The 72,089-nt window shown below is 40.1% G+C and overlaps 3 protein-coding genes across 3 annotated transcripts; 1 reads left to right on the top strand and 2 right to left on the bottom strand.

The window, feature by feature from the left end:
* Positions 1-25,469: 25,469 nt before the first annotated feature.
* LOC139448747 (uncharacterized) lies at positions 25,470-26,240 on the bottom strand. The gene has a single exon (XM_071230286.1). It carries the CDS (start codon positions 26,238-26,240, stop codon positions 25,470-25,472), a length of 771 nt encoding a protein of 256 aa, XP_071086387.1.
* Positions 26,241-31,956: 5,716 nt separating this feature from the next.
* Positions 31,957-32,727, bottom strand: LOC139448746 (uncharacterized). Its single transcript, XM_071230285.1, has one exon. It carries the CDS (start codon positions 32,725-32,727, stop codon positions 31,957-31,959), a length of 771 nt encoding a protein of 256 aa, XP_071086386.1.
* A 22,872-nt stretch (positions 32,728-55,599) lies between these two features.
* LOC139448745 (uncharacterized) lies at positions 55,600-56,115 on the top strand. The gene has a single exon (XM_071230284.1). It carries the CDS (start codon positions 55,600-55,602, stop codon positions 56,113-56,115), a length of 516 nt encoding a protein of 171 aa, XP_071086385.1.
* The last annotated feature ends 15,974 nt before the right edge of the window (positions 56,116-72,089 follow it).

The raw sequence follows: 72,089 nt of genomic DNA, 5'->3' as shown, positions 1-72,089 counted from the left end.
TCCCCATTGTTCTCGGTGCCTTAGGTTTTGGTACCTCCCAATCTGTTGACTGACATTGGAAGAGTACCCGGGTGTGCTTCCAGGAATACAGCCCTTCTGACAATCTGGGTGATGCAGAAGGCTGTGCACAGTGTTGGGGAGTCTTCACATTCTTCGAAAAGTTCTGGGCGGGTTCGACTGGGCAAGTCCCATTCGCTGTCTGGGCAGCGTGTAGAAGGGGCAAGGGCCATGAACTGATGATGAGCCTAACAAGCCTGACTGTGCCAGGATCACCCAAACCCTCTTTGCTGCATTTTTAAAATTTAATCTGTAAATAATAATAATTTAAAGCGACAATATCCTTCCATGATCACATGATTGTATCAATTCTTTTAGGTTGATCCTTTATGTGAATGAGTGAGTGAGTTGGGTTTACGGCCACTCTGAACTGTATTCCAGTACAATGATGGCGTGTCAGCTTAATGTGGGAGGAAAGCCCGAAGAGATGCAGGTCTCAGACGTTTACCGCTATGGTGAAACCGATGAACAGGGTCGAACCGGGATTCGAACCGACGATCATAGGTTACTGGCGTGCCCAAGGGACATAACTTTGCACAGCTACATGTAATGGCGGCGCCTTAGACATCTGGGTCACCAATACAGTCTAATAGAATGCATATACACTAAGTAGCAAAAGAAACTTTACCTCTCTGTTGATTCTATCATAGGTGTGATTTTCAATTGAAAACATGTTGAACTAACGATATTATGAAAAATTGAACTTACAGGCTCTAAGTAACAAGAATGCATAACATAAATTGGGTATCTTCGACAACTATAAAAATCAATTTTTTTCAGAACATATTTACAACATTTAAAGCATGGTAGGAGTCATGTGCTTGCAAATTCATTTTCTACCACAGTTTTTATTGAACCAAAATTACCCAGACACGGATTATAAGTTGTAGCCGGGTCACGAGGGGTACACGTTGTTTTATGCGTCCGGTGTTTGGCTCTGTACCATGAGTGAGTGAGTGAGTGAGTTTGGTTTAACGCCGGTTGTAACAGTATTCCAGTTATATCGCGCCGTGTCAGCTTAATGTGGGAGGAAAGCCCCAAGTGATGCAGGTCTCAGACGTTTACCACTTCGGTGAAACCCACAAGCACGGGTATGGTGCTGACAAACCTAGAAACATAATCGGGACGAACCTGTACCAGGAGCCGGAGGTACCATGAAACCACATGTACCCCGCGTGATACTGCTACAATAAATTTATCTCGCCGAAACGTTTTAACCTGCTATTGTAAACGATTTTAAAGCAAATTGAAAATTGATAGAAGACGGCTGTTCGATTGAGCTGAGGTTAATTTTGCTGTGTCACTTGACTTTCATTGACTCGAAAGCAAGGGGTAGCTTTTTACTTGGTCGCGGGGTATATAGGATTCATCACGAAAACCTTTAGACAAGCGACCTAAGATCAGGCATGGGACGTTGCTCATACCATCAACCACTGGTTTGTATATCCAAAACTGTATTATTTGTAAGCGCCGTCAGATAGCCTGTATGTCGCCCAGTCGTCTAAGGCGCCGCAATTCGCTTTGCAGAGTTGCGTCCCTTGGACACACCAGAAACCTATGATTGTGTGTTCGAATCCCGGTTTCTTACTTAGCACAACATCTCCCCCGCCCTTAAGAATTATTTAAAGAGACATCTACACTTGACGTGGTTGGGTCCAGGGTATTTTGTATATATGATTATGTATTTTCACAGATCAAAGCAAAATATTCCTGAATATCAATTAACAAATAATTAATTTCTAGAGAAACTAAGCTTACTGCAAATTTTACATCTTTTGCTAGTTATGGCCAGCGGCAATGTCAGGTGATTTTATCTAGACTTAGGCTAGGTTGTAGTGATTTAAAATCACATTTATTTGACAGATTTCTGATTGATAATCCCATCTGTCCATGTGGCCTAAATGGAGAAGATGCTTTCCACTTTTTTCTATCTGGTCCACGCTATGCCAAGTTTAGAATTGATAAATCCTTTTTTGTTAACCAGCTCAGCATACATACTATACTCCACGGCAATGAAGATTCATCTTCCTCAGACAATGAATACATTATAAAATCAGTTCACAATTACATCATTGAAACAAACCGCTTTACGTAAGTTATGTGTCAACTTATGAATATAAAATGCATTTGGTATCTTGCTTTCCATTTAATTTCATGTTGTGTTACTCATAAATGTCTGCTCTATAGACTTCATTACAATCTACATGTATAATGTACAATATTAGGAGAAGCATTAATATAGGCCTTTTTGGCCTGTTTGCTAATCCTTTTTCCATTTTGTAATGCTATTTAATGTAAAATCTGAACATTAATGGAAATAAAATACTGTTTAAATCATGTACAGTGTTTCCTAACAGAAGTGCGTAAGAAACCTGTGGTCTCTGGTTTGAATCCCAGTTTCTCCCTTGTGATGTTTCAAGGTTTGTCAACCCGTGATGGTAGATTTAACTAAAGTGGTAAACGTCTAAGGCCTGCATCACTTCGAATGTAAACTTTCCCTCCACCATTAGCTGACACACAGTGATATAACTTAAGTATTGTTCAAATCGGCATTAAGAGCAGGGAATGATTTCCCTTTTCGCGAACACCTGGTGTCATCATAGGTTTACAGTGTTCCATTCATATACGTGTGTAGAGTATTATGCATTTTACTCCCAATGGGATCTGGGGGCACGGGTGGCCCAGTCGTCTAAGGCGCCGCGATTCGCTGTGCAGAGTTGCGTCCCTTGGGCACGCACGAAACCTATGATTGTGAGTTCGAATCCCGGTTCGCCCCAAATATGTTTCTAGGTTCGTCAGCACCATACCATGCTCGTGGCTTCATCGAAGCGGAAAACGTCTGAGACCTGCATCACTTCGGGCTTTCCTCCACATTAAGCTGACACGCCGTGATATAACTGGAATACTGTTAAAAGCGGCGTTAAACCCAACTCACTCACTCACCCAATGGGATATTTTTGGCAGGTATTCGCAACTGATTATTCTATCGCGTCAACGTTGTGAATGTAAACTCTGATTCTTTAAAGGAGTGTTTCGGGACGAATGCAAACCGGATTGAACAGGTTTCCCAGTATCATTCAAATAAAAATGCAATGAACCCAATCTCTGTGAAGGCGTTAAATGACAAAAAGATAGTTTAAAGCGACTGAAAAATAACGTCCCATGTTGCCCATTACGCAACCGCTGGAGTCTGATCAGAATAGATGTCGAAATCAAAGTTGATTTGATCTTGCAAAAAGAGCGGGCTGTTCAATGTTTTATTTGATTTAAATAATCTATTCCGCACTATTTACACAGTACTCTAAATGCGTTTTTGCTTAAGCCGTTCGAATCAAGGGTTCCCGGCTGAATACCTTCAATTTTGCGAGAGCAATCAGAATTAGAAGCCAGGCTCCTCTTACAAAGCCACCAGGATCGAATTCCTCTCTTAATTTCAACGATAGCATTGTAAGAATCCATTGATTATTTGCTTTTAATTCGGATCCGAATTTTTGTAGGACCCTTCACATCCTAACAGGATCTGATCTCGGGAAACGAAACGAACCCTCGCCTCATGGACGCAAAAATAGATAAACTTCACCGACATTATTTGGGGCTTTCAGTCGCACAATTATTGGAAAATTGCGAGACAAGAGGGCAAAATCATAGAACGTATTGATTATAACATTGTCGGCTTAAGTTAGAAGCCAAAGTCATTACGATGTCTTGTCTTATCAACAAAAGTAGGGGATGGCTATTTATTGGGCTTGTCGAGGATTTGTGCGCATAATGTTTTTCTGTTCGTTTATGACATCTCGATAGAGGGTCTCCGAAACCATACTGTGACATTTTTAGTATTATCTAGTACTGGATGTCCTGGCAATTTGATTGAAATCCTTGAAGCACCAATTTGTTGTTCTGGATCCAAAAGTGTCATAAAGTACATCTATCTAGCAGTTCATGTTGCCCTAATTGTCCCTAATTACATGCACACAATGCATATTGGACACATATCACTAATTACATACACGCAATGTTTCTTGAACACAGTTAAGTCACTAATTACATGCACACAATGCTTGTTGGACATATATTACTAATTATATATACACAATGTTTCTTGAACAAAGTTAAGTCACTAATTACATGCACACAATGTTTGTTGGACATATATTACTAATTACATACACACAATGTTTCTTGAACATAGTTAAGTCACTAATTACATGCACACAAAGCTTGTTGCACACAATAGATATAAATACAGTCTAGATAATGCGCCAAAGCAGATTCAGTTGGGCGTAAAGGGAAAAATTACTGTAAAAATTATGTGAATGGAATACTGGAAATCGGTGATGACATCTTATGTTCTCGAAAGTGGTAAGCATGTCCTGCCCTCTCGTAATTGAGTGAGTTAGCAATATTCCAGCAATATCACGGCGGGGGACACCACAAATGGGCTTCACACATTGTACCGATGTCGGGAATCGAACCCGGGTCTTCGGCGTGACGAGCGAACGCTTTAACCACTAGACTACCCGACCGACCCCCCCCCCCCCCCCCCCCCATTTCGTAAGCATCCGTTAGTCACATAATTTGGATAAAAGGGTAAGTATGTATTACATGACGCTGCATAGCAGTACTCCTGCCAAGCTACGAAGGCCTGAAACAAACCAGACAATCAAGTGATCGACGAACCGGGAACTCAATTGACACTGAATTACGTCTGTGTATGCTGTGTACAAGTGCAGAAATTCTGCGGCGAATAAGCCTGTGCCCTCCAAAACTATGTCAGTAGAAGATGAGCCTGTTGAATGTCTTTCAGAAGTTGTTTAGTGTTCAGGAAATAATTGACTTGCCTTTGCATGTGTTTGTGATGATGTAGGATAAGCTTCCCTTTTTCTCGAATATCCTGTATCATCAGTATTTAATTGTGATTCATAAACAGATACTTATGGTATTGTCGGAATCGAGTAATGGAAATTTCTTATGGTTATGGTATTGTTGCTTTTATTCAGTATGATTTCAAGGTGCCAACTCGCTCATCGCTAAGGGGTTGACCATTTGATCTTCTTGTAAGGGTGATACTGGAATAAACAGTTTTGATTTGAAAAGAAACGAATTCTTCCCTGGTCTCCACAATTAATTGGATCCCTTCTTTAGAGAGTGGGTGAGTATGGTTGTATGACTCGTTTATCAATAGCCCATCAATATCAAGCCGAGATACACTAAAAAGGCTTAACACATTGTATCATGTGGGGAGGGACTTCGTCGCAACGCAAGGTTACCCCACCTTCAGAGATAACCCCCTAAGTAGCAGTTTTTTCAATATGCTGTGTCTGAGAAACAGCCTTCATAAATGTTGGGGGATGTTTGTTCCAGACAGAATATTGTTTCAGTGTGGCCGGTGTACCAGGGAAGTATCACCAACACACTCGAAGGTTTAAAAAAATCAGAATCTTGGAGACAGTAATAAAAATATTTCTAATAAGCTTCAAATGGTGAACAAATTGACAAAATAATGGGGAACTTTACCAAACAAAACATCAGGGCAGTGTCATCTTATGGGTAAGGGTGAGTGAGTTTGATTTTACGCCGCTTTTAGCAATATTCCAGCAATATCATGGCGGAGGTCACGAGAAATGGGTTTCACAGATTGCAACCATGTCGGGAATCGAGCCCGGGTTTCGGCGTGACGTGGAACGCTTTAACCACCTGGCTACCCGACCGCCCCTTATGGGTAAGAAATCTGCATGTTACCAACAGATGAAATTACAACTTTGAAGATTTGAATTTCGAATATCCTGGATATAAAACCTCAAAAACACTTCTTTATATCTGATTGGACTGTTCTCTGGATCTGCGTGACAGTTCCATGAGTGTGTAACAAGTGTTTATCCCAATTCCTAACTCTATAAGCCTACACAATGAACATGTTTGTGGCATCACCGTGAATAACATTTCTTCTTAACACTCACGCTCTGATCTTTAACAAATCTCATGGACCTCCACGACAGACAAAAAACCTTCATTTGTGTTCATGGACTGAAAACGACATCTGTGTCTATTGGCCGTGGGTATAACCAAACCACAAACAGGCGTATGGTTGTGGGTATATTGATTATTAGCTCAGTTACGTATAATATTTCGTAAATATTATACAGTTGGAATAAAAATTGTATGATGCGGGCCTTGCTCCAATGGTTGGTTCCAAAGGAAACCCATGATCGTGGATTCGAACCCAGTTTGTATTTTAATTACAAACATTATCTAGGCTGAGATCAATCACCGAAACAGTGCAAACTTTAAGTCCAACACACAATAATGATAATCGTATGAAATAATCAACATTTCGTGTTTGTTTAATTTTTAGCCACCATCGTAAGTTTGAAATTTGTAAAGATAGTCGTGTCTGGCCTGTACGTTGGCTGTATAGCTTTACAGCTAAACCACCCGGTTGATAATTATCTTCACCGCGCTTGTATCGATCGTCCTCTTGAAATATATAAACGCCGATTACACAATTCAGTCCTCGCCGGGGGAACGGAAAAATGCGAATAGTTCCTAAGGTCGTCTAAGGTTTCTTCAGATAGTTTCACTTTATACCAACAAAAGTCGTAAAGATAGTAGTGTCTGGCCAATGTAAGACGCATTTTGTCTGACATGATAGCGCCCTCGAAGATTACCCCCTACGAATATCGACTTTTAGTTTTAACGGATCCCTCTAATGTCATAAGTGAGTGAGTGAGTTAATATTTAACGTCACATCGGCAATATTTCAGCCATATCGTGACGAGAAGTACATTAATAATACAGAAATGTATAAACTATAAAAAGCTGTCAACGAAGGACAGTACAATAACTAGAATATCACAGAATATATTTAAAACTAGTTGAGAATATATAAAAGACATAAGTATCAGAGAACACAATATAAAAATGGGCTAGAGATCGCCAGCAACTGAAGGTAGATCACCATGCTAGGGTCCATGGGGACTTACAGTAACCTTTGCTTCCTGCATGGACCCCGGCAGGATTTATATCATCCCTTCAGTCACTGGCGACAGTGTACCAGTTAAGCCAAACTAAAATGACGAATATTCTGCGATTAAAATCCTGGCATGCAGAAAAATACTTCGAATGATATGGGACTTACATACCCTCTTAGGGGGACAATAATTTTACGCTACTTCAACCCCCCTCGAGGGTACAGCCACTAACAATCATAGTTATGAATTTTGCACTACCAATCTTTAAAACAATACAACAATTACATCAAAATTTATGTATAAGTTCTATTTCTTTTAAAAAACATAGTATTAAATGAGAGTTAACTTTACTAAAAAGGTCCTTCACTGTTTTTACACTGAAATATTTATCCCTTGTGATGGAAAAATCAATACAGTCAAGCAGGACATGCTTGACCGTGATTCTTTCATCACAAGGGATACAAAACGGAGGATCCTCACCCTTTAATAAATACTCATGTGTATATCTCGAGTGGCCAATACGACATCGCCGCATAATGACCTCTTCAATGAGTGAGTGAGTGAGTTAATATTTAACGTCACATCGGCAATATTTCAGCCATATCGTGACGAGAAGTACATTAATAATACAGAAATGTATAAACTATAAAAAGCTGTCAACGAAGGACAGTACAATAACTAGAATATCACAGAATATATTTAAAACTAGTTGAGAATATATAAAAGACATAAGTATCAGAGAACACAATATAAAAATGGGCTAGAGATCGCCAGCAACTGAAGGTAGATCACCATGCTAGGGTCCATGGGGACTTACAGTAACCTTTGCTTCCTGCATGGACCCCGGCAGGATTTATATCATCCCTTCAGTCACTGGCGACAGTGTACCAGTTAAGCCAAACTAAAATGACGAATATTCTGCGATTAAAATCCTGGCATGCAGAAAAATACTTCGAATGATATGGGACTTACATACCCTCTTAGGGGGACAATAATTTTACGCTACTTCAACCCCCCTCGAGGGTACAGCCACTAACAATCATAGTTATGAATTTTGCACTACCAATCTTTAAAACAATACAACAATTACATCAAAATTTATGTATAAGTTCTATTTCTTTTAAAAAACATAGTATTAAATGAGAGTTAACTTTACTAAAAAGGTCCTTCACTGTTTTTACACTGAAATATTTATCCCTTGTGATGGAAAAATCAATACAGTCAAGCAGGACATGCTTGACCGTGATTCTTTCATCACAAGGGATACAAAACGGAGGATCCTCACCCTTTAATAAATACTCATGTGTATATCTCGAGTGGCCAATACGACATCGCCGCATAATGACCTCTTCAAATCTGGACTGACAGCCCAAGTAGGTGTAACCAACATGGGGTTTAATTTCGTGTAATTTATTGATACCTACTTGGGTGTCCCACTTCTTTTGCATCAGATTACAGATGTAAGATCTAATTATAGGTTTAAAATCACTGTATGGTAAAAGAAGTGGTGTCACAGATTTGTCGAGTGCTGCTTTTGCAGCAGCATCAGCCAATGTGTTACCAACAATCCCAACATGGCTTGGTAACCAACAAAAGACGATGTCATATTGGCCAGTCGCAAGATCATTAAATAATTCAAGAATTTCAGTTAAAAATGGATGTTTACATGACAGATTTTTAATAGCCTGAAGGCACGAAAGTGAGTCTGAAAAAATTATGAATTCTTTATATTTGGATTTGTTCTTGATATATTTTAGTGCCGTTAAAATGGCGTGTGCTTCTGCTGTGAATATGGAACTATTATCAGGTAATCGTGAAGATACTGTTCTGGATCCAATGACGGTGGCACTAGCAACTGCGCCACCATCCTTGGATCCATCTGTAAATATAGATTTATATGTGTCATAAGTGTTTCGTAATTGATTGTATTCTTGTTTATAAATAAGGGGATTTGTATCAGATTTCTTAAGTCTGGTTAATGTGAGGTCTACAGTTGGTCTTACCATCTGCCAAGGAGGCGATGAAAAAAGTTTGGTGGGAGCTATATCCTGAAAGTTAATGTTCGCAGCAGAAACGACTGATTTTATTCTTATTCCTAGTGGTGGAACAAGAGATGTTTTCTTATTGTAAATATCTTCGTAAAGAGGATTAAATACGCAATTGAAAGCTGGATTAGACTGATTAGAATATAATTTAGTGATGTACTGTAAAGATAGTTTCAGACGGCGTTGTTTAAGAGAAGGCTCATCCGCTTCAACAGACAGACTTGGAATAGGAGAAGTGCGAAAGGCTCCAAGGCAAAGCCTCAGTCCTTGGTGATGGATAGTATCAAGTTTTTTTAAATTACTTTTACAGGCTCCACCATAGACGATGGAGCCGTAATCAAGTTTGGAACGGATCAGTGACCTGTATAAGTGTAGGAGGGTAGTCTGATCCCCTCCCCACTTGGAATTTGATACAACTTTCAATAAATCCAGCGCCTTCAGGCATTTAGCTTTAAGTGATTTAATGTGTGGTAAGAAAGTTAAATGGCTATCAAAGATGAGTCCCAAGAATTTGGCCTCCTTTACAACTTTGATAGGGGTGCCATTCAAAAATAATTCAGGGTCTTTATGCGGTTTATATTTTCTGCAGAAGTGTATACAGTTAGTTTTAGACATAGAAAATTTGAACCCGTTTTCGAGAGACCATTTATGAATTTTATTGAGACAAATTTGTAACTGCCTCTCTATGGTATGTATATTTTTACCACAACAAGATGCATTAAAATCATCCACGAACAGTGAACCATCCACTGAATTACTTAAAACCTTGGACAGACTATTAATTTTAATACTAAACAAGGTGACAGACAAAATACTGCCTTGTGGGACACCCTGATCCTGATTATAATGGTCAGACAGGGTTGAACCCACTCGGACTTGAAATTGTCTGTCTGTTAAAAATTGTGATATAAAAAGAGGCAACCTGCCTCTCAAACCAAAATCATGTAAATCCTTTAGAATGCCATGCTTCCAAGTAGTATCGTATGCTTTCTCAAGATCAAAGAAAACTGATACTACGTGTTGCTTATTTACAATAGCATTTTTAACAAAGGATTCTAATCGTACCAAATGGTCGATAGTACTTCGATTTTTTCGGAAACCACATTGAATATTGCTAAGAAGATTGTTGGTTTCCAAATACCATACTAATCTATTATTTACTATTCGTTCCATGGTTTTGCAAACACAACTGGTTAACGATATAGGGCGGTAATTTGAGGGATCAGTATGATCCCGGCCAGGTTTTGGTATCGGTACCACAATGGCATTATGCCATGAAGGAGGAAAATTCCCTGATGTCCATATGTGGTCAAATATATCTAAAAGCGTCTCAAGACATGAATCGGGCAAATGCTTGAGTAACTGATAATGGATATTATCATCCCCTGCAGCAGTATCATGAGCTTGCTCAAGAGCAGTATGTAGCTCATGCAATGAAAATACTTCATTGTAGTCTTCACCATTATTTGAATCGAAATTAACCTTTTTCTTTTCCTGTTGTTTCTGATATCTCTGAAACTCGGGAACATAATTTGATGATGAAGAATTTTTGGCAAGAGTCTCGCCAAGTTTATTTACAATGGCAGATTTATCAGTTATTAATGTGTCACCGTCTTTAAGATGGTGTACAGACGATTTAGAACCTTTACCTTTTATTTTTTGAACCATGTTCCACACCTTGGACATGGGTGTGCGTGAATTAATTCTGGAGACATAATTCCTCCAAGATTGACGCTTATTATGTTTATAAGCACGTCGTGCCTTGGCACTAGTTATTTTAACAGTATTCAAGTTATGTACTGTAGGATGTTTACGAAAATATTTTTCCGCTTTCTTCCTACACTTTCTGGCTTGTTTGCATTCATTAGTAAACCATGGTTTACGAATGTGAGGATTTGCAGAGGACTTAGGAATTGTTTGGTCAGCAATATCATGGAGTTGACTCGAAAACAACTGGATGGGATCTGGTACATTTGTGAAGTGGTCCGGTTTCAATTTTTCAACACATAATGTTGCATACAAGGACCAATTGGCCTTTGTAAAATTCCACCTTGACGAAGGTGGGTCATCATTCGGTTTAATTGTTTTTATGACAGTAGGAAAGTGATCACTTCCACAAAGGTCATCATGCACAGACCAATCGAACTCATTGTAAATATTTGAATCAGTGAGGGACAGATCGAGTGCAGAGTAAGTTCCTGTGGCAGGATGTAAATAGGTGCTGGAATCGTCATTAAATAAACATAAGTTATTATCAGATAAAAAATCCTCAATAACTTTCCCCTTATTGTTTGTAGTTGTACTTCCCCATAGAGGGTTGTGCCCATTTAAATCGCCCATGATGATGCACGGCTTAGGGAGTTGATCATACAAATGCTGAAGATCAGACAGTCGAAGTGCAGACGAAGGTGGAATATACAAAGAGCACAAAGTGAATGCAATGTGCAAGGTAAGGCGGATAGCAACAGCTTGAAGAGTAGTATTTAAAGGAACAGCACTATGGATGATGTCCCGCCTGACTAAAATAGTAGAGCCTCCAGTGGCTTTGTCACCCGGAGGAGAAAAAGAATGATGACAATTATACTGCCTCAGATCAAATGTATCCGTATGTTTAAGATATGTCTCTTGGAGACATATAGCTGACGGCTTAAAATCTTGAACTAGTACTTGTATCTCATTAAAATTCTTACGAAGTCCTCTGCAATTCCATTGTAGTAAATTTTGAGAGCAACTCATGGCGGCTCAATCGGAGAACGTGAACGGGGTGAAGGTCCCTTACGCTGTAAAGACAACGATGGAGACACTTCCATATCGAGAGGTTCAAAGGTGTTATGAACCTCGACAGGGATTGTTGAAGGCGCCTTCAGATGTTTAAGGGTCCTTAATTCCTTTTTACGCATTTGTTTTCTCTCTTTCCTGGTTAACAGATGAGGTTCAATCTCAGTCTCAGACTCAGGCTGTGGTTCAGTCTCAGGCTTTGGCTGTGGTTCAGGCTCAGGCTCCAGAGAGGGAGGGGTCAATTGGATATCAGTCTGTGTTTCAGACGACGAAGTTAATTCCTCGGTTGTGGAATATAACATTGTCTGTTTATCTGAGACCCAGGAAATAGCTGTCTGACAAGCATGATCAACAGTTTGCGTAGGAGAAGAGACTATGGCAGAGTAAGATTTTGACTGTGAACTGTTTAGAGGTTGTTCCTTTACCAATTTTTTGGCATCAGAAAAGGAAATATTGTTTGTGTATTTGATTTTGATAATTTTGGTTTCTCTTTCAAAGACTGGACATTGTTTGGAGGAAGACATGTGCTCACCGTTGCAGTTCGCACATCTGATGGCACCTGTGCAATCAGAGCTTTCATGATTCTTACTGCAACGGGAGCACACTGCAGAGCCACGACAGGACTTGGCGCCATGGCCAAACTGTTGGCACTTGAAACATCGCAGAGGATGTGGTATATACACATCCACACCGATGTTAAAATAACCAGCTTTGATTGAGGTTGGGAGTTTAGAAAGAGCAAAGGTAAATAAATAGGTGTTAGTGTTTACAACACTATCATGATCTTTTCTTGTAAAGCGTTTAACAGCTGTTACACCTTGAGATTGGAGTTCCTGAGCAATCTCCTCTTCTGACATGTCAGACAGGCATTTCGCTCGGTCGCGGACAATGCCCCTGCAGGAATTTAAAGATTTATGAATAGATACTGCAATAGCAGTATTGGCAAAATGATGAGCATTTAACAAATTAATGGATTGTTGTCTCTTGGAACATTCTATCAAGAGAGAACCAGACCGGAGACGAGTGACGTTTTTAACGTCACCACAAATTCCTTGAACTGCCTTTGAAACTACAAAAGGATTGATCTTGAGAGGCACACCATCAATGCCTTCTACAACTAGAAATCTTGGCCATGAGTCAATATTGGCTGGAGAAGATTCATCATCAGAAGATGAAATAGTATCCACGTCAACATGTCTTCTCTTGTTTTTGCTACGAGAACCAGTGTGTTGTGGGGTATCCATAATGAGAGAGAGAAGTTTCGACAACCCTGCTCCCCACCCACCATGGAGTGTCAACAAGGACGGTGCCACAGTGGAAGCCATGCTGCAACACCAGGGCTACAGGGGTGTTATACTCCAGAAATAAAGACATAAATAGCTGTCGTTAATGAAAGGAAGAATGTCAGGCTGGTTCGGCCCATGGCATTTTCCTAAAAAAACACAGAATTCAGCGGTCCGTATCACCAGATTGGCCCATGAGCCACCGCCTTCTGGCATAAGACTCTAGGCAAACGTTTACATAATAATTTGGGAAGTCAAACATGTAAGACATGACCAAGACCAAATAATACATTAATAGAAATCACATTAGTGCAAACACAATATTATGCACAGGGCCTGGCATGACCAGCCGATTGATAAGACCGGGCCCATCTTACCACCCGTCTAGGCGAAGTAAGGGTCGAAGTAGTGTGTTGGGCAAAGGAACACAGTTCCAGGAACCAGTGCCCTCAACTACCAGACTCCCGTCCTCCGCCGACACAGGGATGCAGCCCACGGCAAACGGGCTGCCCACTTTGGTCGCCTCTTACGACCAGCAATGGGGTGCTGTGGAAATATTCTACCCCGGTTCCACACGGGGGAAGAGCTATTAGCGCTACCCAGCACTCACCACGAGGAGGTTGCTCTTCACGAGTGCCTCTAATGTCATAAAACAATAAAAACTGTTTGTAAGCCAATAGTGTAACTTAAGGTCCAACTCACAAAACACTGATCATCGCATCAAATACATCACCATTTCGTGTTTGTTTCATTTTTAGGCACCATCAAACATGAGTGTATACTTTCTTTTGCCCGGCAGTGTATCTACATATGTTTTTAAAATGTTAACTAATGGAAACATATTATGGTGTGTATCGATTATATTCTCATACGAGTTACATACAATACATTTTCCAGATCCCCATTGGGAGCACCGTCTCAACATAGAGCACGAGTTGGAAGTTAGAAGAGTGAGTGAGTTGGGTTTAACGCCGCTTTTAACAGTATTCCAATCATATCCCGGCGTGTCAGTTTAATGTGGGAGGAAAGCCCGAAGTGATGCAGGTCTCAGACGTTTACCTCTTCGGTGAAACCCACGAGCACGGGTATGGTGCTGAGAAACCTAGAAACATAATCGGGGCGAACCGGGATTCGAACCCACAATCATAGGTTTCTAGCGTGCATAAGGGACGCAACTCTGCACAGCGAATCGCGGCGCCTTAGACGACTGGGCCACCCGTGCCCACGGAAGTTAGAAGAAGATGTGGCAATTTCTACTGCTCGAGGTTTGGACGTTCATGTCGAACAATCTGTATTTTCAGTAAGGGTACAATAATGATATTGATCCATACATAGCTGCCAGAAACCTCTGATCGTAGGTTCGAATCCCTTTTCGTACCTATTTTACCAGGTTTGACAGCCGTGCTCGTGAGTTTCACCAAGCGGTTGGCCTTAAGAGATACATCACATCTGTCTCGAGCTTTCCTCCCACTTCAAGTTGACACGCCATGTTACAACTGAAGTACTGTTCAAAATGGCACTTAATCGTACTCACTCACTGATATAATACATATCAAACATGGATGTCGATCAAAAATTGCATTCGAATCATCAGGCTCCGGCTAAAATTTTACGTAATTGGTCTTAATGCAATCTACAGTCAAGTTTAAATTGATCATCGCTCTCTGTTACGCACGCATTCCTAGTCAGCATCACCTTCAGGACAAATACGTGGAAGTCTTGGCTCCTGTTGTGGTCTTCATCTATTATTCCACGAGTGATTATTTATATCAGACGAGAAGGGTTTCCCCTGTACGTTGGCTGTATAACTTTAACCACCCGGTTGATAATTATCTTCGCCGCGTCTGCATCGATCGTCCGTCCGTCTTGAAATATATAAACGCCGATTACACAATTCAGTCCTCGTCGGGGGTACGGGAAAAGGCGAGTAGTTCCTCAGGTCGTCTGAGGTTCCTTCAGATAGTTTCACTTTATACCAATAAAAGTCGTAAAGATAGCAGTATCTGGCCAATGTAACACAGACGATAAACGCATTTTGTCTGACATGATAGCGCCCTTGAAGATTACCTCCCTACAAATATCGACTTTTAGTTTTAAACAGCATAACGGCATAAACGGCATAAAACAATAAAAACTGTTTGTAAGACAACTGATTATTAGATTTGTAGCTCCTGCCATCGGACCTTGAGTGGTCGCATCAATGTATATCACATTACATTGTGTAACTACTTGCAAGCTCAACATTGACCAAACATGCCAGGGTTGTGTATAACATCAACACGCCAACTGATGCTGCTGTGATAGGATTAATGTTAATTATTTCCTAGAAATTATTTGAAATTCAGAGATTAGGCTGTAATAGGTCCAAAGAGGAAGAGGAAGCAACTTTAACACCCATTACAAAAAAAATCACCTGAACCGTATTATTATAGAGATTCAACAAAGTAGGTAAAACTACATAACGTCATTGTCTGTAGTGGGTAAAACCATCAATAACGTCTCACAGATAAAGGTTTATCCGAACAATTCGGGGATTGGATTTGGTTGGTAGTATAAATGTCAGCATGAAGATTTGATCATGCTCACTGTTTCCTCGCGATACATGTATGTTATTGTTATGGTCTGGTCTAGAACGTTAAGACACTCAGGATGTCATTTACAGTAAAACCTCAATTACTCAAACTCACATACCTCGATACATTAGGGACAAATATAAGATGGCAAAACCTTGGTCTTATAACGGGACCACGATGGCCTCGAACTATGCACAACACGCTATATTTATCATAGTTCCAACTATTAACGTTTCATAATATTCGTTTTCTCATTTGAAATCCTAAATTAATAAAACAAATTCTGGTATGTAAAATGTATTATAGATTAGAAGTTACTAAAATACAGATCAAAACTGTTAAGACCAATAGATCAGGATATCCACACTGTAACCATGATATTCGGAAGTTTATGTGCGTGATTAAAACCAAGCTTTACAATTTGAACACATCACGCTATATCAGTACGACCTTGCGACTTGCAAATCCCTCACTTCCACAAGTATTATTTTTGAAAAGTGTTGCCATCACGCATTCTTTCTGATTTCACATTACAACTAAAACCCAAGGGACTCCCAAGAAACTAAAATAATAATATCACATGCTTTTGGGGATGGAGCAACGCATTTATAACGATGAGATATATCCGAAAAAGTTATATGCTTTAAATATGGACTTATACATTCAACAAAGATAAGAAAAAATCCCTCAAGACAATAGGGTTACCGATGGAAAATGTATGTTTGGGTGTAAATATGAGCTAATTTATTGAACAGAGACGCGAAAGGTTTTATTGTCAGCTTCTTCTCAAAGTCCTTGCTCGTCAATTTTCCAGATAAACTTGACAACAGGATATAGGCCCAGCCTTCCACCGGATGTAAGTCTTCATTAATACAAACATGGATTCCCTTGGGAGAAAGGACAGTGTCGACCGTGAAAAAACAGCAAAAATTTAGTAATCACTGATAATCAAGTTATGTGGAGAGGTGAAGAAAGAGGGTTTGTGCAGATGTGTTCGCCAGATTGGATGACACAGGATCTCTGGCTGATCTTCAGATCAATTTGATGAGGAACTTGGTGTTGGTTAATTAGGTTAGGACACAGATGGAACTTGTGGAGTTTAACAGGGCGAAGGTCTTCTTGTTGGTTGGAAAGGATGACTGACTGAAGCAGAAAAACCTTGCAAGATGACACAATGAAACTTTAAATGAGTTAGTGTCCTCAATTCATTGACCTTTGGTTTGATTCTTGAGGGAAAACTGTAAACATTGAAACATGAAATGTATTTTTTTCCTTGAACGCATGTCTCTTGGGTGTGCAACTTCTTTCTTATATTTCTGCGAGAACCTTGTATTGTTGTAAATAACTCTAAGGCTAGACTATGATTTGAAATTAGTGGTGGTTTGATATATCATGTGACTCATATTTGATTATTATTGAGCGACTTGTTGATATATTGCTCAAATATCTCTCAACCTCCCTAAAGCGTTCTTAAATGAAACCATTGTTTACATGTTGAATGTACCACATACACTACTGCCTAAAAGTTCATTCCCCTAACACGCGTTGAGAACGCGTGTAACACGCGTTGAGAACGCGTGTAACACGCATGTGACACGGGTGCTCAACGGGTTGCACACGGGGTGAGCACCCGTTGGACACGGGTGTGCAACGGGTGTGCGTCGCGTGTGCAACCCGTTGCACACGCGTGTGCCACGCGTGTAACACGGGACCGGGTTCCAGTTGAAGTTGACAAATTTATCAAATGGATAGTGAGATAAAACAAAACAGTGAGATGTGAAATTTGAGTTAATGAGCGGCCATTGAGCTGTGCTCACCAGACCGTAAATACAAGGTCGGCCCATCTGAATTAGTGTTCGGTTGCTAGACTTTTATGGCATGAACCATTCTACTAGGGTCCAGTCTAGCCATTGTGACTAGCCGACAGTAGAACAGTAGTGAATTTAGATGCGAGTTTATTGCTAGGGGAACCCCCGTGTTGACACGATTGTCGCGGGTTGGTAAATGTTCGCCATTAATAAAATGATTGTTTGTGGATTGCGAACATATTCATTTGCCCACACGAGTCATTCCATTTGATTGCAAATATAACGTTTTTCGTTCGCCAAATTTATGCTTTAGACAGTACAATTATGATATAGCCGTCACCACTACTAATGTCTCATTATTTCACGTAGGAATATGTCCCATTTCCCCACACCCCACTTTCTGTGTTGTATTTTGAAAGAATAAATAAAAGAAGGTTTTGTGTGGGACACTTTTATACTAATTATAAGAGGATGTTGTAAATGAATATGAACAGCCATGCTGTCTGACAGTTGATAGAATTTGAGATCTTCACAATCACCGGGTGTGACCATGTTGACAGAATCTCGTTAGGGTTTGTGATTTTTACATTTGTCCAATGACCATGGTGATAATTGCTGGGGATACCAAATGTTGCGCAGTGGAACTGAATATTTGAGCGTGGTTTAACTTAAATGAAAACTAATGTAAAATTTGTATGACTTACCTTTTTTGTGGTATCCAGGAACTAAACGTGATAACCTGTTATAAAACTATGAAGACCTATAAGGAACTAAACGTGATTACCTGTTATAAAACTATGAAGATCTATGAGGAACTAAACGTGATTACCTGTTATTATATGAAGGAAAGATGAATCAACCTCAAATGAAAGAAACTAAATGCTAATTCTAACAGTTACTCCTAAGGGAGTCTTAACACTGTCTAACGCCATGTCTAACCAACGAACTCTCTAACGAACTCTGGCCAACTGTCTAACCATCTAACCATCTAACTAACCATCTAGCGAACTCTAACCAGCTCTCTAGCGAACTCTAACCAACTGTCTAACCATCTAACCATCTAACTAACCATCTAGCGAACTCTAACCAGCTCTCTAGCGAACTCTAACCAACTAACTAACTGATGCGCGCTACCGCCTTATATTTGCTTACATCCTCACATTTCACGTGCAGTCACAGCCATACGTTGGTGTGTTCAGGCGATGCGATCGTTATGCATCGGGTGTGTTTTGAAGAACATATTCTTTATTTAAAACTAACACGAGTGCACGTGAAGCGCGATCTATAGGCTCCGGGTGCGTTTTGGAGCACATTTTTAATGAACAGACATGTCTTCAGAACATGCCCCCCTCCATGATAGATCCATGTCTATCATGAAAACCGACTAAACTTAGAAGAAACTGAAAAAAGGAATATGAATCTATGAGTATGTACAATTGTTGCTGTTATCCAATTTGACAATTTCAGAACTCAACTCCATTCAAGAGGGCAGACCTTCGTGATAGGTCTTTTCAAGACTGTTTTGCCAACTTGAACATCAAGGACGCGCACGTGATCATCCTTTCCAGGATACGTTTTGAGAACTCTCCCAAGAGGCCAAACTCCACGAGGAGTATCTGGAGATACCACAATGACAACGTCATCAACCTGTATGTCTCTGGATGGTGTAAACCATTTCTTTCTAATGTTGAGAGTCGGGAGCCACTCCCTCATCCATCGTTTCCACACATGTCTGATGAGTTCTTGAACTCTCCTCCATCGCTTCTTTGGGCTGAACGAGGTAGAGTCTAACTCTGGTGCGAAATCTCCACCCACCTGACCATGTAGGAAATGGTTGGGCGTAAGAGGCACATCATCCTGTGGATGTGCACTTTGATAGGTCAAAGGCCTAGAATTCAGAAGAGCTTCAGCTCCTGTAAAGGCTGTCATCAGCTCTTCATCACTGACGTCACCTGAACTCAGTATAGCATAGATAGCCCGTTTTGCTGACTTCACTAAAGACTCGAAAACACCTCCAAAATATGGTGCGTGTGGAGGATTAAACAACCACTTCACACTTTTGTTTGCCAAGGTTGACTTAATCACATCCGAGTTTAGTCCAGAAATGAGCTGCTTCAGCTCCTTTGCAGCACCAACAAAGTTGGTTCCATTATCCGAGATTACCTCCTTTGGCATACCTCGTCTGTGGGCCATACGAAACAGGGCATTCAGAAAGGAATCCGTGTCTAAACCGAATGCCATTTCTAAATGAACCGCTCGGGTTGACAAACATGTGAAAAGGCAGAGATAACGTTTCTGTCGACTCTTGCCTCGACCCTGTACAGTGAAAAAGGGACCTGCATAGTCCACACCTGTTGTCACAAATGCTTTCATTGTACACCTCACTCTGATCTTCGGTAGGTCTGCCATTATCTGATGCGCTGGTTTGGCTTTTTGTCGTCTACACCAAGAACATTCTCTTTCCCACTGACGAATTTCCTCTCTAGCTGAAATAATCCAAAACCTAGATGAAACTGCTGATAACGTACTGTTCGTACCTGTGTGATTGACCTGCTCATGGTAAAACTTGACAATCAGTTTGGTGACCCAACTATGTCTAGGGAGTATAACTGGAAATCTTGCACTGAATGACAATACGTCAGCAAATCTGAGTCTCCCTCCTGTCCTCATCAACCCATTTTTATCAACGTAAGGCTGTAAGCCAAACAACTTGCTGTTTGAAGGCAAGTTTGATTTCCTCATCAGTGACGAGTAGTCATCAGAAAATTCTTCTCTTTGAGTCCTGACCATAATTGTAGTTTCGGCGTCCTCAATTTCTTCAGGATCAAGTTCACCCTTTTTCCTTAGTGAATATGGAACCCTAGCGTTGTTCAGAAATCGAAAGATCCATGCCGACACTCTACACAATCTCTTCCAACTAGAAAATCTAGCTGGCGCTAATCTCCAAGAGATTGGATCAGACTTAGTAAACATGGCGATGTTTACTTGAGAAGAAGGCTTCTTCAGTTCTGATGTCTCAGTATTGTCCATGAGAATGGTTTGCTTCGGCCATTCAGTTTCATCATGTGTCATAAATTCAGGTCCATTCAGCCATTTCTCTGTCAAAAGTGCTTCAGCGTCTACACCTCTACTAAGAATGTCTGCAGCATTCAGTTTGGATGGTACGTATTTCCACTGACTGATGTTTGTATGCTCCTGTATGTATCCAATCCTATTTGCTACAAATGGCTTAAAACATCGACTCTGTCTTTTGATCCACCACAGTACGTTCTGGCTGTCCGACCATAGCGTTGCACGCTGCAAAGGTAATTCTAATGCCTTTGTTATAGCCAGTAACAGTCGTACACCCAGAACTGCCGCAAGCAGCTCCAATCGAGGCATACTAACTGCCTTGAGGGGAGCAACATGGCACTTGGAAGCAACTAGATCACTCGACTTTGTGTCATCTTCACGAGTGGTTACTAAATATACCACCGCTCCAAATGCTGCCTCTGAAGCATCTACAAATGTGTGCAACTTCATCTTTGAAGTATCTAAGCTAACCTCAAGCCCCCTTGGAATTTTAACAAAACACAACTTTTCAATTTCAAGGTACCAAGACCATGCTTTTTGTTCCAGATCTTGACTGAGGGTTTCATCCCAGTTAACACCGGATATCCACATTTCTTGCAGAAGAACCCTTGCCCTAATAATGAATGGACCTAAGAACCCAAGAGGATCAAACAGCTTAGCAGTTTCTTTCAAGAAATTCCTCTTAGTCATCTTGATATCCTGCTTTAAGTACATGAAAGAAAATCTAAACTCATCTGATTCTGCATTCCAGAGTAAGCCCAGTGCTTTTACAGATGGCAATTCACTCATTTGAATATTAATCTCTTTCAGTCTATCTTCTTCTGGTATTTCTTGGAGAACTTGCACGGAATTGGAAACCCACTTACGAGCGTGCATACCTGCTGTACTCCAGAGCTGTTGCAGCTGTTTGTAAAGCTCTATAGCTTTGCTATTTGTGTCAACGGAATCCATATTGTCATCCATATATGTTGACTTTTCCACGGTTGCTGCAGCCAGTGGAAGTTCTTTCTCCATGGACTTAGCATGTTCTTGAGTGATATACTGAGCTAAAAAGGGGGAACAATTTAGTCCAAACACAACCTTTGAGAACTCAAACACATCTGGCTTTTTGTTCAGATCCATAGACCTCCAAAGAAACCTTAGATATGGACGGTCATCCTGAGCGACTTCAATTTGAAGGTACATTTCAGCAATATCGCAAATGATTGCAACAGGATGTTTGCGAAAACGAAGCAAGATCTCAAATAGATCATTCTGGAGTTTTGGTCCTTGATGAATGACATCATTTAAAGATATGCCTTTATTCTTTGCAGATGCATCGAATACGATTCTCACCTTTGTTGTACTTCTGTCTGGTTTAATGACTGGAAAATGTGGTAAGTACCATTTACTTTGATCTATTTCTGTTTCAGGTACCTTTCTGATGTAACCTTTATTCAGGTATTGTTCTATGACTTCATTGTAGGCTCCCGAAATCGTTTGATCCTTTGACAACTTCCTTTCTAAATTAAGAAGACGATTGTATGCCATGTCATAGTTGTTTTTCAGATTCTCATGACCCTCCTTCCATGGAATGCCAACCTGATATTTGTCTGCTTTGTAAACAAGGGACTGTTCTACAGCCTTAACTGCATCATTCTCATCAATGCTTCTAATCGATGTCAAACCAGAAATGCTTTCAGACTCCCAAAATGAGTGAATCAAAGATTCAATATCTGTATCTGCGATTGCTTCTATTTCTGTATTTCTGATGAAGAAGGAACCTGCTACATGTGTTTTGTCTGAACCTGATACAGCACCAACACAGGTCCAACCTAAGGGTGTCAACCGAGCCACAGGCTCTCCTTGAGCTCCACGGACCTCTTTAAGAGAGGAATGCAGCTCTAAATAATCCATACCTAACAGGATGTCAACTCTTGGACGAGAACTTACCTTTGGAAATTTTATTTTCATCAAATGTGGCCATTCCTTGGCATGTTTTCGCCAATCAATGACTTCCATTCTACCTGTTACTTTGGTAGTTGTCAAAGCTGTGATGTTCATGTCAACGGAACCATCAGTACTTTCTAAGCCAATATCAATCAGCATACTATCAAATATTTCCTGTTTGTCATTGAGGACATTGACTGACACTTGCTGTGTCTGACCTTGAACACCAAGTTCTGCTGCTACATCCTCGTTGATGTAAGTATGCGTGCTGGCATCATCCAGCAAGGCATTAACCATCATTCTGTGCTGACCATTTTTCAGGATAACAGGAACTGTCCTGAGTGAAAGGTAATGACCTTCCTGCTTAGAAGTTGCCATGGTGATTGTTTCTGACCTACCTGCTTGTGGTGTTCTTGTTGTATGGTTCATCTCTACATTACCACTGACGGCCCTAGCACTGCTTGTAACTTTGGTTTGATCATGAAGTAACCTGTTATGATTTGCTTTACAACCATCAATCCCACACTTCAAAACTCTGCTACACGATCTTCCCAGATGACCGATATCAAGGCAACGAAAGCATAAACCTAACTGTTTTGCCCTTTCCCAGCGTTTAGGTAGGCCAATAGATTTAAACTCTATGCAATCTGAAGTGTCATGATCTGCTTCATGACACACATGACATTGCCTTGCCCTAGTTTTATTGTGTGTGGTTGCATATGTTCCTTTCTTAGAACTATCTCTCTTGTCTGTTGTCTTTGACCTATCAGCTATTCCATGTTTTACCTCTGAAGCTATCGTTTGGAACTCTGCTTCTTGCAGAATCCATTCCCTAAGCGTCTCAACAGACTCTTGTCTTTGGTGCTCAAATAACCATCTGTGGAACTGAGTAATCATAGGCTCATTCATTTTCTTAACCAGTAGTGAATACAAACATCCACTACCAAGTTCCTCTATTTTATCAGATTCCCTCAGACTGACTACAGCTACATCAAGCATGTCTGCAAATCTGTCCATATCCTTAGCATTCCCTAATCGTATTGGCTTGAAATTGTATATTTCTTCCAATTGCAATGCTACCTGGCGTCTCCTGCCGCCATATTTTCTGTCCAATCTCTCCAAGGCTACATCATAGACCGAAGCACTGTGACCTAGCCTTGCAACTATGTGTGCTGCTTCTCCAGAAAGGTACTGCTTCAATTGCAGAAGTTTATATTCATTGGTGGCTGGAGCTTTATCAACACATGCCATAAAAGCAGACTTCCAGCCTTCATATTCTCTGACATCGCCAGAAAATACTGGAATGGAAACTCTCCTCAATTGTTTCCACATGTCTTCACCTAAATTGTGTTGCCTAGATGACTTACCTGAAGTTGTATAACACCCTTTTGTGTTATCTGGGACTGGTGTCCGTTTCATATCCATATTTGACCTTTGTTGAAAATGGCCTAAATTGAACGCAGCATGTTTGTAACCTTGGTTACTGATTTGTCCAGTGCCACCACTGTCCAAGTCATGCGACCGATCCGCATCGAATTGACGAGATCTTGACATTTCTGACTGAATGCTTTTTGCGTCCGAACTAACATGTGATCTATTTTTAAGAAATGTTTCAGCCTTATCAAGGGCAAGTTCATTTTCATCTTCAACAGTTTCTATCTCTTTACTAGTTTTCTGAACTTTCTCTAGGTCACCAGCCCAGTTGTAAGCTTCTAGTAACTCAACTATGAGACCTATAGCCTTGCTTTGCAGAAAACTTACCTGATCAATTAGACTCCTAATTGTCTTACGATCTGGTGACTCAAGTTCAACTAAATTCAACAATTTGTTTTTTGATTTTGTCAAAGCTGACTTTGTAATAGTTTTCTGATGCTTAAGTTTAGCTATTTTTAGCTCAAGCTCAGAAGTGTTCTGTTTTAGTCCAACGTCTGAAGAAGTGTACCGTTTCAGCGCTACGTCTGAAGAAGTATCCTTTTCTATTTCCGCCTTACTCGCAGACCCTAACTGCGACATACTGCTTGCATGTAACAATCAGCTATACCTAATGCTAAACTAACGAAAGCCTAATACAAAACTAAAATATTCTAACCAGAGAAACCACGCTCTGCTACCAAATGTTGCGCAGTGGAACTGAATATTTGAGCGTGGTTTAACTTAAATGAAAACTAATGTAAAATTTGTATGACTTACCTTTTTTGTGGTATCCAGGAACTAAACGTGATAACCTGTTATAAAACTATGAAGACCTATAAGGAACTAAACGTGATTACCTGTTATAAAACTATGAAGATCTATGAGGAACTAAACGTGATTACCTGTTATTATATGAAGGAAAGATGAATCAACCTCAAATGAAAGAAACTAAATGCTAATTCTAACAGTTACTCCTAAGGGAGTCTTAACACTGTCTAACGCCATGTCTAACCAACGAACTCTCTAACGAACTCTGGCCAACTGTCTAACCATCTAACCATCTAACTAACCATCTAGCGAACTCTAACCAGCTCTCTAGCGAACTCTAACCAACTGTCTAACCATCTAACCATCTAACTAACCATCTAGCGAACTCTAACCAGCTCTCTAGCGAACTCTAACCAACTAACTAACTGATGCGCGCTACCGCCTTATATTTGCTTACATCCTCACATTTCACGTGCAGTCACAGCCATACGTTGGTGTGTTCAGGCGATGCGATCGTTATGCATCGGGTGTGTTTTGAAGAACATATTCTTTATTTAAAACTAACACGAGTGCACGTGAAGCGCGATCTATAGGCTCCGGGTGCGTTTTGGAGCACATTTTTAATGAACAGACATGTCTTCAGAACATGCCCCCCTCCATGATAGATCCATGTCTATCATGAAAACCGACTAAACTTAGAAGAAACTGAAAAAAGGAATATGAATCTATGAGTATGTACAATTGTTGCTGTTATCCAATTTGACAATTTCAGAACTCAACTCCATTCAAGAGGGCAGACCTTCGTGATAGGTCTTTTCAAGACTGTTTTGCCAACTTGAACATCAAGGACGCGCACGTGATCATCCTTTCCAGGATACGTTTTGAGAACTCTCCCAAGAGGCCAAACTCCACGAGGAGTATCTGGAGATACCACAATGACAACGTCATCAACCTGTATGTCTCTGGATGGTGTAAACCATTTCTTTCTAATGTTGAGAGTCGGGAGCCACTCCCTCATCCATCGTTTCCACACATGTCTGATGAGTTCTTGAACTCTCCTCCATCGCTTCTTTGGGCTGAACGAGGTAGAGTCTAACTCTGGTGCGAAATCTCCACCCACCTGACCATGTAGGAAATGGTTGGGCGTAAGAGGCACATCATCCTGTGGATGTGCACTTTGATAGGTCAAAGGCCTAGAATTCAGAAGAGCTTCAGCTCCTGTAAAGGCTGTCATCAGCTCTTCATCACTGACGTCACCTGAACTCAGTATAGCATAGATAGCCCGTTTTGCTGACTTCACTAAAGACTCGAAAACACCTCCAAAATATGGTGCGTGTGGAGGATTAAACAACCACTTCACACTTTTGTTTGCCAAGGTTGACTTAATCACATCCGAGTTTAGTCCAGAAATGAGCTGCTTCAGCTCCTTTGCAGCACCAACAAAGTTGGTTCCATTATCCGAGATTACCTCCTTTGGCATACCTCGTCTGTGGGCCATACGAAACAGGGCATTCAGAAAGGAATCCGTGTCTAAACCGAATGCCATTTCTAAATGAACCGCTCGGGTTGACAAACATGTGAAAAGGCAGAGATAACGTTTCTGTCGACTCTTGCCTCGACCCTGTACAGTGAAAAAGGGACCTGCATAGTCCACACCTGTTGTCACAAATGCTTTCATTGTACACCTCACTCTGATCTTCGGTAGGTCTGCCATTATCTGATGCGCTGGTTTGGCTTTTTGTCGTCTACACCAAGAACATTCTCTTTCCCACTGACGAATTTCCTCTCTAGCTGAAATAATCCAAAACCTAGATGAAACTGCTGATAACGTACTGTTCGTACCTGTGTGATTGACCTGCTCATGGTAAAACTTGACAATCAGTTTGGTGACCCAACTATGTCTAGGGAGTATAACTGGAAATCTTGCACTGAATGACAATACGTCAGCAAATCTGAGTCTCCCTCCTGTCCTCATCAACCCATTTTTATCAACGTAAGGCTGTAAGCCAAACAACTTGCTGTTTGAAGGCAAGTTTGATTTCCTCATCAGTGACGAGTAGTCATCAGAAAATTCTTCTCTTTGAGTCCTGACCATAATTGTAGTTTCGGCGTCCTCAATTTCTTCAGGATCAAGTTCACCCTTTTTCCTTAGTGAATATGGAACCCTAGCGTTGTTCAGAAATCGAAAGATCCATGCCGACACTCTACACAATCTCTTCCAACTAGAAAATCTAGCTGGCGCTAATCTCCAAGAGATTGGATCAGACTTAGTAAACATGGCGATGTTTACTTGAGAAGAAGGCTTCTTCAGTTCTGATGTCTCAGTATTGTCCATGAGAATGGTTTGCTTCGGCCATTCAGTTTCATCATGTGTCATAAATTCAGGTCCATTCAGCCATTTCTCTGTCAAAAGTGCTTCAGCGTCTACACCTCTACTAAGAATGTCTGCAGCATTCAGTTTGGATGGTACGTATTTCCACTGACTGATGTTTGTATGCTCCTGTATGTATCCAATCCTATTTGCTACAAATGGCTTAAAACATCGACTCTGTCTTTTGATCCACCACAGTACGTTCTGGCTGTCCGACCATAGCGTTGCACGCTGCAAAGGTAATTCTAATGCCTTTGTTATAGCCAGTAACAGTCGTACACCCAGAACTGCCGCAAGCAGCTCCAATCGAGGCATACTAACTGCCTTGAGGGGAGCAACATGGCACTTGGAAGCAACTAGATCACTCGACTTTGTGTCATCTTCACGAGTGGTTACTAAATATACCACCGCTCCAAATGCTGCCTCTGAAGCATCTACAAATGTGTGCAACTTCATCTTTGAAGTATCTAAGCTAACCTCAAGCCCCCTTGGAATTTTAACAAAACACAACTTTTCAATTTCAAGGTACCAAGACCATGCTTTTTGTTCCAGATCTTGACTGAGGGTTTCATCCCAGTTAACACCGGATATCCACATTTCTTGCAGAAGAACCCTTGCCCTAATAATGAATGGACCTAAGAACCCAAGAGGATCAAACAGCTTAGCAGTTTCTTTCAAGAAATTCCTCTTAGTCATCTTGATATCCTGCTTTAAGTACATGAAAGAAAATCTAAACTCATCTGATTCTGCATTCCAGAGTAAGCCCAGTGCTTTTACAGATGGCAATTCACTCATTTGAATATTAATCTCTTTCAGTCTATCTTCTTCTGGTATTTCTTGGAGAACTTGCACGGAATTGGAAACCCACTTACGAGCGTGCATACCTGCTGTACTCCAGAGCTGTTGCAGCTGTTTGTAAAGCTCTATAGCTTTGCTATTTGTGTCAACGGAATCCATATTGTCATCCATATATGTTGACTTTTCCACGGTTGCTGCAGCCAGTGGAAGTTCTTTCTCCATGGACTTAGCATGTTCTTGAGTGATATACTGAGCTAAAAAGGGGGAACAATTTAGTCCAAACACAACCTTTGAGAACTCAAACACATCTGGCTTTTTGTTCAGATCCATAGACCTCCAAAGAAACCTTAGATATGGACGGTCATCCTGAGCGACTTCAATTTGAAGGTACATTTCAGCAATATCGCAAATGATTGCAACAGGATGTTTGCGAAAACGAAGCAAGATCTCAAATAGATCATTCTGGAGTTTTGGTCCTTGATGAATGACATCATTTAAAGATATGCCTTTATTCTTTGCAGATGCATCGAATACGATTCTCACCTTTGTTGTACTTCTGTCTGGTTTAATGACTGGAAAATGTGGTAAGTACCATTTACTTTGATCTATTTCTGTTTCAGGTACCTTTCTGATGTAACCTTTATTCAGGTATTGTTCTATGACTTCATTGTAGGCTCCCGAAATCGTTTGATCCTTTGACAACTTCCTTTCTAAATTAAGAAGACGATTGTATGCCATGTCATAGTTGTTTTTCAGATTCTCATGACCCTCCTTCCATGGAATGCCAACCTGATATTTGTCTGCTTTGTAAACAAGGGACTGTTCTACAGCCTTAACTGCATCATTCTCATCAATGCTTCTAATCGATGTCAAACCAGAAATGCTTTCAGACTCCCAAAATGAGTGAATCAAAGATTCAATATCTGTATCTGCGATTGCTTCTATTTCTGTATTTCTGATGAAGAAGGAACCTGCTACATGTGTTTTGTCTGAACCTGATACAGCACCAACACAGGTCCAACCTAAGGGTGTCAACCGAGCCACAGGCTCTCCTTGAGCTCCACGGACCTCTTTAAGAGAGGAATGCAGCTCTAAATAATCCATACCTAACAGGATGTCAACTCTTGGACGAGAACTTACCTTTGGAAATTTTATTTTCATCAAATGTGGCCATTCCTTGGCATGTTTTCGCCAATCAATGACTTCCATTCTACCTGTTACTTTGGTAGTTGTCAAAGCTGTGATGTTCATGTCAACGGAACCATCAGTACTTTCTAAGCCAATATCAATCAGCATACTATCAAATATTTCCTGTTTGTCATTGAGGACATTGACTGACACTTGCTGTGTCTGACCTTGAACACCAAGTTCTGCTGCTACATCCTCGTTGATGTAAGTATGCGTGCTGGCATCATCCAGCAAGGCATTAACCATCATTCTGTGCTGACCATTTTTCAGGATAACAGGAACTGTCCTGAGTGAAAGGTAATGACCTTCCTGCTTAGAAGTTGCCATGGTGATTGTTTCTGACCTACCTGCTTGTGGTGTTCTTGTTGTATGGTTCATCTCTACATTACCACTGACGGCCCTAGCACTGCTTGTAACTTTGGTTTGATCATGAAGTAACCTGTTATGATTTGCTTTACAACCATCAATCCCACACTTCAAAACTCTGCTACACGATCTTCCCAGATGACCGATATCAAGGCAACGAAAGCATAAACCTAACTGTTTTGCCCTTTCCCAGCGTTTAGGTAGGCCAATAGATTTAAACTCTATGCAATCTGAAGTGTCATGATCTGCTTCATGACACACATGACATTGCCTTGCCCTAGTTTTATTGTGTGTGGTTGCATATGTTCCTTTCTTAGAACTATCTCTCTTGTCTGTTGTCTTTGACCTATCAGCTATTCCATGTTTTACCTCTGAAGCTATCGTTTGGAACTCTGCTTCTTGCAGAATCCATTCCCTAAGCGTCTCAACAGACTCTTGTCTTTGGTGCTCAAATAACCATCTGTGGAACTGAGTAATCATAGGCTCATTCATTTTCTTAACCAGTAGTGAATACAAACATCCACTACCAAGTTCCTCTATTTTATCAGATTCCCTCAGACTGACTACAGCTACATCAAGCATGTCTGCAAATCTGTCCATATCCTTAGCATTCCCTAATCGTATTGGCTTGAAATTGTATATTTCTTCCAATTGCAATGCTACCTGGCGTCTCCTGCCGCCATATTTTCTGTCCAATCTCTCCAAGGCTACATCATAGACCGAAGCACTGTGACCTAGCCTTGCAACTATGTGTGCTGCTTCTCCAGAAAGGTACTGCTTCAATTGCAGAAGTTTATATTCATTGGTGGCTGGAGCTTTATCAACACATGCCATAAAAGCAGACTTCCAGCCTTCATATTCTCTGACATCGCCAGAAAATACTGGAATGGAAACTCTCCTCAATTGTTTCCACATGTCTTCACCTAAATTGTGTTGCCTAGATGACTTACCTGAAGTTGTATAACACCCTTTTGTGTTATCTGGGACTGGTGTCCGTTTCATATCCATATTTGACCTTTGTTGAAAATGGCCTAAATTGAACGCAGCATGTTTGTAACCTTGGTTACTGATTTGTCCAGTGCCACCACTGTCCAAGTCATGCGACCGATCCGCATCGAATTGACGAGATCTTGACATTTCTGACTGAATGCTTTTTGCGTCCGAACTAACATGTGATCTATTTTTAAGAAATGTTTCAGCCTTATCAAGGGCAAGTTCATTTTCATCTTCAACAGTTTCTATCTCTTTACTAGTTTTCTGAACTTTCTCTAGGTCACCAGCCCAGTTGTAAGCTTCTAGTAACTCAACTATGAGACCTATAGCCTTGCTTTGCAGAAAACTTACCTGATCAATTAGACTCCTAATTGTCTTACGATCTGGTGACTCAAGTTCAACTAAATTCAACAATTTGTTTTTTGATTTTGTCAAAGCTGACTTTGTAATAGTTTTCTGATGCTTAAGTTTAGCTATTTTTAGCTCAAGCTCAGAAGTGTTCTGTTTTAGTCCAACGTCTGAAGAAGTGTACCGTTTCAGCGCTACGTCTGAAGAAGTATCCTTTTCTATTTCCGCCTTACTCGCAGACCCTAACTGCGACATACTGCTTGCATGTAACAATCAGCTATACCTAATGCTAAACTAACGAAAGCCTAATACAAAACTAAAATATTCTAACCAGAGAAACCACGCTCTGCTACCAAATGTTGCGCAGTGGAACTGAATATTTGAGCGTGGTTTAACTTAAATGAAAACTAATGTAAAATTTGTATGACTTACCTTTTTTGTGGTATCCAGGAACTAAACGTGATAACCTGTTATAAAACTATGAAGACCTATAAGGAACTAAACGTGATTACCTGTTATAAAACTATGAAGATCTATGAGGAACTAAACGTGATTACCTGTTATTATATGAAGGAAAGATGAATCAACCTCAAATGAAAGAAACTAAATGCTAATTCTAACAGTTACTCCTAAGGGAGTCTTAACACTGTCTAACGCCATGTCTAACCAACGAACTCTCTAACGAACTCTGGCCAACTGTCTAACCATCTAACCATCTAACTAACCATCTAGCGAACTCTAACCAGCTCTCTAGCGAACTCTAACCAACTGTCTAACCATCTAACCATCTAACTAACCATCTAGCGAACTCTAACCAGCTCTCTAGCGAACTCTAACCAACTAACTAACTGATGCGCGCTACCGCCTTATATTTGCTTACATCCTCACATTTCACGTGCAGTCACAGCCATACGTTGGTGTGTTCAGGCGATGCGATCGTTATGCATCGGGTGTGTTTTGAAGAACATATTCTTTATTTAAAACTAACACGAGTGCACGTGAAGCGCGATCTATAGGCTCCGGGTGCGTTTTGGAGCACATTTTTAATGAACAGACATGTCTTCAGAACATGCCCCCCTCCATGATAGATCCATGTCTATCATGAAAACCGACTAAACTTAGAAGAAACTGAAAAAAGGAATATGAATCTATGAGTATGTACAATTGTTGCTGTTATCCAATTTGACAATTTCAGAACTCAACTCCATTCAAGAGGGCAGACCTTCGTGATAGGTCTTTTCAAGACTGTTTTGCCAACTTGAACATCAAGGACGCGCACGTGATCATCCTTTCCAGGATACGTTTTGAGAACTCTCCCAAGAGGCCAAACTCCACGAGGAGTATCTGGAGATACCACAATGACAACGTCATCAACCTGTATGTCTCTGGATGGTGTAAACCATTTCTTTCTAATGTTGAGAGTCGGGAGCCACTCCCTCATCCATCGTTTCCACACATGTCTGATGAGTTCTTGAACTCTCCTCCATCGCTTCTTTGGGCTGAACGAGGTAGAGTCTAACTCTGGTGCGAAATCTCCACCCACCTGACCATGTAGGAAATGGTTGGGCGTAAGAGGCACATCATCCTGTGGATGTGCACTTTGATAGGTCAAAGGCCTAGAATTCAGAAGAGCTTCAGCTCCTGTAAAGGCTGTCATCAGCTCTTCATCACTGACGTCACCTGAACTCAGTATAGCATAGATAGCCCGTTTTGCTGACTTCACTAAAGACTCGAAAACACCTCCAAAATATGGTGCGTGTGGAGGATTAAACAACCACTTCACACTTTTGTTTGCCAAGGTTGACTTAATCACATCCGAGTTTAGTCCAGAAATGAGCTGCTTCAGCTCCTTTGCAGCACCAACAAAGTTGGTTCCATTATCCGAGATTACCTCCTTTGGCATACCTCGTCTGTGGGCCATACGAAACAGGGCATTCAGAAAGGAATCCGTGTCTAAACCGAATGCCATTTCTAAATGAACCGCTCGGGTTGACAAACATGTGAAAAGGCAGAGATAACGTTTCTGTCGACTCTTGCCTCGACCCTGTACAGTGAAAAAGGGACCTGCATAGTCCACACCTGTTGTCACAAATGCTTTCATTGTACACCTCACTCTGATCTTCGGTAGGTCTGCCATTATCTGATGCGCTGGTTTGGCTTTTTGTCGTCTACACCAAGAACATTCTCTTTCCCACTGACGAATTTCCTCTCTAGCTGAAATAATCCAAAACCTAGATGAAACTGCTGATAACGTACTGTTCGTACCTGTGTGATTGACCTGCTCATGGTAAAACTTGACAATCAGTTTGGTGACCCAACTATGTCTAGGGAGTATAACTGGAAATCTTGCACTGAATGACAATACGTCAGCAAATCTGAGTCTCCCTCCTGTCCTCATCAACCCATTTTTATCAACGTAAGGCTGTAAGCCAAACAACTTGCTGTTTGAAGGCAAGTTTGATTTCCTCATCAGTGACGAGTAGTCATCAGAAAATTCTTCTCTTTGAGTCCTGACCATAATTGTAGTTTCGGCGTCCTCAATTTCTTCAGGATCAAGTTCACCCTTTTTCCTTAGTGAATATGGAACCCTAGCGTTGTTCAGAAATCGAAAGATCCATGCCGACACTCTACACAATCTCTTCCAACTAGAAAATCTAGCTGGCGCTAATCTCCAAGAGATTGGATCAGACTTAGTAAACATGGCGATGTTTACTTGAGAAGAAGGCTTCTTCAGTTCTGATGTCTCAGTATTGTCCATGAGAATGGTTTGCTTCGGCCATTCAGTTTCATCATGTGTCATAAATTCAGGTCCATTCAGCCATTTCTCTGTCAAAAGTGCTTCAGCGTCTACACCTCTACTAAGAATGTCTGCAGCATTCAGTTTGGATGGTACGTATTTCCACTGACTGATGTTTGTATGCTCCTGTATGTATCCAATCCTATTTGCTACAAATGGCTTAAAACATCGACTCTGTCTTTTGATCCACCACAGTACGTTCTGGCTGTCCGACCATAGCGTTGCACGCTGCAAAGGTAATTCTAATGCCTTTGTTATAGCCAGTAACAGTCGTACACCCAGAACTGCCGCAAGCAGCTCCAATCGAGGCATACTAACTGCCTTGAGGGGAGCAACATGGCACTTGGAAGCAACTAGATCACTCGACTTTGTGTCATCTTCACGAGTGGTTACTAAATATACCACCGCTCCAAATGCTGCCTCTGAAGCATCTACAAATGTGTGCAACTTCATCTTTGAAGTATCTAAGCTAACCTCAAGCCCCCTTGGAATTTTAACAAAACACAACTTTTCAATTTCAAGGTACCAAGACCATGCTTTTTGTTCCAGATCTTGACTGAGGGTTTCATCCCAGTTAACACCGGATATCCACATTTCTTGCAGAAGAACCCTTGCCCTAATAATGAATGGACCTAAGAACCCAAGAGGATCAAACAGCTTAGCAGTTTCTTTCAAGAAATTCCTCTTAGTCATCTTGATATCCTGCTTTAAGTACATGAAAGAAAATCTAAACTCATCTGATTCTGCATTCCAGAGTAAGCCCAGTGCTTTTACAGATGGCAATTCACTCATTTGAATATTAATCTCTTTCAGTCTATCTTCTTCTGGTATTTCTTGGAGAACTTGCACGGAATTGGAAACCCACTTACGAGCGTGCATACCTGCTGTACTCCAGAGCTGTTGCAGCTGTTTGTAAAGCTCTATAGCTTTGCTATTTGTGTCAACGGAATCCATATTGTCATCCATATATGTTGACTTTTCCACGGTTGCTGCAGCCAGTGGAAGTTCTTTCTCCATGGACTTAGCATGTTCTTGAGTGATATACTGAGCTAAAAAGGGGGAACAATTTAGTCCAAACACAACCTTTGAGAACTCAAACACATCTGGCTTTTTGTTCAGATCCATAGACCTCCAAAGAAACCTTAGATATGGACGGTCATCCTGAGCGACTTCAATTTGAAGGTACATTTCAGCAATATCGCAAATGATTGCAACAGGATGTTTGCGAAAACGAAGCAAGATCTCAAATAGATCATTCTGGAGTTTTGGTCCTTGATGAATGACATCATTTAAAGATATGCCTTTATTCTTTGCAGATGCATCGAATACGATTCTCACCTTTGTTGTACTTCTGTCTGGTTTAATGACTGGAAAATGTGGTAAGTACCATTTACTTTGATCTATTTCTGTTTCAGGTACCTTTCTGATGTAACCTTTATTCAGGTATTGTTCTATGACTTCATTGTAGGCTCCCGAAATCGTTTGATCCTTTGACAACTTCCTTTCTAAATTAAGAAGACGATTGTATGCCATGTCATAGTTGTTTTTCAGATTCTCATGACCCTCCTTCCATGGAATGCCAACCTGATATTTGTCTGCTTTGTAAACAAGGGACTGTTCTACAGCCTTAACTGCATCATTCTCATCAATGCTTCTAATCGATGTCAAACCAGAAATGCTTTCAGACTCCCAAAATGAGTGAATCAAAGATTCAATATCTGTATCTGCGATTGCTTCTATTTCTGTATTTCTGATGAAGAAGGAACCTGCTACATGTGTTTTGTCTGAACCTGATACAGCACCAACACAGGTCCAACCTAAGGGTGTCAACCGAGCCACAGGCTCTCCTTGAGCTCCACGGACCTCTTTAAGAGAGGAATGCAGCTCTAAATAATCCATACCTAACAGGATGTCAACTCTTGGACGAGAACTTACCTTTGGAAATTTTATTTTCATCAAATGTGGCCATTCCTTGGCATGTTTTCGCCAATCAATGACTTCCATTCTACCTGTTACTTTGGTAGTTGTCAAAGCTGTGATGTTCATGTCAACGGAACCATCAGTACTTTCTAAGCCAATATCAATCAGCATACTATCAAATATTTCCTGTTTGTCATTGAGGACATTGACTGACACTTGCTGTGTCTGACCTTGAACACCAAGTTCTGCTGCTACATCCTCGTTGATGTAAGTATGCGTGCTGGCATCATCCAGCAAGGCATTAACCATCATTCTGTGCTGACCATTTTTCAGGATAACAGGAACTGTCCTGAGTGAAAGGTAATGACCTTCCTGCTTAGAAGTTGCCATGGTGATTGTTTCTGACCTACCTGCTTGTGGTGTTCTTGTTGTATGGTTCATCTCTACATTACCACTGACGGCCCTAGCACTGCTTGTAACTTTGGTTTGATCATGAAGTAACCTGTTATGATTTGCTTTACAACCATCAATCCCACACTTCAAAACTCTGCTACACGATCTTCCCAGATGACCGATATCAAGGCAACGAAAGCATAAACCTAACTGTTTTGCCCTTTCCCAGCGTTTAGGTAGGCCAATAGATTTAAACTCTATGCAATCTGAAGTGTCATGATCTGCTTCATGACACACATGACATTGCCTTGCCCTAGTTTTATTGTGTGTGGTTGCATATGTTCCTTTCTTAGAACTATCTCTCTTGTCTGTTGTCTTTGACCTATCAGCTATTCCATGTTTTACCTCTGAAGCTATCGTTTGGAACTCTGCTTCTTGCAGAATCCATTCCCTAAGCGTCTCAACAGACTCTTGTCTTTGGTGCTCAAATAACCATCTGTGGAACTGAGTAATCATAGGCTCATTCATTTTCTTAACCAGTAGTGAATACAAACATCCACTACCAAGTTCCTCTATTTTATCAGATTCCCTCAGACTGACTACAGCTACATCAAGCATGTCTGCAAATCTGTCCATATCCTTAGCATTCCCTAATCGTATTGGCTTGAAATTGTATATTTCTTCCAATTGCAATGCTACCTGGCGTCTCCTGCCGCCATATTTTCTGTCCAATCTCTCCAAGGCTACATCATAGACCGAAGCACTGTGACCTAGCCTTGCAACTATGTGTGCTGCTTCTCCAGAAAGGTACTGCTTCAATTGCAGAAGTTTATATTCATTGGTGGCTGGAGCTTTATCAACACATGCCATAAAAGCAGACTTCCAGCCTTCATATTCTCTGACATCGCCAGAAAATACTGGAATGGAAACTCTCCTCAATTGTTTCCACATGTCTTCACCTAAATTGTGTTGCCTAGATGACTTACCTGAAGTTGTATAACACCCTTTTGTGTTATCTGGGACTGGTGTCCGTTTCATATCCATATTTGACCTTTGTTGAAAATGGCCTAAATTGAACGCAGCATGTTTGTAACCTTGGTTACTGATTTGTCCAGTGCCACCACTGTCCAAGTCATGCGACCGATCCGCATCGAATTGACGAGATCTTGACATTTCTGACTGAATGCTTTTTGCGTCCGAACTAACATGTGATCTATTTTTAAGAAATGTTTCAGCCTTATCAAGGGCAAGTTCATTTTCATCTTCAACAGTTTCTATCTCTTTACTAGTTTTCTGAACTTTCTCTAGGTCACCAGCCCAGTTGTAAGCTTCTAGTAACTCAACTATGAGACCTATAGCCTTGCTTTGCAGAAAACTTACCTGATCAATTAGACTCCTAATTGTCTTACGATCTGGTGACTCAAGTTCAACTAAATTCAACAATTTGTTTTTTGATTTTGTCAAAGCTGACTTTGTAATAGTTTTCTGATGCTTAAGTTTAGCTATTTTTAGCTCAAGCTCAGAAGTGTTCTGTTTTAGTCCAACGTCTGAAGAAGTGTACCGTTTCAGCGCTACGTCTGAAGAAGTATCCTTTTCTATTTCCGCCTTACTCGCAGACCCTAACTGCGACATACTGCTTGCATGTAACAATCAGCTATACCTAATGCTAAACTAACGAAAGCCTAATACAAAACTAAAATATTCTAACCAGAGAAACCACGCTCTGCTACCAAATGTTGCGCAGTGGAACTGAATATTTGAGCGTGGTTTAACTTAAATGAAAACTAATGTAAAATTTGTATGACTTACCTTTTTTGTGGTATCCAGGAACTAAACGTGATAACCTGTTATAAAACTATGAAGACCTATAAGGAACTAAACGTGATTACCTGTTATAAAACTATGAAGATCTATGAGGAACTAAACGTGATTACCTGTTATTATATGAAGGAAAGATGAATCAACCTCAAATGAAAGAAACTAAATGCTAATTCTAACAGTTACTCCTAAGGGAGTCTTAACACTGTCTAACGCCATGTCTAACCAACGAACTCTCTAACGAACTCTGGCCAACTGTCTAACCATCTAACCATCTAACTAACCATCTAGCGAACTCTAACCAGCTCTCTAGCGAACTCTAACCAACTGTCTAACCATCTAACCATCTAACTAACCATCTAGCGAACTCTAACCAGCTCTCTAGCGAACTCTAACCAACTAACTAACTGATGCGCGCTACCGCCTTATATTTGCTTACATCCTCACATTTCACGTGCAGTCACAGCCATACGTTGGTGTGTTCAGGCGATGCGATCGTTATGCATCGGGTGTGTTTTGAAGAACATATTCTTTATTTAAAACTAACACGAGTGCACGTGAAGCGCGATCTATAGGCTCCGGGTGCGTTTTGGAGCACATTTTTAATGAACAGACATGTCTTCAGAACACCAAACGTAACAGTTTATTATTAGAGGTTGTGAGTACCTATACCACGTAGATAGGATATCTTTAGGATTTTAATCCTTCTTTGAGAGGCATTTAGAAGTTGGAGTACTACGTTAGGAGAAGATTTATGGGTGACTTTAATCCTTTCTTTCTCTGTGGGTAATCCTTTCATGTTGATTGGAGGAAGTCACTCAACCAGGTCATGACAGGTCGTGAGTTTACTCACTAACTACTGTGAGCGTTTTTGGCATGACATCTTTTCTTGTATAAACATAGAAACGATGCTCACTCACTCACTGTTAATCTTCTGCAGTTTGCTGGCAAAGTGGGGATAAACCTCAGTGTCAAAGACGATCAAATTTAGTTCGAATCCTTGTTTATATGTGACATCTCCCAAATGGGGACATTTTCATAAACTTGGCAAGTGATGATGAATTTTAATATTAATATTATTATAGTTTATGAAATTGTTAATAAAACTTTAATAAAATTGTGCTTCACTCTCACGAAAAATATATTGTCTGTGAGTAAATTTATATGTCACGTTACATCGGCATTTTTCAGTGATATTGGGACTACATGAAACATGGCTGGTTTTACATTTCTGATACAGGTGCTTGACTGACTGAGTAGTTCATGATCAATAAGATATGTTTAAATCAGTCAAGTTTGCAACAATAGATGAATAAGTTGATACATTTGGACCGCAGTTAACAACTTAAGACATAGAGACAGGGAGGAGATATATAACCAAACCTATGATCCTGTTGAGACAGTTGACAGTTAGAACGTTGGATTAAATGACAGTAAAGAATTTGAACATTCCCCAGTTATATCATAAAATACATCATAACTCATGACAGTCCGAGAGACAGCTTCCAGACTTATACTAGTATTGAAGGGACAATAGCTTTTGACAGTTTTAAAGTAAACTCACCTTAAGGTGCTTGGCAAGTCAAAACTTACCTCCCTGTATATGTTTTTTAGGTTTGACAGCAACTATGCTTGTAGATTTCATAGACAGACATGATTGGTTAGCTAGATGTTATTACAATAAGCGAAAATGTCTTAAAAGTCCACAGTTTGTTGAAAAGTACAAAAAGTGTGTTATAGATCTATCAACGTTTTCTTTTATTGAACATAATATTTGCACTATATTGCTGTAAGCTGTAAATAATCTAGCCTCCCCATGTACGTAACTTACATATATTTATGTATGATCAGAACAGCAAATAAAGTTCTGGTAGATAGGTACCTCGGAGATTTAACGTGCGCTTTCCGACTTTAGCCTATCTCGCACACGGGGAAGCACTTATACTATTAGGGTAAAAAAGCGTAATGATTAAATAAAGAAGTGCAAACACCACCATCCCCATCCCCCACCCCCACCCACCCCCCAAAAAAAATTAAGTTTAGTCCTTGTAGTAGTCTCTTGGTCAGCTTCTCATCCTGGGGGTCGGGATTCTGGTAGAGACTCTTGGCAAGGAGGGCGGCGGTATTAGCGACGAAGTGGTTTGAGGTCGGTACGCCACTACTCTGGAAGAAGTGGTACAAGTCTGTGTAGTTTGTGATGTTTTACTCGATGTCCTGTCCCCCCTTCTTGTGCACCATGACGAAAGAGACTCCTTGTTTGGCGTAGAGATATTCCTTTGGGGTGTTGATCTGGTCAACCTTGAGATCCGGCCGGGGCTTGTAGTGGTTGATCGGAATGTCTGATTTTTCCACTAGTAAATAAAGTTCTTTGGTATGAACTCTTTTATCCCTGCTGACGTTATCCTAATGTTCAATTTCAGTCTGCCTCACCAAGCGTAAGAAAGCATTGTACATGATAAACCACACTGATGCAATTTTCTATATATATATATTTGTAGATATGAAGCATTCTAGTTAATTGTGGATACACTGGGCAGACAGAATTGTGTTTATTTCCAGGCCATCCTTATCGTCGTTTACTACTATAAGGTGTATGGTTGGAGGCAAGATCAAAGGCGCCGCACAGCATTTATTAGATAACAGACGGGGTCGTCCGTTTCGCTTTGAACAACCACCCCACCTGTCTGTAGGAGTTATATAATCAGTGCGCAAATAACTGTGTCAAGTCCACTGCCGGGCTGATGCGGTGTCAGTGTCAGCGATGAACATGAATGCCCAAATCATAGACCTGTAGCACTCACAAGTTGCTTAGCCAAAATATTTGAAAAGTGTATATTCAATTCTCTGATAACAGCAAATATAACCTTAGAAAAAGATTCAACATACAAACAATCAAATGTAAAACACAGACCTATGCTTATTATCATTTCTTCTGGATATGATCAACCTGCGGAACCCTCTATCCGATGAAGTAACTAATGCTCGCTCATTAAAAGAAATCAAATCCTTAATTAATCGTTCTGATGCAATTATTAATAATTTGGACTTCAAATATTTTCATAGATCATGCCAAATTGTCCACTGTCGCCTTAGGCTCGGCTGCAGTGACTTAAACGCTGATAAGTTTAGACGACATGTATCAGACATACCAGACTGCACTTGTGGATATCACCTTGAAGATGCAATTCACTTTTTCTATAACTGTTAAAAAATACGATAATATCAGAAACACTGTGTATTTCTACACACATGGGTATGGTCTAAACATGACATTACATGGCAGTAGTTAAGCAGTTCTACAAACATGACTCTTCTTAAATCAGTTCATGACATCATTGTCAAAAGCAAAAGGTTTGAGTAGCTTAATGTTATGCATGTAGTAAAGGAAAACTGCATTACCTTATTTCACAGACACCACTTGCTTCAGTGTACTGGCTTCGTGTATTTCATTTGTGCATTTTGTATGTTTATGTTCATCACTCTCTTATATATATATATCCAGCTGTTGTTAAGTTGTTACCTGGAGAGGTATTACATAAGCAAGTTTTGCTTGTTTACCGATCCAGATTTCTTTTGAAATACAAATACGTTTAAGCCAACACAGCTAACCCTAAAACACATGATTGTAAACTATTCAAAAAGGAGCACTAATCTCTGGCTTCTTCTCGGGTGTCGAACTCAAACTCATTTATTCTTAGAATAACATGACATACAATTATCTACAATTTTTATCATGTACAATTTAACAAAAATAATAAAAATAGGATACGTGGATACTAATACAATTTACCAATTGTCTTGTACACATTGTTAAGGAATTTAGATACGCCTTTTAGATTTCTTACACTGTTAGTGGTCATAATTTTCTTAAATGTTTGGAAACTTAAGATATTGCTTATTTAAGAGTTCATATCGCCGTTGGTGTAAAGCTTCACATCGGAATGAATAATGCAATTCATCTCCCACAGCGATAGAATCACAGAGTGGACACTGGCTGTCTTCCCTGGGAATGTTCAGCCATCGACCAGTTTCAACTGGTAATCCTTGGTTAGAAAGTTCTGAATTTTAGTATTGGGAGAAATATTGATTTTAAGAGCAGTAGATATTTCGCAAATGAAGGTTGATTCTTCAGGTAATACGACCTTTGGATTTCCGCTTGGGCTTACTAGCTGCCGTGAGTCAATTTGCTCGTTAACGCAACCGAGCGTGACAAGAGACTGGGCTACCAGTCTGCAAGGACAGCTAAATAAACTTACGCATTTTTGAAAACTGATTGGTTACCCGTGATCTATGAAGATTTCAACAAAGGGCGCATGGTAATTAATTTCTTCAGCCTAAACAAACAGACAAATAACGGCGAAAGCTCATCGGATGTCGTTATTTGGAAATACCCCTGATTGTTACAGTTTGATAATAAAAAAAGTATCCCTGAGTGAAAGCATTTGCGGATTTCGGATTGCGTGGATGATACAATTACTACTCCCTTGTTGTCATCCACATTTTCTGGTATAACCCTACACTTCTGTATTAATCGTAATTCACATGCTGCTCAGTTAATGAATTTATATTATGTATACTCAGTTGTAGCACCACTCAGATTACCGGATAAAGGTTCAAATTTGGTCTTTCTTGTACCTGTGGTAATTATTTAATCTAAATCCAGGTTTGAAGTGAGGTGGAATGTGAATTATGCACGTGGCAGCCCAGCAAGAGATGTATGATCAGTTGATTTACTTTTTTTGTAAATCAACTGATCATTCCCAGACATCAAAGGATCAACAGGAAATACGTTGATATCTTGCACAGTGGATATGTCAAAAGTAAGTGTTTACATGTGAAGGTAGGGTTACTCAACCTAGGGAATACACTCATATCATGGCGTGAAGTACAGATGTAAAAACAACATACTTTGTTCAAAGGGTAACCGATAATACACTGACTGGTTGTTTATTGTTATCTAACTCAATGTATGTTTTTAAGAACCGTGGACATTATAAAAATAGTTGTCACGTGGGCTTTCTCAGCTAACCTGGCACCTATGTGAATCAATTGAAACAAACTAAGTGATCAGTTAAGAAACAGACACGGGTTATAATATTCGATACATTTAAATAACGTTTAAAAACGATATATTTAAATATTTTAATATATTTCATATATATTCCAAATATTGTTTCCAAATAATTATTATTAAAGTATTTGATTCTCACATAGACATTTGACATCGAATAAGTATTTTTGTACAGCTGCAGACGCAATGGATATTGTTCCTTTATGTTGATATTCCCGGATACATTATAACTTTGGTAGGTTGTAATAATGATATTTGCATTTTGTTTTCATTCATTCGCTGCAGCTTTGAACAGAATCATTCTTGTTCCTTTCCGTTTGGTTGGGAAGTTTTTCGATGCGCGATAGACGTTGTTTTCACAAGTATTTTCTTTTGTAAGCGTGTATATGTTACAGTCAATGTGTAAAATATGATTCACTCAGGCAATTTATTAAATATCTAAATATTTCAGTCATTTTACAAATTGACTGAATAATCCATTCATTTATTTAACCGACTGACTAAAAATGATAAAGACGACCAAAAGAGCTTAAACACATCACAATATATTAATTATGCTAAGAAAAGAAGCCAAACAATACAGAACTGTACTTGGTGATGATATTAAACATAAACAAATATTTGGAATTCGTTATCATATTAATAAAGATGGACATATTTTTCAGTTAATTTGTAAAATAAACTGAATATTTAGGCGTTTAATACATTTCCTTAGTGAAATCTGTTTACATTTTGAATGTAAACATATACACACGGTAAAATAAGCAATGTGCAGATGAAATATTTACTTTGTGTTGCTAGTCAAAATAGTGTACACGAAGATCGCACAATTACCAAGCAAGTGACTTATCAAAACTGCATCACCATTACCGATGCTCCCCACAAATATACCTACATTTCAAAAACTGTATTTCATTTTTGTTGATCAGTGTGACCATATGTCCTTCTACTTTCAATAAAAATGCGCTTACGAATGGCGAGCACAGGTCGCGAACAAGTCTAGATTTCTGCTATATCATCCGGGTACTCACTGAGAAAATACAGTAATGCACAGGTAACAACTACTCCCGCGGAATTGCTTTAGATCAGTGCTCCTTTGTACGTTAAAATACTATATATTGTGAATGCCAAAATGATGTATCAAGGATCAAGTAGAAGATACATTGACCGTTGCACTGGGAGTTTATTCAACAGACCGTGAAAATAACACTGCTGTATCTATTATTTATTTTAGATGACGCAGTCAAAGCTCACTTCTCCTGGCGGCCATTATCGAACGGCCAGCTAAAACACAACCCCGCGCTTACGTCTACAGGTGTCTTCCTGTAGTACGGTAATTAGTATTCTCTCCCTCAAGTGTATCCTCAATGATATAACCCACCCTCATTAATTACATGCTGCTCTTTTCCAGCCTCACGGCTATGGAGCTGTGATAAAGAGTCCAAGTCATCATAAAGTAATAAGGGTCCAATAAAAACAATGCGCCGCCAAACCTCATACATATTATCACTGAAAGTCGTACTACAGACGGTTAATGTCAAATCACAATAAAAGCATTTCAATTGCAATAACATGTTCCAGGATCATGTATTCTCTTAACACCATCGGATTTAGAAGCAATGGTCGTATAAAACAAAACAGATCTATTTAATCACAACAGTATTCATGTTATTCCCACAAAATCACATAAAGAGAGGAGACATTAGGAAATACATGTGTATTATCATTTTTCGTCAGGATAACAAAATTTTCTCTCCTTGTTACCACCTCCAGGTTCAGCTTAAGACGGGTCCTCCTTTGGTCAAAAGTTTGTTCCCCCTCTAATGAGTGTGTCACGCGTTGCACACGAGTGGCGGACGGGGTGCACACCCGTGTGCAACGCGTTGCACACGGGTATCACACGCGTGACCAACCCGATGCACACTGGTTGCGTAACGCGTTGCCCATGCGTGTAAGGGGAATGAACTTCTAGGCAGTAGTGTATATTCGACGAGTAACGCAATACACATATAATCTTTACCGGTATACGTCAGTCTCCATTATAAGCTTCAGTACATGATCCGGTGTACGGATCTGTTTGGGGGAACTGTTATTTATTTCTCTTACAGTACTGCTTCAATATGACCGAAACATACAGTGAGTGAGTGAGTGAGTTGGGTTTAACGCCGCTTTCAACAATATTCCAGTTATATCGTGGCGTGTCAGCTCAATGTGGGAGGAAAGCCCCAAGTGATGCAGGTCTCAGACGTTTACCACTTCGGTGAAACCCACGAGCACGGGTATGGTGCTGACAAACCCAGAAACAAAATTGGGGCGAACCGGGATTCGAACTCCCAATCATAGGTTTCTAGCGTGCCCAAGGGACGCAACTCTGCAGAGCGAATCACGGCGCCTTAGACGAATAGGGCCACCCGTGCCCCCGAAACATACAGTGACTGAAGCTACCAACAGTTTCATTTTCCCATGCGAACTCCATCTCGTCCAAATAACAATTGACTTGCCTTTGCGTGTATTTCTAAAGGGTGCCACAAATGGAGCAGGATACGCTAACCTTTTTGCTTATCTTTTTAAACACATCTTTTCTTAAACACATGCTTTTAATATAATCGGTATCGCACAGTGGACATTTCTTATGAATGTGGAAAGTGTTTTGTTTCTTTTATGCATCCACGAAAGAGTATGACGTGACTTGCATTTAATTTACTAATTAAGCTGAAGTGTCTTGAGTTAATGCTTAAAACTGATACTCGCCGTCTATGAGAGGCTAAACTCATATTTACTATACTTGTGGGACTAAACTGATAATCGATGTCTGTGTGATGGAGGGGCGGTCGGGTAGCCTAGTGGTTAAAGCGTTCGCTCGTCACGCTGAAGACCCGGGTTCGATTCCCGACATGGGTACAATGTGTGAAACCCATTTCTGGTGTCCCCCGCCGTGATATTGCTGGAATATTGCTAAAAGTGGCGTAAAACCATATTCACTCACTCACACACTGTGTGATGGTTAAATGATAATCCCTGTCTGTGTAATGGTTAACCGATACTCGCAGTATGTGTGATGGTAAACTGATAATTGCTGTCTGTGTGATTGTAATCTGATACCCGCTATCTGCTTGATAGTAAATTGTTTCTCGCTGCCCGTGTATGCCTGAACTGATAATCGCTGTCTGTTTGTGGTGAACGTCCGCTCGCTGCGTGTGTGATAGTGAAGTGATGGAAAACTGATTCTCGCTGACTGTGTAGGGCTAAATTGAAATGAGCTCACTCAAGTCATCAAAGTTGACAAATTCTCCTTAGAAAAGACACAATCTTAGTAATGAGTGAGTGAGTGCATGTCGTTTCCCGATTCAGTTAGCATTATTCAATCTACAACGACATGTAAATAATCGAGTAAGTGCCTCACCAAAACAAATGACCATGGAATGAGAAACAATCATTGCCATGTCACAAATTGTGACCATCCGTTCCTGGAATGCTGGATGTTTACTTTCCCCCAGAATCACCAAAGATCACAACGCCATAAAGGTTACAATCTAAGGATAATATCAAAAAGTGACAAACACAAACATAGCCGTTCAGTTTGCAAATGTTCAACCAACCTAAAACAATAAATCTTTCTTTACATGTCACAGATGACAGAGGCCATACGTCGACGCAGTTTCCAGTCTGCACCTCTCTCGCCATCGCAACAGAGGGACCTACGTCATTATTTCATATTAACCACGCGAACATCAAAACTGTGGAAAAGATAATATTACGCGCATGCAAGTATCCACTTTATATCCCTCGTGAAAGAGATTCAAATGTGAACTCGATAACCCTCGATAAACAGAAATTAGTTCCCGTGGGACCTAATACGATAGTGCAATCTCCCGGGGCATAAACGTAGCATGAAGTCAATATACAGTAAACTACGTTTATAACGAACACGCTTATAACGAACTGATGGATATAACGAACAGATATTTCTTTGTCCGGGAACATGTTCTATATATATGCTGCAATTATGCTTATAACGAACTACGGTTATAACGAACTAAAACTAGTGATCCCTTTTAGTTCGTTATAACCGTTGTGTACTGTACAGAGCTAATCTCAGCATTAAATAATCTCTAAGAGATTCTACTTCGGAACTGATTTCCTGAGCGTCTCCCCAGAGAGCGGAAGATCGGGGGGTTCGATCCCCGGCCGCGTCATACCAAAATACGTTAAAATATGGAACTTGTTGTTACCCTGTCTGGCGCTCGGCATTATGGGCTGAAACAAGGACTGGTCGGCTAGGAGTCAGTATGATGTGTGTGAGTGTGATATTTATGTAAAACTGAGGCATGGTATCCCAATCCCAGTGGGCTAGCACTACATATTCAGCATAGTTCAAGCAGACGCACACGCACACACACACACACACACACACACACACACACACACACACACACACACTTTCTCTCTCAAATATTAGGAATAACACATATGTGTTTACCTATCCAAAGGCTCGCATAATACACTTTGTATTCAAAACATATGATATTTACGATACCATACGATTCTCAGCTTATAATCCCTCTCATCTCAACAATACGCCTGTTTGGTGATACCCACGGCCGATAGACACAGATGTCGTTTTCAGTACATGAACACAAATGAAGGTTTATTGTCTGTCGTGGGAGTCAATGAGGTTTGTTAAAGATGAAAGTGCGAGTGCTGAAGCAGTAATGTGATTCACGGTAATGCCACAAACACAATCTAAGAGTCCTTTCACTGGAAACATGTTCATTCTGTAGGCTTATAGAGTTAGGAATCGGGATAAATACTTGTTACACACTCGTGGAACTATCACGGAGATCAACAGAAGTCCAATTGATATAAAGCTGTGTTTGTTTACGTTATATTTCCAGGATATGCGAAATTCAAAACTTCAAAGAAGATATTTAATCTGTTGGAAACTCATTTACACCAAAGATGACACTGCCCCAATGTATCTATTGTTGGTAACGCCCCCCACTTTTCGTCGTGATATTGATGGAATACTGCTAAAAGAGGCGTACCGCCATCCTCCCTGATTCACTCTCTGAAAGGAGTCCATTTATTTTGTGGGGATCTGCAGCATATTTGTTTCCAGGACATTCAGGGAAGATTGTTTTCTTTCGGAAACACTTGAGACAAAGCTATTTGTTCCAATATGACTCACGCAAGAATATAACATGACACTTATGAAAGTAATGACACCTTGAAATCATAGTGAAATAAAAACAACAAACCCATTCCATAATCATAAGAAAGTTCTCCTAGAAGCAGAGTACATTGCACGATTCAAATTATATCGTAATCCTGTGTTCATGAATCACTAGTGATGAGAACATGTGTTCGTGAAAAGGCCAGCGTATCGTGCCCCACCACACAAACACATGCAAATACAAGTCAATTGTTTCCTTTGTTTGTCTGTACATTCAACCAATGACAACATCACGCACTGACTAAACCCACTCTGAAAAATAAAAGCGACAGGACCCTTTCCTTATTTATAAATCTCTGTCCAACGTAGAGTCGATTGTTCATTTTCTCTACTGGCCAAAATTTGGCATATGCTTCGATAGCATCCATAATGATTTTAACGTGGTCGTCCCAATTATAGTTGCAAGCTGTTCATGACTTTGTGACCTATATTTGATTTACTTACGACGGTTGTCCTTGTCAACAATAGGGAAGTCACTTGTGATTAAATGCCAACAGGTTGGTAGCGGTCTGATGAGTCTGGGCAGCCACAAGTATAAGCATTTACACCCTGGGCTGAGAAGTCCACGCTCTAAACACATTCCTATAGTTGTACAACTTGGATAATTATAAGATGGTGTTCGTATGGTTGGTTGGTTGGTTGGTTTATTAACGCCGCACTCAGCAATATTCCAGCTATATGACGGCGGTCTGGAAATAATCGAATCTGGACCAGACAATCCAGTAATTGATATCATGAGCATCGATCCACACAATTGTGATCGATGACATTCATCAACCAAGTCAGCGAGCCTCACCACCCGATCCCGTTAGTCGCCTTTTTACGACAAGCATAGTCGCCTGTTACGGCAAGCATGGGTTGCTGAAGACCTATAGTCAGTTGGCCACCAGCGGAAAAGTGGCTTAGTTTAGATTTTCGTTCCCACATTTTCCTGTATACTACCCAATGGAAATTGTGTACAGATACCTCCTTTATGCAATAGAAAAGGTTGAAGGTATACAGGAAAATGTGAGAACGAAATTGAAAATAAAACAATCATGTTTCGGCGTCACTGAATGCTTCGGTCATAACGTAGTTGTACTGCTTGAGACGTAAATAACAGAATTCTTAACAAATCCGTATATCCCATGTTATGTAAACAAGCATATAACGGAAAAAAACGGGTTATTGTGTTTATCATGGGCAATGATCAGGATATTATACACTATGAGGTATATTAAAAAAGCGATCAAAAGTTTCATTTTAGATCATCATTCATACATATTTAAGCAATATAACATGAAATCTTTCAATAATAGTTATATATCAGTCATATGATTTATCAAACCACCACTAACCTGAAATCACAGTGTAGCTTTCAGAGACATTTACAATAATACAAGGTGATCGCAGAATATGTAGAAAAGAAGACTCACATCCAAGAGACATGCATTCAGGGAGGGGAAACAATGATTACAATTTTCTCTAAAGACTTGAAACAGACGACAATAAATTAATGACAATAACTCATTATATGTTTCATCGTGTCACCTTGCAAGGGTTTCTGTTTCAGACATCTTTTACACTCAACAAGAAGACTCCATCAGTTCCATGTGTGTGCTAACCTAATCAACACCAAGTTCCTCATCAAATTGCCTTGCATGAAGATCAGCCAGAGATCCCGTTTCACCTAATCTGATGAACTGAGATGCACAAACCCTCTTCTTCACCTCTCCATCTAACCTGATTATCAGTGATTACTGAGTTTATTTTACGCTGCTTTTTTCACGGTCAACACTGTCCTTTCTCCCAATGGAATCCGTGTTTATTTTAATGAGGATTTACTTCCGGTTGAAGGCTGGGCCTATATCCTGTTGTCAAGTTTATCTTGAAAATTGACGAGTAGGGCCTTTGATAAGAAGCTGACCATGAAAACTTTCTCATCTCTCTTCAATAAATTAGCTTATATTTACACCAAATCTAACATTTTCCATCGGTTGCCCTCTTGTCTGTCTTAAGTATCAAGCACATCCTTTGAAAGGAATTGAGGGATTTTTTCAAATCTATGTTAAAGCACGGAACTTTTTCGGATATTTCTCATCGTTATAAATGCGTTGTAACATCTTCAAAAATATATAACACTGTTTGTTAATTTAGTTTTCATCATGCGTCTCTTTGGAGATAATTGAAATGTGAAATCAGAAAGAATTTGTGATGTCAACACTTATCAAAAGAGACAATTGTGGCAGCGAAGAATTGCAAGTAGCAAGGCCTTACTGAAATAGTGCGATGTGTTCCAACTATAAAGCTTGCTTTTAATCACGCACATAAACTTCACAATATCATGGGTTGCAGTTTTGTTATCATTACATTCTGGACTGAAAAGTTTTGATTTGTAATTGAGTATCTTCTCACCTATTGTATATCTATTCACCAAAACCTATTTTAAAATTTCAGGTACAAACAGGGAATACAAATACTATAAAACGTGGATAAATCATTGGAACCATGACAATCGTAGTTCCGTTATTAGGCCAAGGTTTTGCCGTCTTACATTTGTCTTAATGTATCGAGGTATATGAGTTTGAGTAAATGAGTTTTCACTGTAAATGACACCCTGAGAGTCTTTACGTTCTAGACCAGACCATAACAAAAACATACAGGTATTGCAGGAAAACAGTGAGCATGATCAAATCTAAATACTGGTATTATTCTGATAATCCTTTGTCTATAAAACATTGATGGTTTTATCCAAAGCACACGACATCATCAACTAGATAGTTTTCTTAGTAAATAAGTCCACAGCCCCATACTTCACACAATCACATACAAGTGTATACAACCTTTATAAATATATGTGCATTATAAAATAGCATATCATTGATAGGGTGATCAGTGTTATCTAAATGCTAGAAAAACATATTTTGACAAACTGCTAACTGTGTCGTGACAATGAGCATTCGTCTTCTGAAGTAATGGAAGGAATGACATTTACCCATTACAGACAAGGACGTTATGTAGTTTTACATACTTTGTAGAAACCCCATAATGATGCGATTTAGATGAATGTTTTTTGTATTGGATGTTAAATTTTCTTCATCGTCACTGGAACTATTACAGTCCATTCTTTGAAGTATTTTCAAGGAAACAGTGAACATTAATCCTATCACACCAGCATCAGTTGTCGTGTTGATGTTATACATCGCCCTGGTATGTTTGGTCAATGTTGAGCTTGCAAGTAGTTAAACAATGTAATGTAATATACATTGATGCGACCACTCAAGGTCCGATGGAGAGCGCCACAGATCTAATAATCAGTTGTCTTGCCAACAGTTTTTCATTGTTTTATTCCGTTAGAAGGATGAGTGAGAACTAAAAGTCGATATTCGTAGGGGGTAATCTTCGAGGGCGCTATCATGTCAGACAAAATGCGTTTATCGCCTGTGTTACATTGGCCAGACACAACTATCTTTACGACTTTTATTGGTATAAAGTGAAACTATCTGAAGAAACCTTAGACGACCTGAGGAACTATTCGCATTTTTCCGTTCCCCCGGCGAGGACTGAATTGTGTTATCGGCGTTTATATATTTCAAGACTGACGATCGATGCAAACGCGGCGAAGATAATTATCAACCGGGTGGTTTAGATGTAAAGTTATACAGCCGACGTACAGGGGAAACCCTTCTCGTCTGATATAAATAATCACTCGTGGAATAATAGATGAAGACCACATCAGGAGCCAAGACTTCCAAGTATTTTTCCTGTTGATGTTACTGAGTAGGAAGATGTAGAATTAAGAATATAGCGTCATTAAAACAACAGTGCATGCGTAACAGAGAGCGATTATCATTTGAACCGCGATTGCATTAAGTCCAGTCTCAGTCGGTTCCTTATATTTAAAATACGGTTTCATCGAGATCCATATTTAATAGGCTTAACATAAGGAATGAGTAGGTGGGTTGTTGAGTGAGTGGGATTTGCCATCGTTTTGAACAGTATTTCAGTTACATCACGGCGTATCAGCTTAATATGGTAGGAAAGCTCGAGACCAAAGTGATGCACTTTTCAAACGTCTACCGCTTGGAAAACTCACGAGCACGGGTATGGTTCTGTCAACACTGATAATCAGTCAAAACATAATCAGTGCGAAGAGGGATTCGAACCCACGACCATAGGTCTCTGGCAACTATGTCTGAATTAACCTCAGTCGTGTCCCCTTAATACAAATACAGACAATTCGAAATGAGCAGTATCGGGTGGTCAGAGCAGTATAATATAGTTCTGTGTTTCCTCAGGTGAACGATTGACTTGCCTTAGCGTGTGTTTGTGATGAGTGCCACCGAATACATTCACCTTTTTGGGAACACCTGGTATCATCACTATAGGCGTCATCCTGATCTGTCGAATATATTGTTAATAAAAATATGAATAAGAAAATAGTGTTCGAATGATCAGCATTGTGTATTCTCGCATAATCGACTGATCAGTACCTAGAGATGAACAATCTCAAGACAGAGCATTCCAATATTTATCAAGTAGGGGTATTAAGACAAAAAAAGAAGAAAACGTTTTGAATGTCAGCACTGTTTTATTACTGTCAAGTGAATAGCTCAAATGCCACGATAAACATCTTCAGAAAGTTTCTGAGTCTAACTTTCATTAAATTGGAGTACTCTCTTTACCCGAAAAAGATGTGAAGATAACCCAAGCTACTATGTTTAAAATATACTGGTTGGCTTAATAGGAAAATATACTTGGTCGCTGTTGATTGAGTGAAGTGTTCTATAACCCCCAGGACTTTAACACTTCATGGCTTACATCATGATAGAAATACCAGAAAGATCCCTACTTACAGTCATGGAATAATACTCTACGGGCAGGCTTTAAGGGTAACGAATATTCTTCCATTTAAAATGTGCCTTCCTTAAAAAAAATATTTACTTCCCCCTCACGTTATTGCATATCCCCTACTTGAATTAGAATCTCAAATCATAAGGTACTTGTGGAAACTAGCAGATAGACCGTGCCTTTTCTGCAATTCACCAGCTATTGGAGGCGAATTTCATTCTCAGTTTAAATGTAACGCACTCGAGAATGATGGATCAATATATTTAGATACATATTATTATTATTCTCGTCTTGTGCTTTAATACATCAATCATAGGTAAAATATGCTTTTGCAACACCGTAGGTCGTTCTTGTGAGGATGAACTTTGATTAATTGATTGACTAGAGGGAACTGATTCTCAAACTAAATATAAATAATAATCGACTAATTCTCCTTTGAAAACATACTTAAACTAGAGCTAAAATTATCCGACTAAGGAAAAGTAGCTTATCACTACCCATTCATATTTCAGGTATTTCGTTAAAAGAAAAATGGCAATTTGTTCATGAATAGGTAGAAAAATAAGCGGTGATATGTGTTAAAATATTTGTTAAAATTGTAAAATAGTATGTTTGGTGTAAAAAGTTTATATATAACATTTTTATTCTAGGAGACATAGATTGTTAAAGAAAAAAACAACAATAATATACAAAGATGGGTCGCCAATACCTACCCAATCACTATTGTCTTAAACAAATTAGAAAAGTAGATCCCAAACGGTTACCAAGTGTGGCTGGCTTCAGCGATTCGACGGATCAGGAAGGAATGTTTGTTTGTTTGTTTGTTGTGTAACGCCACACTCAGAAATATTCAAGCTATATGACCCTGGTTTGTAAATAAATCGAATCTGGATTAGACAATCCAGTGATTGACATCATGAGCATCAATCCACGCAATTGGTATTGATGTCATGCATTAACCAAGTCAGCGAGCCCGACCACCCGATCCCGTTAGTCGCCTCTTACGACAAGCATAGTCGCCTGTTACGACAAGCATGGGTTGCTGAAGACCTATGCTACCCCGGATCTTCATGGGTCCAGGAAGGAATGCACTCAGACGTTTTTCGACCCATCAGTTCAACTTGATAGTGTGTCACAAACACATGCCTTTCACATAATCTGAATGTCACAGTGGACACTGCTTTTAAAAGACACGTCTTATTATTACAGAAAGGGTTTTGTCGCTTTTGTTCTTCCAAGGGGGCGATGGGGTAGCCTAGTGGTTAAAGCGTTCGCTCGTCACGCCGAAGAACCGGGTTCGAATCCCGACATGGGTACAATGCGTGAAGCTTATTTCTGGTGTCCCCCGCCGTGTTTTTGCTGGAATTTCGCTAAAAGCGGTGAAAAATCAAACTCACTCACTCACTCTTCCAAGTGCTAAAAGAGTTTGACGTGGCATTCGTTCTCAATTAAGCTGACATATTTTGAGATAGCGTTAACAACGTCGTAAAACTCGCTCACCTCTCCATAAGGTTGAAAGAAAGTCATCAGTATGATAATAAACTAATACTCACTGTGTGTGTGAGCCAAACTTACCCTCGCTGTCTGTGTAAAGTTCAACTGACACTCGCTGTCTGTGTGAGGCAAAATTGAGAATCTGATTCATTTCCTGTTGCATAGTTACCCAAATATACAAATTCTCCTTAGCAAGGACACTATCTTTGGTAGTAATGACTGAGTGAGCGAGTGAGTGAGTGAAAGTCGTTTTAAGTCCAGCAATATTCCATCTATAATCGAGCTGGAGCCAGATCATAACAAATCGTCCTAACATGATTCGCAATCAACGCTGATGACACAAATCATCCATGTCTCATATTGTGACCACCCGATCCTCATTTTTATTTGTTTTAACGACGAGTATGGGATGCTGGGTACTTATCTTTCCCAGAATCACCAAGGATTAAAATGGCGTGAAGACTACAATCCAATGATGATATCAAAAGGTAACAAACACAAACATAGCCGTTCAGTTTGCAAATGTTTAACCAACCTAAAACAATAAAGCTATCTTTACAGTTACATATCACAGAGGACTGAGGCGCAGTTTCCAATCTGCATCTTTCTCGCAATCGCTTGAATCAGTCGTACGTTATTTGTTCATATTAATGACATGAACATAAAGTTAATATTACACACGTTTCGGTAGAATACAAGCTTTATGTCCCTCGTGAAACAGATTCAAATTTGTTCTCGATAACCCTCAGGAAACATCACGAGGGGCATAATACGATAGCAAGCTGAAATAACGGGGACAAAAACGTAACATGAAGTTAATATCTACAGCTAATCTATAGTTAGATAATATTCTCTGAGAGACTGTTATTTCTGAACTGGTGTCCTATGTGTATCTACGACAATTAGACTGATTATTCATATTGCCAGCAATGCATTTGATAAGAACACTGACGTCTGCATCTCAGGAGTATTAATGATTATCCTCGTAGTCTTGATCAATGAATTGTTGATGGCTTACGAACGTGCTAGACGCACCGAAGTAAGGATCAGTTTTCATCATGTAGATATCGTCAAGAATTGATGCTAGGTTTGTCACATCATGCATAAATAACTACATAGCGCCAGTGATGGATCCTTTCTATTCATCATCGATAACAACGCATGGATATATATACACAGCAGGAAACCAACATCTTTCATGCAGGTATTGAGTGTTGAGTTGACATCAACGTGAAAGTGTATTGGGATGGGTAACGACGCGTTGGTAACGTATACGTTGTCCGAGATGAGCAACGACGCGTTGGTGACGTATACGTTGTCCGAGATGAGCAACGACGCGTTGGTGACGTATACGTTGTCCGAGATGAGCAGCGACGCGTTGGTGACGTATACGTTGTCCGAGATGAGCAACGACGCGTTGGCAAGGTATACGTTGTCCGAGATGAGCAACGACGCATTGGTGACGTATACGTTGTCCGAGATGAGCAACGACGCGTTGGCAACGTATACGTTGTCCGAGATGAGCAACGACGCGTTGGTGACGTATACGTTGTCCGAGATGAGCAACGACGCGTTTGTGACGTATACGTTGTCCGAGATGAGCAACGACGCGTTGGCAAGGTATACGTTGTCCGAGATGAGCAACGACGCATTGGTGACGTATACGTTGTCCGAGATGAGCAACGACGCGTTGGTGACGTATACGTTGTCCGAGATGAGCAACGACGCGTTGGCGACGTATACGTTGTCCGAGATGAGCAACGACGCGTTGGTGACGTATACGTTGTCCAAGATGATGTAAGGACGCACAGGCTACGTAAGCATGGACTGGGATGATGTAAAGACGCTTTGATGACGTAAATGTGGACCAAGATGAGAAGGGATGCGTTGGCATTGAAAACGTGAAATGAGATGAGTAATGACGCGTAGGCAGCATAAACGTGGACCGACAGTGACTTCTGTAGCTATTGCTCAAATGATAAAGCATCTATTTCACACCTAATGTTTGTTGAAATGTCAAAAGGTATGACCCAACTCAATATGGAAAACTGGCTTCTCAACAAATCAAAAATAACATTCATATTTCAAAAGAAGATGTATTATTCTGGTATGCCTCACAAAACAATCCCGTAATCACCATAATATTGGTGCTGAAAAATTCATATTTATCAAAAGAATTAAGTAAATAATGCCAACTTTCCAAGAAATCCACGGGGAGCTTACTCAATATTATTCACTTACAAAATATATTGAAATGTAAATTTTGATATTAGATATTTCAACAAGTACTGGACAAGCTGTCATCTACTCTTCAACCCCCCAAAAGTAAGAGAATCTGCACTTTACTAAGAAAGCGTTATCCCAAATATAACATTTGTTACATTAGACCACTTTTTAAATGGCATTTTGTTTTCTTCGTTTTCGGCAATGGGAGCTGTGCCAATTTACACTTGACAGAGGGGTACACAAAGTACGTGATCTAGTTGTCTGACTTTCATTTTGTGGAAGCCTCGTTGGCAGAGTGGGTTAGATTGCGGACTTAGTGTGGTGGCGATTAGGTGCCTCCCTTTGGCACTGTGGGTTCGCATCTCCGATTAGACTCATATAAAAATGTACTAGAATCTGTACTTTACAAAGAAAGTGTTATCCCAAGTATAACATTTGTTACACTCGGATGAGATAGTATTTGTATTGGAAAATGAAACTTCCCAAATGCCAAATGCCAATTTGCCACCCTGATGCCCTCAGCAGTGAACTAGACGATCTCAAGGAAACCTGCACCTTCCTCAACAGCTATCCTACCTAACCTTGTCTCCAAACCGATCCGCAAGACCCTCAGGAACTCCGATCCAAGGCCCAAACCAGCTCCATCGCCCATCAGAATCACCATACCCTACCAAGGTCCTGTCACTCATCAGATTTCCTGCCTCCTCAAGAAGAAAGCCAACATGGATGTCACCTTCTCTAGCGGCAAGTCCATCGAGACCCATCTACAAGCCAATGGCAGAGGCACAAGAAGCGTAAGTCCCAACCCCCGAGGATGTATATACCAGATCCCCTGCAACTGTGGCCACCAGTACACTGGAGAAACCCTCAGATCCCCTCAACACCTGACTCAAAGACATCTCTGATAAGAAACTCGAACTGAAATCCGCTATTTCCGAACACATCCTGAAGAAACAAAACCATAACATCATTTTGGAAGCCACCTAGGTCCTGTCTACCAACAACAACTGGCGACAAAGAAAACTACAAAAAGCCATTGCCATCAGGGGACACAGGCCAACCATGAACTGTGACCAGGGAACCTATCTGCCTATTGCTTGGGACTTATTGCTTTGATCTTTGTCTGTGCTCATTACCTAGCTGTCTTCCATTTGCCCATTGCGATGTCCATTCTTTCACCTATCAGTGCTAATTATCCCCGGCCTCCTGTTTGCCCAGTGTCCATTGCCTATTGCATATTCTAAGATTACTTAAGTACTGGCTTCCATACTATCAACGCTAATTACTGGCTTCCATTGTCTATTCCTAATCACCTATCAGCGCCAATCATCTGTTGGCTTCCCTTGTTAGTTTCTAACCTTTGTAATTTTCCACCTTTTGTTATCCGTAATAATTAATAATTAATGTTGTTGTCCTTACATGTACATATATATGCTCCATGCCTCATGATATTATTACCGTGTGCGAAATACCCATCAGTCGGAAAGCGCACGTTAAATCTCCAAAGTAAGTAAGTAAGTATGACATTATTCACCTGATGTAGGAGTAAGCATATACTCCAAAATGTTGTGTTCCTCGAAATAAAGAAGTTGACATCTATATATTCTCTTCCTTATGTGTATCACTTCTAAATGCCGTGCAAAGAGTTGTAGTTGTACTGTAAGAGAAGAAGATAACAGATCTGCGCATCCCATATCATATTGTGTAGCTTATAAGGGACACTATCGTTGACAGAATCTGAGTATTGTGTTACTAATGGGCAATAATCAGGATATCATACACTATGTTGTACATTCAACAAGCAATCAAAAGTTTCACTTTAAGATCATCAAGGTCCACACATATTAAAGTACTATACAAATCACTTATTTATAATCATACGTCAGTCATGTGATTTATCAAACCATCACTAACTTGAAATCACTGTGTAGGCATTTACAATAACAAAGGTTATCGCAGAAAATGTTTCTTCAACGGAAAGAATACATTTCATTTTTCAATGTTTACAATTTTCTCTCAAGACTCAAACTAAAGGTCAATGAATTGAGGACACTATCTCATTAAAAGTTTCATTGTGTAATCTTTCAGAGGTTTTCTGCTTCAGTCACCATTTACACCCAACAAGAAGACCTTCACCCTGTTAAACTCCACCAGTTCCATCTGTGTCCTAACCTAATTAATGAACACCAAGATCCTCATCAAATTGCCTTCTGAAGATCAGCCAGAGATCCTGTGTCATCCAATCTGGAGAACTCAACTGCACAAACCCTCTTCTTCACCTCTCCACATTACTTGATTATCTGATATTACTGAGTTTGACTATTTTGTGCTGTCTTTTTGACGATCGACACTGTCCTTTCTCCCTATGGAATCCGTGTTTTTGAAAGCTTACTTCCGGTGGAAGGCTTGACCTACATCCTGTTGTCAAGTTTATCTTTAAAATTGACGAGCAATGCCTTTGATAAGAAGCTGACAATAAAACCTTTCGCGTCCCTCTTCACTAAATTAGTTCATATTTTTATCCCAACTAACATTTTCCATCAGTTGCCCTCTTGTCTGTCTTAGCATCAAGCATTTCATTTGAAAAGAAATAGGAGGAATTTTTCATATCTTTGTTGAATGTATAAGTCCGTAGTTAAAGCACGGAACTTTTTCGGATATTTCTCATCGTTAGAAAGAAGGTGTGATGGAAATGCTTTTCAAAAGCGACAATTTTAGAAGCAAGGGATTTGCAAGTCGCAAGGTCGTACTGATGTAGCGTTGTGTATTCAAACTGTGAAGTTTGGTTTTAATCTCGCACATAAACTTCACAATATCGATTTCTGTTTGAGTGACTTCTCATCTATGATATATTCATTAACTCAAAATACTTTTTCTTAACTTTATGATTTCAAATAAGAACCAAAAAATACTATGAAACGTAAATAGGTGAAACCATAAGAAATATATAGCATTAATTTTCTTTAATATATCGAGGTATATGAGGTCGAGTAAACAAGGTTTCACTGTAAATTACGCTCTGGGAGCAGAGCAGTCCACAATTAACTATAACATACATGCATCTCGGGAATACAGTGATCATGATCAAGTCTAGAAATTGGTATGATTAATACCAACCAAATAAAATCCCCAAACTATTCTGATAATCCTTTATCTTTGAAACATTGATGGTTTGATTCAAAGCACACAACATTATATATTATTAAATCAAAACGGCCACGGGTCCATACATAACACACTCACTTACAAGTGTTGAGAACTTATATATATATATATATATATATATATATATATATATATATATATATATATATATATATATATATATATATTACAAAATAGAAAATCATTGATGGAGCGATGTGTATTATGTATTTAATAGAAAAAACATATTTTGACACATTGCTAATTGCGTCTGGACATTGAGCATTCTTCTTCTACAACCTTCCAGAAACATTTTACTGGAGTAGTGGAAGGAATGACATTTCCCCATTACAGACAATGTCGTTATGTAGTTTTAACTACTTTGTAGAATCCCAATAATGATGCAGTTAAGATGAATGTTTTGTAATGGATGTCAAATCTTCTTTGTTGTCATGGGAATTTTTACAGCGTATTCTATTAAATATTTTCAAGGAAAAAATGAACACTAATCCTATCACACCAGCATCAGTTGTCGTGTTGATGTTATACATAGCCCTGGCATGTTTGGTCAATGTTGAGCTTGCAAGTAGTTACACAATGTAATGTGATATACATTGATGCGACCACTCAAGGTCAGTTGTCTCACCCACAGGTTTTCATTGTTTTATTCCGTTAGAGGGATCCGTTAGAACTAAAATTCAATATTCGAAGGGAGGTTATCTCAAAGGGCGCTACCATATCAGACAAAATGCGTTGATCGCCTGTGGTGACATTGGCCAGACACAACTATCTTTACGACTTTTATTGGTATTAAGTGAAACAGGAACCTTAGACGACCTGAGGAACTATTCGCATTTTCCCGTTCCCCGACGAGGACTGAATTGTGTAATCGGCGTTTATATATTTCAAGACGGACGATCGATGCAAATGCGATGAAGATAATTATCAAACGGGTGGTTTAGATGTAAAGTTATACAGCCAACGTACAGGGGAACTCTCCTCATCTGATATAAATAATCACCCGTGAATTGATAGATGAAAACCACATCAGAAGCGAAGACTTCCATGAATAAAGAATACAGCGTCTTTAAAATACGCATACGTAACAGAGAGCGAGTGTCAATTTAGTGTCGACTGATGATTGCATTTAGACCAATGATGTAACATCTCAGTTGGCTGCTTTATTTTTCGAATACAGTTTTACCGAGATCCATGTTTAATATGGTTGATATAAGTAATGAGTAGGTGGGTGAGTGAGTGAAATTTAGCGCCGTATTGAACAGAATTTCAGTTATCTCACGGCGTATCAGCTAAATGTGGGAGGAAAGCTCGAGAGCGAAGTGATTCACCCTTTAAACGTCATGGCACGGCCATGGTGTTGTCAACCGTGATAATCAATCAAAACATAATCAGTGCAAAGTGGGATTCGAACCCACGATCATAGGTCTCTGGCAACTATGTCTGAATTAACCTCAGTTGTGTACCCTTAATACAAATACAGACAATTCGAGATGAACGTTCAAACCTTGGTCGAATATTTGTTAAGTAGAAATGACCACATCCTCTTACACTAAGACACACTTCTAACTCATGCCTTTATCTATTTTTGATAGTGGCCATTTCACAGTTATTTACATTATCTTGGTGATACTATGTGTGTTTGTATGATATTTTTGTTTGGTGGCGCGGGTGACCTAGTCTCGCTGGATGGAGTCTTAGGATCAGATGCTCTTGTTTTCAAAGAACAGATTGTCGGTACCAGATCCTGTGACAAAGATGTCTAATGCAGTTCCCTATTTTGACTAACAATATACGGAAATACCTGGTGTCATCAATATTGGGGTCTTCCCGATCTGTCGAATATATGCAGTAACCTACGGTTAAAACGAACTCAAAGAGATCACTTATTTTAGTTGGTTGTTTCCGTAGTTTGTTTTGTTCCACTGTCAGACACGTGTACTTGTTTGTTGTCGTAGGCATTGATCAAGCTGCTCATCACTTCCCTCTTTTAGTCCATCTTCAGGTTGACTTTGATACCTTTGTCCATGGGTTGGCTCTTGGATGTTGTGTTTGGTGTCACGCCGAAACCCGGGTTCGATTTCCGACATGGGTACAATGTGTGAAGCCCATTTCTGGTGTCTCCCGCCGTGATATTGCTGGAATATTGCTAAAAGCGGCGTAAGACCACACTCACTCACTCACTCTTCTGTCTCTCCATAGACCGATTTAACTGAATCATCCATTCGCTGAAGATTTCACTTTGCATCCAGTCTTTGTAGTCGTTCAGCAAACTTCAAACGTTCTTAAAACACCTTAGTTTCGCGCATTTACCAATCACTAAAAGCCTACGTTTTTCAGTCCTTGTCATAGGCTAGAAGAGTAACGTGTTCTTTAGACTTCTTGCCACCGTGACATTTTTCATCTCTCAAGTGTAGAGTTCTCTGAGGTACAAATCTATTAAACAAACCTCATTTAGCGTTAAAAATATCTTCTGGGTTGAATGCGGTCAGGTAGGTCGGAAGTTGAGAGGTCATCCAATCATCAACAAGCACGGGGTCAACTGCTGGACTCTCGCCACGCCAGTTCTTAAATCTCTCCACTAGATCTTAGCATGAACACTATTTCCATCCAAATTTTAAGAGAAGTGTATCACGATTGAATTTTAAGCACTAACTGCAAACAGGTCCAATGCAAAGGGTCAAATTTTGCCAATGAGTATTTTGTATCTACTGTATATGACGAAACTGCCACAAGACTCCTTTTGCACATATCTAATGCTGTCAAACAGGTTAATGATCCGATTTTGATTCGAACAGTTGATACTAATGGCATTGTCTAGGCCATTGCATTGTTTCACAGAAGAGATGTGTCGCATCTCTGCATAGCTTTTGAAACTGACACAATTCAGATATTTGGCTGTTCATGTCCTTGACCGATTCCATGGAATTCGAGCGTTTCTGACAATTACTGTCTCAGAGCAGATATCTTTCTGGAGGGAAAAGCAAAAAGACAGCAGGTGAAACATGGAATGTGTATGAAGAAGCAACCGAGGCTTTCAATCTCATGTACCAAGCGAGCAGGATGTGAAGAACATGATGCAAGACATTCAGCATTTTGTGGTGTTAATGTGTGATCGGGTCAGTATCGGCACAAGAGTTGATGAGGCACGCAAAGACTTATTCACTAAGAAAAATAGATCAATTGATTTCATTCCTCCTACATCAGGTGACGGCCACTGTTGGGGACGAAGTCTGGAGGCCGAACAGACCTTTCCGCACCAACTGAGAGAGAATGGGTAATATCAGTAGCAGATGGCTGTGAGCCTTTGTGCACTACACTATCACTAGCTTCTCAGTCATGCCAAGAACTTCTGAAATGTAGTTGTAAGTATGAGACAGGTTGCAGTGCAAAGTGTTAGTGTAGTGGCACATTTAATTGGTACACCACTTTGCAAGAACAGTGGTAACTGTGATCACATTTAATTGTCACTCACCAACCAAAGCATAGACATTTACAGCATATGTAAATAGATCAAAAACATTGTTCTTTGAATACTCTGTTGTCATTGTATTCACCATATGAGTATACAATACTGGTATAGTTAATTGACCTTTATGAATTTTATCTTTAAGATATGTCGAAAAAGGAGGAAATGCATATTTTAAATATTTTTTTTACACTCTAGATTAACTAAATCAACATAGATATTCTATTGTGATCAAATTATTTCAGTTTGCATATGTCTAACTAACCTGAAACAATAAAGCTATCTTTCCAGTAACATATCACAGATGGCAGAGGCCATACGCCGACGCAGTTTCCAATCTGCTTCATTCTTGCAATCGCTTGAACCATCCGTACTTTATCAGCTCATATTAAAAACATAAACATAAAGATAATATAACATACGTTTCAGTTGAATACAAGTTTTATGTCCCTCGTGAAATAGATTCAAATTTGTCCTCGATAACCCTCAAGAAACCTACAATTACTTCTCGAGGGGCATAATACGATAGCAAACTGAAATAACTGGGAAAGAATCGTAACATGAAGTTAATCTATAGCTTGATGATATTCTCTGAGAGACTGTTATTTCGGAATTGATGTCATGTGGGTATGTATGTAAAGTATATGTAAGATTGTTCTTATATAAAATGTTTTGGAAGAAATGTAAACCTACAATACTATAACACCAACACGTGAACAACTATCGAAATTGACTATTCGTGTAATATTGTAATAATGTTAGTCCGGCAGAGAAATGAATATTTTCCCCCAACCCAGAATTAGGGGATAAAGGTTTTTTTATTGCTGGATTTGTTTAATGATGCACTCTAGATTATGAAACTGACTGATGACGGTCTGTCATCTTTTGGCATTTTGAAATATTCAAGATGGCCGACAAGATGGCCGCCAAAACATGAAAATATCGCTTCCTTCCTAACAGTATGGAATATGATACTACTTTTGGAGCATATCACTAATATTTTGTCTGATTGTTCTTTTAATAATGTTTCGGTGGACATCCAATCTACTTCAATATAATACCTAAACGAGTACCATCTATCAAAACGTACTATTTATGTAATACGTATATAGGCTTATTCAGAACCTTATGTTTTGAGAGACGTGCAGACCCAGCACAATAGATCGTTCTTATGAATAATGTTTTGGAAGAGAAGTAAACCTGCATCCAAATGACACCAAAACGAGAACCATCTGTTGAAATGTACTATCCCTGGGGTGTATATGTCAGGTTGTTCCTATTCAAGTTTCTGCACATATCTAAGACAATTACACTGATTATTCATATTGCCAGCAATGAATTTGATACGAACACTGACGACTGCATCTCAGGAGTATTAATGGTTCTCCTCGTGGTCTTAATCAATGAATTGTTGATGGCTTACGAACGCACGAGTCACACTGAGGTAAGGATAAGTTTTCATCATGCACATATCATCAAGAATTGATGCCAGGCTTGTCACATATAACATAAATAACTACATAGCGTCAGTGAAAGATCCTATTCAACGTCGATAACAATGAATGGATATTTATACAGAGGAGGATGCTAACAGCTGTCATGCAGGTATTGTATTGGGATGAGTAACGTCCTTCAGGCAACGTACACGCGGACCGAGACCATGTAATGACGCGTTTGCAACGTACACGTTGACCGTGATGACGCAACGACGCGTTAGCAACGTAAACATTAACCGTTGTGAAGAAAACGACGCGTTGGTAACGTAAACTTTGACCGAGATGAATAGTGAGTATATAAGCATATATACAGAATACATACAACAAACGGCCGGGACAAAAGTTAAGTTCGTTATATCGGTCAGTTCGTAACAAGCGTGTTCGTTATAGTGAGTGAGTGAATGAGTGAGTTGTATTTAACGCCGCTTTTAAAAGTATTCCAGTAATATCACGTCAGCTTAATGTCAGGTCTCAGACGTTTACCTCTTCGGGGAAACCCACGAGTACGGGTATGGTGCTGACAAACCTAGAAACATAATCGGGGTGAACCTGGATTCGAACCCTCAATCATTTGTTTCTGGCGTGCCCAAGGGACGCAACTCTGCACAGCGAATCGCGGAGTCTTAGACGACTGTGAACCTGGATTCGAACCCACAATCATTTGTTTCTGGCGTGCCCAAGGGACGCAACTCTGCACAGCGAATCGCGGAGTCTTAGACGACTGGGCCAACCGTGACCCCTCCGAGTTGAATAAAGAGGCTTTGACAACGTAAACGTTGCCTGAGATGAGTAAGGACGCATAGGGAACGTCAACGAATACCGATAAGGATAACGACGCGCCGGCAACCTAAATGTGGATCGAGATTAGGGATCGACGCGTTGGTAAAGTAAAAGTTGACCGAGATGATGCAACGACGCATTGAAAAAGTAAACGATGACTGATGTGACAATACGTTGGCAACGTAAACGTGGACCGAGATGAGTATCGGCGCCTAGGCAACATAAACGTGGACTGAGATGAGTATCGGCGCCTAGGCAACATAAACGTGGACCGAGATGAGTATCGGCGCCTAGGCAACATAAACGTGGACCGAGATGAGTATCGGCGCCTAGGCAACATAAACGTGGACCGAGATGAGTATCGGCGCCTAGGCAACATAAACGTGGAGCGACAGTGACTTTTGTAGCTATTGTGATGACGCGAAGGCAATGGAAACGTGGACCGAGATGAGTATCGGCGCCTAGGCAACATAAACGTGGACCGAGATGAGTAGCGGCGCCTAGGCAACATAAACGTGGACTGAGATGAGTATCGGCGTCTAGGCAACATAAACGTGGACCGAGATGAGAATCGGCGCCTAGGCAACATAAACGTGGACCGAGATGAGTATCGGCGCCTAGGCAACATAAACGTGGACCGAGATGAGTATCGGCGCCTAGGCAACATAAACGTGGACCGAGATGAGTATCGGCGCCTAGGCAACATAAACGTGGACTGAGATGAGTATCGGCGCCTAGGCAACATAAACGTGGACCGAGATGAGTATCGGCGCCTAGGCAACATAAACGTGGAGCGACAGTGACTTTTGTAGCTATTGTGATGACGCGAAGGCAATGGAAACGTGGACCGAGATGAGTATCGGCGCCTAGGCAACATAAACGTGGACCGAGATGAGTAGCGGCGCCTAGGCAACATAAACGTGGACTGAGATGAGTATCGGCGTCTAGGCAACATAAACGTGGACCGAGATGAGAATCGGCGCCTAGGCAACATAAACGTGGACCGAGATGAGTATCGGCGCCTAGGCAACATAAACGTGGACCGAGATGAGTATCGGCGCCTAGGCAATGGAAACGTGGACCGAGATGAGTATCGGCGCCTAGGCAACATAAACGTGGACTGAGATGAGTATCGGCGCCTAGGCAACATAAACGTGGACCGAGATGAGTATCGGCGCCTAGGCAACATAAACGTGGACCGAGATGAGTATCGGCGCCTAGGCAACATAAACGTGGAGCGACAGTGACTTTTGTAGCTATTGTGATGACGCGAAGGCAATGGAAACGTGGACCGAGATGAGTATCGGCGCCTAGGCAACATAAACGTGGACCGAGATGAGTAGCGGCGCCTAGGCAACATAAACGTGGACTGAGATGAGTATCGGCGTCTAGGCAACATAAACGTGGACCGAGATGAGAATCGGCGCCTAGGCAACATAAACGTGGACCGAGATGAGTATCGGCGCCTAGGCAACATAAACGTGGACCGAGATGAGTATCGGCGCCTAGGCAACATAAACGTGGACCGAGATGAGTATCGGCGCCTAGGCAACATAAACGTGGACCGAGATGAGTATCGGCGCCTAGGCAACATAAACGTGGACCGAGATGAGTATCGGCGCCTAAGCAACATAAACGTGGAGCGACAGAGACTTGTAGCTATTGTGATGACGCGAAGGCAATGGAAACGTGGACCGAGATGAGTGACGGCGCGTAGGCAACATAAACGTGGAGCGACAGTGACTTTTGTAGCTATTGTGATGACGCGAAGGCAATGGAAACGTGGACCGAGATGAGTATCGGCGCCTAGGCAACATAAACGTGGACCGAGAGAAGTATCGGCGCGTAGGAAACATAAACGTGGACCGAGATGAGTGACGGCGCCTAAGCAACTTAAACGTAAGCCGAGATGAGTGACGGCGCGTAGGCAACATAAACGTGGACCGAGATGAGTGACGGCGCGTAGGCAACATAAACGTGGAGCGACAGTGACTTTTGTAGCTATTGAGATGACGCGAAGGCAATGGAAACGTGGACCGAGATGAGTGACGGCGCGTAGGCAACATAAACGTGGAGCGACAGTGACTTTTGTAGCTATTGTGATGACGCGAAGGCAATGGAAGCGTGGACCGAGATGAGTGACGGCGCGTAGGCAACATAAACATGGAGCGACAGTGACTTTTGTAGCTATTGTGATGACGCGAAGGCAATGGAATCGTGGACCGAGATGAGTGACGGCGCGTAGGCAACATAAACGTGGAGCGACAGTCAGTTTTGTAGCTATTGAGATGACGCGAAGGCAATTGAAACGTGGACCGAGATGAGTGACGGCGCCTAGGCAACATAAACGCGGACCGAGATGAGTGACGGCGCGTAGGCAACGTAAAGATGAATAATGACGAGCAGGCAACACTAGGACTATTGTAATAACAATATTATACAATAATACATATCTGATAATGCGATTATTACCCTCGTTTATTAGCTTATGGTGATAATAAAATATATATAATATATAATATATGTTTACCTCTCGGAAGGCTCGGATAATGTAATCTTTATTCCAAATATATGATATTTACGAAACGAAAAACACATTCAGCGAATAATCCCTCAAAACTCAACCACGGCCAATAGACACAGATGCCTTTTCCAGTCCATGCCCACAAATGAATTATTGTCTCTCGTGGGAGTCGATGAGGTTTGTTAAACATCAAAGTGTGAGTGCTTAAGCGGTTTTGTGATTCGCGGCGATGCTACTAACACATTGTGAGAGTCCTTTTACTGGAAACATGTTCATTCTGTCGGCTTATAGAGTTAGGAATTGGGATAAATACTTACACACTCGTGGAACTATCACACTGATCAACAGAACAGTCCGATCAGATATAAAGTAGTGTTTTAGAAGTTATATTTTCAGAATATTGGAAAATCAAAACTGCAAAGAAAACACTCCATCTGTTGGTAAGGTGCAGATTTCTCACTCGTAAAATAAGACACTGTCCTGAAGTATGTATTGTTTGTCAACGCTATCAAATAGTGATGACAACAGATGTTCATGAAAAGGTGAACGTACCCTGCCCCACCGTAGGCACCACTCACAAATACAAGCAAAGGCATGTCAATTGTTTCCTCTTTGATGTCTGTACTTTCTACCAATGACAACTAACGCACTGACTTAACACACTCTGAAATAAAAAAGACAGATCCCTTTCCATATTCATAATAAATCTGTGACCAAAACAGAGTCAATTGTACGATTCCGACTACATCATTAACATGTGTTTATGGATCACTACCAAATATTAAACAGGTTCATCTTCTCTATTGTCCAGTTGGGTGGCATACGCTTCGACTGCACCAAGAATGATGTTAATGTTGTAATCCCAATTAGCAGCGGGCTGCTCGTGATATTCTGATCCATATTTGAATAACTGACGACGGTTGATATTGTCACCATTAGAGACGTCTCGTGTGATTAAATGCCAGTAGGTTGGTAGCAGTCTGATGAGTCTGGGCAGCCACAAGTTGTGGCATTTACACCATGGGCTGAGAAGTACACGCTCTGCGACACGTTTCTAAAATTGAACAACTTGGATGCGATTTTTCTTGTATGGGGAAAATGAAACTTTTTTTAACATTTTTTTTTAATTTCCCCCCTTTATTCATATCAGCAGGTACAGCATTTATATATACATGTCTTGTCAATACAATTGTGGTACATGGTTTTCAAAAAATGTACATCTTTCCATACAATAAATTCTTGCCTGTAAAGTCCAGGTACTGTATCAGTGTAGCACACGTTCCTAAAATTGAACAACTTGGATGCGATGGTGTTGGAGTGTCACTGAATGATTTGGTCACATTGTAGTTGTACTGTAAGAGAAGCAAATAACAGAAATTTCCCTTTACAGATCCGTGTACCCCATACCATGTATAGAAGCTTATAACGGAAACTATCCTTGACAAGTAGATAGAATCTGTGTATTGTGTTACCAATGGGCAATAATCAGCATACTAGTATCATACACAATATGATACATTCAACAAGAAATCGACAGTTTCATTTTAAGATCATCGAGGTTCACACATATTTAAGCAACATGTCATCAAATCGCTAAAAAATAGTCATATATCAGTCATATGATTTAGCAAACCATCACTAACTTGAAATCACTGTGTGGGCTCTAGCGACATTTACAATAATACAAGGTTCTAGCAGAAAATGTCAAGAAGAAGGACTTACATTCAAGAGACATGCATTCAAGGAGAAAACACATGTCATTTTTCAATGTTCTTTCAAGACCTCAAAACCAAAGGACAATGTATTGATGCCAATAACTCATAACTTTATTAATTGTAATAAAGAAGTTGTTCATCCATAGAACTTGTCTTTCTTCAACTCATTAAAAGTTTTATTTCGTCATCTTGCAAGGTGTTTTTGCTTCAGCCATCCTTTACATCCAACACGAAGACCACAGCCCTGTTAAACTCCATCAGTTCCATCTGTTTGCTAACCTAATTAATCAACACCATGTTCCTCATCAAATTGACTTCTGAAGACCAGACATAGATCCTGTGACATCCAATCTGACAAACTCAGCTGCACAAACCCTTTTCTTCACCTCTCCACATAACCTGATTACCAGAGATTACTGAGTTTATTTTATGCTGTTTTTTCACAGTCGACACTGTCCTTTCTGCCACTGGAATCAGTGTTTTTTTTTTATAATTAAGACTTACTTCCGGTGGAAGGCTTGGCCTATATCCTGTTGTCAAGTTTATCTTGAAAATTGACGAGCAAGGCCTTTGATAAGAAGCTGACAATAAAACCCTTCTTGTCTCTCTTCAATACATTGGGTCATATTTACATCCAACCTAACATGTTCCACCGGTTGCCGGTTCTTCTCTATCTTCAGCATCCAGCATCTCCTTTGAAAAGAAGAAGGAGTGATTTTTTCATATCTTTGTATGAGTGAATAAGTCCATAGTTGAAGCACGGAAGTTTTTCGGATATTTCTCATCGTTATAAATGCGTTGGAACATCTTTAAAAATATGTAACACTGTTGTTATTTCACTGCTTCGTCATGCATCCCTTGGGAGTTAATTGTTATGTGAAATCAGAAAGACTTTTTGATGACACTTGTGGAAGTGAGGGATTTGCAAGTCGCAAGGTCGTACTGATATAGCGTGGTGTATTCAAATTGTAAAGCTTGGTTTTAATCACGCACTTAAACTACATAATATCATGGGTTGCTGTGTCGGTATCATGATTTATCATCCAAAATTGGCTCCCATAGGAGATATCGCTTGGGTGAGATCAACGATTTTTCATCCAAAACTGGCTCCCACAGGAGATGCAATTCATTTCGTTGCAATGAAATTACATCACCATGCTTTGCAGACCATTGTGGCATCACTGGTTACCATGACGTCACAATCAAATGGCATCACCAATGGCCCTGCTACTGAAGCTGTTGGCAGTACTTTGTACGCTGAAGACACTGCTAATTACTGTTTACAAATTGAAAAAGTTGGAAGAATGATGTTGAATAATAGATAAAATCACCACCTCGTGTCTTTTGATATCAAATATATCAACACTCGTTGATAAAAGTGTCAAAAATCCTCGGCAAGCCTCGGAATTTTTCCACTTTTATCAACTCGTGTTGATATATATGATATCAAAAGACACGAGGTAGAGATTCTCTATATCTGCACTGTAGATATCGCTGCAATGAAATTACATCACAATGCTTTGCAGACCATTGTAACATCATTGTTACCATGACGTCACAATCAAATGACATCACTAATGGCTCTGCTACTGAAGCTGTAAGCATTACTTTTTACACTTAAAACACTGCTATTTACTGTCTACAAACTGAAAAAGTTGGAAGTATGATGTTGGATGATAAATAAAATCTCACCCTCTTGCCTTTTGATGCCAAATATATCAACACTCGTTGATGAAAGTGGAAAAACTCCTCGGCAAGCCTCGGTGTTTTTTCACTTTTATCAACGAGTGTTGATATATTTGATATCAAAGGACACTCAGGTGAGATTCTCTATATATTGGGCTTATTAGTTTGGATTTGTATAATTTAAATAACGTATCATCTATTATTTTTATGTAATCTAGATACTGGTACTAATATTACCACCCAAATCAAAGCCACAAACTATTCAGATAATCCTAATTCAGAAACCTTGACGGTTTGAACCAAAAGTCACGAAATCATCTACCAGATAGTTTATTTAAGTAAAGTAAAACACACAGGCCCATACTTCACACAATCAAATACAACTGTACACAACCTTTACAGATACAGTAAACTACGTTTATAACGAACACGCTGAAAACGAACTTATTTTTTAGTCTCTGTCATTTGTTGCATATATGCTGCATATTTGCTTATAACAAACTACGATTATAACGAACTAAAATAAGGGGTGCCTTTGAGTTCGTTATAACCGTAGTTTACTGTACATATACATGACAAAATGGCGTATCATTGTACAAGTGACGGGTATAAAGTACATGCTAGCAACAGCATATCTTGTCAAATTGCTAAATGCTTCTGGACTTTGAGCATCCTTCTTCTACAACCTTCCAGAAACATATTACTGGTGTTGTGGAA

Source organism: Haliotis cracherodii, unplaced genomic scaffold (genome assembly GCF_022045235.1).
Source record: "Haliotis cracherodii isolate W230 unplaced genomic scaffold, xgHalCrac1.p SCAF_7, whole genome shotgun sequence".
Taxonomy (NCBI): Eukaryota; Metazoa; Mollusca; class Gastropoda; order Lepetellida; family Haliotidae; genus Haliotis; species Haliotis cracherodii.
Note: the sequence above shows the minus strand (reverse complement) of the source record. Positions and strands in the feature narration are given on the sequence as shown.

Excerpts from the sequence above, each read along its gene's own strand:
- LOC139448745 (XM_071230284.1), top strand. The coding sequence starts at position 55,600 with ATGAGCAACGACGCGTTGGTGACGTATACGTTGTCCGAGATGAGCAAC.
- LOC139448746 (XM_071230285.1), bottom strand. The coding sequence starts at position 32,727 with ATGGCATTCGGTTTAGACACGGATTCCTTTCTGAATGCCCTGTTTCGT.
- LOC139448747 (XM_071230286.1), bottom strand. The coding sequence starts at position 26,240 with ATGGCATTCGGTTTAGACACGGATTCCTTTCTGAATGCCCTGTTTCGT.